The 72,089-nt window shown below is 35.1% G+C and overlaps 1 protein-coding gene across 1 annotated transcript; it reads right to left on the minus strand.

The window, feature by feature from the left end:
• Positions 1 to 20,160: 20,160 nt before the first annotated feature.
• On the minus strand, positions 20,161 to 23,979 carry LOC141678689 (UPF0664 stress-induced protein C29B12.11c). The gene is made up of 5 exons (XM_074485047.1): positions 23,786 to 23,979; positions 22,600 to 22,711; positions 20,910 to 20,981; positions 20,610 to 20,821; positions 20,161 to 20,501 (listed from the first exon to the last, which is right to left on the minus strand). The coding sequence occupies exons 1-5, from the start codon at positions 23,893 to 23,895 to the stop codon at positions 20,387 to 20,389; spliced, it is 621 nt and encodes a 206-aa protein (XP_074341148.1). The 5' UTR covers positions 23,896 to 23,979; the 3' UTR covers positions 20,161 to 20,386.
• Positions 23,980 to 72,089: the final 48,110 nt, after the last annotated feature.

The following is a 72,089-nucleotide window of genomic DNA, read 5'->3' on the forward strand; positions in this document are numbered from 1 at the left end:
TCAGAAACTGGAATTGGAGATTAGAGTTTGCAAGCCTAATGAAGCAAAAGTGTACAGTATGACTTTCTAGCCGGAGTTGTTAGAGAAAATAAAGAAGTGTCAGGAAGATGTAATAGATCAAGATATAAATCGTTTGGTAGGTGAAGAATTGTGCACACAAAAAGACTATCCAGGTATTCTTAGGTTTTCTTCAAGAATTTGGATTCCACCGGTGACGGAGCTGAAGAACGAAATTTTACAGGAAGCACATAATTCAAGGTATTCAATCCATTCAGGGAGTACCAAAATGTACAGAGATTTAAAGGAAAATTATTGGTGGCCAGACATGAAGAGGGAAATTGCAGAATGGGTTAGCAGATGTTATACATGTTAGAGAGTTAAAGCAGAGCATCAAAGACCAAGTGGATTGCTACAGCCATTGGAGATTCCAGAGCGGAAGTGGGAACATATTGCCATGGATTTCATAGTTGGATTACCAAGTACAAGGGCTAATCATGATGCCATTTGGGTTATAGTGGATAGACTTACCAAGTTAGCTCATTTTAATTTTCGCTCGACAAGTTAGTCCATATGTACCTAAAGGAAATCGTAGTTCGTCATAGAGTTCATGTGTCTATTGTATATGATCGAGATCCAAGATTTAATTAAAGATTTTGGAGGAGTTTTCAAGAATGCTTGGGAATAAGACTGAATATGAGTACAGCTTACCACCCACAGACGGATGGCCAAAGTGAAAGAACGATCTAGACGATCGAAGATATGTTGCGTGTTTGAGTTATTAATTTCAAAGGAAGTTGGGACGAGCATTTAACTCTGGTAGAATTTGCTTACAACAACAGTTATCACGCCAGTATTGGGATGCCACCCTACGAAGCCCTTTATGGACGCAAATGCAGATCTCCAGTGTATTGGGACGAAGTAGGAGAACGCAAAATACTTGGACCTGAACTAGTACGGCAGACAAAGGAAGTGGTTGAAATTATCCAGAAGAGATTGATAGCCGCACAGGACCGTCAAAGGAAATATGCAGACCAGTCAAGGAAAGACATGGAATTCAAAGAAGGAAGCCACCGTGAAAGGGACTAACGAGGTTTGGAAGGAAAGGAAAGCTGAGCCCAAGATATGTCGGACCTTTTGAGATTCTAAAGCGCGTTGGCAAAGTAGCTTACGAGTTGGCGTTACCTCCGCACGTGGAGCACATTCATAATGTTTTTCACGTATCGATACTTAAGAAGTATAATCCAGACTCCAGGCATGTAATAGAATATGAGCCAATAGAGCTTCAGGCAGATTTGTCATATGTAGAAAGTCCGATAGAGATTCTAGAGGAAAGAGAGAAGGTATTGAAAAAATAAAGTGGTAAAGCTAGTAAGAGTATTATGGAGAAACCCAAAGGTTGAAGAGTCAACCTGGGAGTTAGAAAGTGATATGAGAGAAAAGTACCCTCGTTTGTTTTCTTAGGAGATTATGAGGACAGAATCCTTTTAAGGGGGGAAGGATGTAATATCCGGGATATATCGTGTAATTATTTTGCTAATAAATAATTATTATATGTGTTCAGTATATATTCTGTGAATTATTTGTTAAGTGTTATCTGTGTTTGGATACTTAAAAATAATATTAATTGAGTATTTTAATTTTTATATGTCCAAAATAAAATATAGATAATTGTTATATCTTCCTAATTATTTTGATGATGATTTATGAATTTATATGAATCATATGAATTTTATCAAATCTTTTTTCGGGTATTTAAAATCTATTTTATAAAAACGGGAACCAACCGACGTCATCTGTTGTTACGTTTTTAGAACCCGAAACTCTTCCGAGAACTCCTTCCTAACCTAATTGTAATATTTCGAGCATTTTCCATGTTTCGACTTTTTCGATCCGGCGTACGGTTGTCCTGCGCGAGTCCCGGCGCAACATTTTCGATACAATATTCGTTTCGGTTAATCAATAAAACTCGTATTTTTGATAAACGGGGGCTTTTTATTAAAATATCATAATTATCACCTCGTAGTACGTGTAACCAGGCGCTGAGACCAAGACCGCAGTATAAATTGTACTGATTTGGATAATTATCTCGAAAACCGATACCGTTTGGATCAGTTTTTACAAATAAACGTACCGTTTTATATCCGGAATGATCCAACAGGATACTAATTTTTCGTAATTATAAATAGCCTTTTACCATATTTTATTTCGTATCAAAATCATTTGCAATCAGCTAAAAATATAATTTTTCAGAGAAAAACCTTATATTCATATAATCTTCTGAAGATCAAACCAACTTTTGGAGGTGTTATTGATCTTCGTTTGGAAAGCTCGAGTAACCAATTTGAAGGTCTTGAAGAGCTCTATCAGATTCTGTGATCCATACACCTGCAGAAATCAAGGTTATTTTTCTATATTTTTATTTAATTTCGAATTATTTTTATTAAAAATATGAATTTCTGTTCGGATGATTGTTTGTATGATTTGATGATTGCATGTTGTAGAGCTTGTTTTCCTGATGATTTTCATATGTCATACGTCTGATTTGGAGTTCAATAACATGTTCAAAATTGAGTTTAATTCTCGAATTTTAAATTTAGGGTTTATAACCCGTATGAATGTTTTCAACTGAAATTTGGGGCTTTTTGATTTAGGGGTTATTAGCTGTTGATTTATAGTGGGTTGTGTTCCTTATGAAATTTGCAATCGATTGGTATATAGCTCGTTAACAGAAGATTAGTGAATCGAAGGGAGTTGTGTTTTGAAGATTTACGATGTTCGCCGGAAACCGGCGATGTTCTTGGCCAATTTCCGGCCAGGACAGGGATGATTGATGTGTTTTGATTGCACGAATAAATTCCTGGTGTTGTGTAGTGTAAATCTGGAGCAGATGGTGAGGTGAGGGTGCCGAAATCGAGTTCTCCAGCCACCCCTGTATTTTCCGGCGACGGGGGTGTAAAAATTGCAGTTTAGTACCCTGACTTTTGAAAACGATGAAGTTCAGTCCCTGAACTTTCCAGAGTTTTCAAAAATAGGATTCCTGTTTTAAAAATATTCAAAAATCATATTCCCTATTTATTTTATTATAAAAATTTGTTTTTAATTTCTGAAAATTCCAAAAATTATTATTTTAATTCCAAAAATTATTTTTAATTCCAAAAATTATTTTTAATTCAAAAATAAATCTGAATTAATTAGTTAATTAATTTCAGTTAATTTTTAATTGATTAACTAGTCAATTAATTTGAAGATTAATTGATTAATTGATTTAATTAATTATTAATTGATTTTAATTAATTATTTAATTAAATTTAATTATTTAAAAATGATTTAAAAATTCCGAAAAATAGTTTCGAGCTTTAAAATATTATTTTAAATTGTTTTAAGGCCCGATAATTATTATAAAATTATTTTGAAGCAAGAATTGGTCAACCGAACCCTGTTTATTACTCCAAAATTGATCCAACGATCCATTTTAATTCTGAAAAATGTTTTAAAAATCATTCGAAATATCTGAAAGCCTGTTTATGATCCGAGACTTCTTTATATACGTTATATCATTGATTATATGACGTGTTATGTGCTGTATGTGACTTGTTGGTTAACTGTCGGTCTATATATTCGATGTTTACTTGTTTATTGCGTAACTTTCAATCCGTTAATCGGATTTGGGTGAAACGAAGGGTAGATGGAAGTATGTGTCGAATAGAATCGTATAAGTTGAATATTGATAGATGCTTATGATATGTGAGCAGAAGAGGCAAGGAGTAGGAAAGGGAAACAGGTAGTCGAGGAGTAAGATAGTCGTGACTGAAAGCGAGTGCAGTATAATAAGCTAGTACCAGGCAAGTGTTCAGAACTTTCTCGAGATATTGTAGTGATTGATAGTCCTGTTTGATATTGCAAGTGCTTTGAAGCACTGAAGCCTAAACCATAATTCCAGTTATTGATCTTGAGCCGTAAACCTGATTCTTTCTAGACCATTGATTGTTGTATACCCAAATACGAACCTCAAATATCGATACTACTCCACAAATACATACAAACTAAATATCAAACACTGAACCAGATTGTTTACACACTCAAACCATTGTATCTTATGCTTTGAAAGGCCAAATCCTTGAAAATTTGAAACATTATTTCCTTTGCTATCCAATTCTTTCATTGCCTAGCATCCACGCTTTGAAAATGCCATATTGATCCCTACGCAAATTGAAACCATTTCATTATTGAATGTCCAATGTTGTTAATGATTTTGTTTATTGTTTATTACTGCTTATTCTGTTATTATGTTAGAATTGGATTGTTTTTATAAAATTGTGGACCAGATTCGTGGTCAGACCATATAATGGTCAAGTTAGGCCAATGTGTGCCTTGGATCCAGTAGTTAGAGCAGTGATGTGTGCTTTGCTCGGGGTTAATGTGTGACTGATCAGCAGCCTAACCTTGGTTTTTAAAATGAAAATATAATATCCAATTCTAAATCATAATCTATTGTTCACTTGATACCATAACCATTTTCACCTGATGATCATTATTCTCAGTTTTGTCATTGTGACTTGCTGAGCTAGTTAGCTCATTTGTGCGATGTTGTTTATGTTTTTTTCCAGTTAAAAAGGAACCAGTTGGTAGCGAGGATCCCCAGTCCAGCGCGAGAGCTAGGGGTTCAGGTTGATCAAGTTGAGCTAGTAGGCTTCTTTTGGAATAATTTAAGTTTGTAAAAGTTTGTAATATTGTTTAATACTCAGTTCTGAGTTGGAATAGTTGGAATTCGAATATTTGTAATATAAGTAAGTATGTTTGGCTTGTGTGCATACTTTAACCTATTACGGTCCGTGGTGGTTGGTAAGTAGGGTCACTACATATTATTATTATTATCCTTATTATTGTTATAAGCAGGTTATAAATAGTGTGTGTGTGTGGACCCCAAACTTGTGACCCGGGTTTGGAGGGCGCCACAGTTTTAAGTGCCCCATGCAGCCTGTGTGTAGTGACGTGACTAATGACTATATCAAACAGTCATTTATTACATGTTAGATATATTTGATAATGTCATGGCTAATATGTTTTATGTTTAGATTTCAGATCTTATTTGAACAGAACAAATCAGTACTTAACTGATCAGTACTTATACTGGAAGTCAGAACTTAAGGTACTGGAAGTCAGAACTTAAGGGATATCAGTACTTATGTTATCAGGAGATAGATATCAGAACTTAAGTGCTGAAGGACGATCAGATAAGGACAGTAGCTGATTAAAGTTAAGAAGATCAAGATAAACATAAGAAGAGATATGCATGAAGAAGGAATTCCGTGAAGAATGGAATACTTGGAATAGAAGATATCTGATTGATATATTTTAGGAAGCAGAATTATATTCCATATCAATTAGCGAATATCTTGTAACTGTGTAGTATATAAACACAGAAATAGAGTTTACACTAGAGGTGTTATCATTATCGAGAATATTATTTATTATAACTCTAGAAGCTCTCGTGATATTTTGTTCATCACTGAGAGATAACAGTTCCAGATTGTAACAGAGTTTATTGTTTAAATAAAGTTTGTTTTCTGTTACATAAGTTCTTGAAGTTTGATTTGATTGTAATAAACACTGTATTCACCCCCTCTACAGTGAAAGTGTGACCTAACAAGTGGTATCAGAGCTATCTGTTAACACACATACAGTTAAAGATCCAAACACAATCATGTCTGACACAGAAACTCCAACTAAGCCTACCAAAACTGAGGAATCATCAAAGATATCAACTCAGAGTCGATATGAGACTATCAGAGTTCCCATATTGAGACCATCTGAATATCCCATATGGAAGGTAAGGATGACCATGTTTCTGGAAGCAACAGATCCAGAATACCTTGATAGAATCAGGGAAGGGCCTCACAAACCTACCAAGCTCGCTGTTGTAGTTGCAGGTGAAGCAGCAATGACCGTACCAAAGGAAAAGACTGATTACACTGCTGAAGATATAGCATCTATTGCTAAGGATGCCAAGGTACGTCACTTATTGCATAGTGCCATTGATAATGTAATGTCAAACAGGGTAATCAACTGCAAGACTGCTAAGGAGATATGGGATGCACTGGAGACAAGGTGTCAAGGAACTGAAACAGTTAAGAAGAACAGGAAGACAATACTCACTCAAGAGTATGAACACTTTGACTCTAGGACTAATGAGTCATTGACTGATGTATATGATAGATTTGTCAAACTCTTGAATGACTTGTCATTAGTAAATAAGGAGTATGATCTTGAAGATACAAACCTCAAATTCCTGTTAGCTCTTCCTGAATGTTGGGATTTGAAGGCAACAACAATAAGAGACAACTACAATCTTGATGAAACAACTCTTGATGAAATCTATGGAATGCTCAAGACCCATGAACTTGAGATGGAACAAAGAAGCAAGAGAAAAGGAGGAAAGTCAAGGACAGTTGCTCTCAAGGTTGAAGAGGAATCCCCCAAACCACCTTCCTCAAAGAAAGATAAGGGTAAAGCTCTTATCATAAAATCTGATACTGAGTCATCAAGTTCTGAGAGTGATGATGACTCAGATTCTGAAAGCTTGCCTGAAACTGATGCTGATGAGGAGATGATGAAGCTGTGTGCTCTTATGGTGAAAGGAATCACAAAGATTGCATACAGGAAGTTCAGGAAGGGAAAGATGTTTTCCAGGAAAGGCATAAGTTCTGATAAGAAGAATTTCAGAAGATCTGAAGGAAAAGGAGGAAAGTCTGACAGAGGAGATTACGCTAATGTTAAATGTTATAATTGTGGTGAGAAAGGTCACATATCTCCTGATTGCAAGAAGACCAAGAATGACAAAGGCAAAGCTCTTGTCACAAAGCAGAAAAGTTGGACAGACACCTCAGACTCTGAAAGTGAGGAGAACTATGCATTGATGGCAAATGCTGATAAATCAAGTTCTGAGAGCAGTTCTGAAGCTGCTGAAACAAAGGTACCTCAGACTACTTATGCTTTTCATACTGATGATATTGATGAGTTGAGAAGATATCTTAAAACCATGTTTGTTAGTTATAGAGATCAAACTTTAACATGTGAAAGATTAACTTCTGAAAATCTTGCTTTTAAGAAAAGAAATGATTTCTTAGAAAAAGAGTTAGTCATGTTTCATCAAACTCAGCAGGATAGAGATAATGCTTTTTATATTAGGGATGAAGTGCTAAAAATGAATGAATCTCTAAAAACTGAGTTAGAAAAGGAGAGAGAGATTATCAGAACTTGGACTAACTCTGGCAAAACAACTCAAAATTTGCTAAGCAGTGGAAACTGGAAAGAGGGTTTAGGCTATGGAGTAAATGAAAAAGGAACTGTAGAAATTAAGCCTGTTGATAAGCAAAAGCCGAAGTTAAAACCTGTTAAGTTTGTAACTGAAAAATCCGAAAATGAGAAATCAGAAGTTAAAAAGGAATTAGCTTCTGACAAACTAAAACAGGAAAAGACAGCTGAAGTTAACATAGGCTTAATGACGAAGAAGCAGCTTAAGCATAAGCTGAAAGATGTTAAGGATGCAAACAAGGTAAAATCACCTAGGAAAAACAGGAATGGAAAGGAAGGTGTGAATAAAAGCAATAACTATAAATCTGTTCCTGATGCTCCTAGGAAAGCATGTCATAACTGTGGAAGTTCTAACCATCTGGCTTCTTTTTGCAGGAAGAATAAGAATATTAACTCCTTATCTATAAAGTCTGGAGTTAAGAGTCAGTCTGTTAGATACAAATCACAAAATCCTTGTTTTCATTGTGGTAGTTTATGGCATTCCATTTATACTTGTAAGGAATATCATAGTTTGTACTATGATTATTATCAAATAAAACCTTCTTTAAAGAAAGTTTCTGTTGTTCCTTCTAGTATAAGGTCTGATAAGAAAACTGTTAACATAAAATCTGATGTTAAATCCGCTGCAAATGTTAACAAACCTAAAAAGGCCAAAGGATCCAAGCAAGTCTGGGTCCTTAAAACTAATAATTAGTGGTCTTTTTGATTGCAGGGCAACAGGAAAAATATTCTAGTTCTGGACAGTGGATGTTCAGGACATATGACTGGAAATAAGGCCCTGCTATCAGACTTTGTGGAGAAAGCTGGCCCAAGTGTTTCTTATGGAGATGGCAACATTGGAAAAACCTTGGGATATGGCAATATCAATCTTGGGAATGTCATTATTAAAGATGTAGCTCTGGTCTCAGGACTTAAACACAACTTACTGAGTATAAGTCAAATCTGTGACAGAGGTTATCATGTTGATTTCTTTGCAGAACATTGTGAAATAGTTAGTAAATCTAAAGGAAAAATTGTTCTGAAGGGATTCAGGCGTGGTAACATTTATGAAGCTAAGCTTTCAACAAGTTCTGATGGTTCTGCAATCTGTTTAGTGAGTAGAGCCTCAACTGAAGAAAGCTGGAATTGGCACAAGAAACTCTCTCATTTAAACTTCAACAAGATAAATGAACTGATCAAGAAAGATCTTGTGAGAGGACTGCCAAAATCAGTGTTTGTTCCTGATGGTCTTTGTGACTCATGTCAGAAGGCTAAACAAAGAAAATCTTCGTTCAAGAGCAAGACTGAATCATCAATTCTTGAGCCTTACTATCTACTTCATGTTGATCTATTTGGTCCAGTGAATGTCATGTCTATTGCAAAGAAGAAATATGCGTTGGTCATAGTAGATGAGTTCACCAGATACACATGGGTGTATTTCTTGCACACAAAAAGTGAAACTGCATCTATCCTGATTGATCATGTCAAACATCTGGATAAATTGATCAAAGAATCTGTGAAAATTTTGAGGAGTGATAATGGCACTGAATTCAAGAATTTGATAATGGAAGAGTTCTGCAAAAATCATGGAATAAAGCAGGAATTTTCTGCTCCTGGAACTCCACAGCAAAATGGAGTTGTTGAAAGGAAGAATAGAACTCTAATTGAAGCTGCATGAACAATGCTTGAAGAAGCAAAGCTTCCAACCTATTTCTGGGCTGAAGCTGTGCAGACTGCTTGTTTTACTCAAAATGCAACACTCATTAACAAGCATGGAAAAACACCATATGAGATGGTGAAGAACAAGAAGCCAAATCTCAAATACTTTCATGTATTTGGATGTAAGTGTTTTGTTCTCAAGACTCATCCTGAACAGCTATCCAAGTTTGATCTAAAAGCTGATGAGGGAATCTTTGTAGGATATCCACTTTCTACAAAAGCCTTCAGAGTCTATAATTTGAGAACAAAAGTGGTCATGGAATCTATCAATGTCTCTTTTGATGACAAGAAGATCACTGGACTTGAAGATTGCATTGATCATAATAAGCTGAGATTTGAAAATGAAGATTCATATTCTGATACCTCAAGTCCTGACAGTCTAAGTCCTGATACTGTAAATTCTGATGGATTAAACTCTGATGTTATTGAAACTGTGGTGACTACGTCAAAGGAAGATGCACCACTGCAGGGGGAGCATACTCAAGATTTTATCACATCTCAAGAAGCATCAGAACATACATCTGGCTCGTCAAATTCTGATTCGTCAAGTTCTGATAAGCCAAGTACTGACAGTGCTGAAAATCTAAATACTGAAGGATCCAACTCAGAGAGCATAGTTTCAGGGGGAGCATCAGAAAATGAAATCGAAGACAGCATGAATTATGGGGGAGCATCCAGTTCTAGAGAAAATCTTCCATCTGCAAGGAAGTGGACAAAATCACATACACCTGATTTAATAATTGGAAATCCTGAGGCAGGTGTCAGAACTAGAACAGGTACTTCGAATGAATGTCTTTACAATTCTTTTCTCTCTCAGACTGAGCCAAAGAAAGTGGAAGAAGCTCTTCAAGATGCTGATTGGGTGCAAGCAATGCAGGAAGAGTTGAATGAATTTGAAAGAAACAAAGTCTGGACCTTAGTGCCAAGACCCAAGAATAGATCGGTTGTTGGTACAAAGTGGGTATTCAGAAACAAAACTGACAGTGATGGCATAATTGTAAGGAACAAGGCAAGGCTGGTTGCAAAAGGATATTCTCAACAGGAGGGAATTGACTATGATGAAACATTTGCTCCAGTTGCTAGGTTAGAAGCCATAAGGATATTCATGGCTTATGCTGCTCACAAAAAGTTTACTGTCTTTCAAATGGATGTGAAAAGTGCTTTTCTCAATGGAGAATTGGAAGAGGAAGTATATGTTGAACAACCTCCAGGCTTTGTAGATTCCAAACATCCAGATTATGTCTACAGGCTTGATAAAGCACTTTATGGACTTAAGCAAGCTCCTAGAGCATGGTATGAGACTTTAGCTCAGTTTCTTCTGGAAAGTGGATTCAACAGAGGAACTATTGACAAAACATTGTTCTATCTCAACCATGGCAAGGACTTACTTTTGATCCAGATTTATGTTGATGATATCATTTTTGGGTCTCCAAATGACAAACTTTGCAAAAAGTTTGCCAATCTAATGCAGTCAAGATATCAGATGAGTATGATGGGAGAACTTAGTTATTTTCTGGGCCTTCAAGTCAAGCAGAGTGAAGAAGGAACTTTTATTTGTCAATCTAAGTACACCAGAAACTTGCTGAAAAAATTTGGAATGCAAGACTGTTCAAGTGCATCCACTCCCATGGCCACTGCAACAAAACTGGATAAGGATACTGGTAATTCAGTAGATATTACTGATTACAGAGGTATGATTGGCTCACTTCTCTATCTAACTGCTAGTAGACCAGATATCATGTTTGCTACCTGTCTTTGTGCAAGATTTCAAGCAGATCCAAGAGAACCTCACTTAACAGCTGTAAAAAGAATCTTTAAGTATCTTAAAGGAACAGCTGATCTAGGATTATGGTATCCTAGAGAATCAGATTTTAAATTAATAGGTTACTCAGATGCAGATTTTGCAGGTTGCAAAATTGACAGGAAAAGCACAAGTGGAAGCTGCCAATTTCTTGGAGGCAGATTGGTTTCTTGGTATAGCAAGAAACAAAAGTCAATTTCCACATCAACTGCAGAAGCAGAGTATATTGCTGCAGGAAGCTGCTGTGCACAGATTCTCTGGATGAAGAATCAGTTACTGGATTATGGGTTAACGTATTTCAAAATCCCTATTTACTGTGATAATCAAAGTGCTATTGCTATGACAGGTAATCCAGTTCAACACTCTATGACAAAGCACATCAGCATCAGGTACCATTTCATCAGGGAACATGTGGATGAAGGTACAGTGGAATTGCATTTTGTTCCCACAGATCAACAAGTAGCAGATATCTTCACAAAACCACTGTGTGAAGCTACCTTTTCAAAATTGGTAAATGAACTTGGAATGATTTCAGAATATTAATGTTGCAGTGCAAAATAACCAATCTCCGCTTCACAGACTGCTCAACCTTCTTCTTCAGCACCTACTGTGAAGCCTACATCCTCTAAGCCAAAGAGAACAAAGACTGTTCCTCAAACATCTCAGAAGAAGAGGAGGATTACTTTGAGAGATGAAACAGATTCTGAAGATCAGGTTCCTTCTTCAGAACCTATGATTTATGCAGCTGAGAAGGCAACTTCTCAGAAGGATTCTGCAATTGGGGGTTCTAGGCTTCTCAAGAGGCTTAGACGTATGACTGTTCCTGTAACTCCCAAGGAATCCAAATCAACAAGGAAGTACAAGAAACAGAGGGCACAAAGGCCAGTTTCAGATGATGAGGAGGAAGCAGCTAAGGAAGGGGATCAGGAATCTCTGATCTCACAAGACAAGGAATTTGCTCCAGTCACTTCTTCTCCATCAACTCCATTTAAGGAACCTGTATCTGACAAGGCTAATTTACCTTCTTTATCTCTTGTTGATCCAGGCACAAGTGCTGAAATTGATATTCAGAACTTGGTTGTGCCTGAAATACTTTTCTTAGAAGCTCCAACAGCAAATAATCCTTCCACAACACCTGTTACTGATGCTGTTCAAACTCCTGAGTTATCACTAACACCTTCTCTGCATCAAGATGATGATCAGATTTTAGGTGAGCATCAGGATATGGCTGTTGATCAGAACTTAGTATCAGATCAGCAATTAGAGGATGTTGAAGCCTCCATTGCTACTCATACAGTTGTCTTATCAGAAGATACTGATTCTTTAAGTTCTGATGCTGCAAATGTTGGAGATACTGGTGATGCTGCAAATGTTGGAGATACTGGTGATGCTGCAAATGTTGGAGATACTGGTGAAGCTGCTACAACTGTAGATGCTGATGCAGCAGGTCCTTCAGGACATACTCCTCCACTGACTCTTCCTAAGTCTGAACTGCTAAAGGAGTTTGTTATCAGGGATGCACCAGTACCTTGGAGTGAAACTCCTGCAGGACAGGAGTGGACTAAGGAATGGAACTCAGTTTCATGTGTTCCAAATGCTTTACATCTTGCTGAGCACTTGACTAAAGCTGATGAAATGTTAAATTCTGATGATTTTAAAACCCAGCTTAGAGTCACTGCATTGAGTACTAAACATCTACAAGGTCTTCATTCCAACACTCATGCAGAGCTACACAAGATTCAGGAGAACTTTATTAAACAGGAACAAGTTTGGAAACTTGATAAGAAAAAGTTCTTCCAACCTACCATTGACAGGGTTGCTTATATTGAGAAAACTCAAGAGAAGCAACAAGCTCAGATTGATCAAATTCTGACAAATCAAGCTTCTCAGCAATCGCAACTTACTGAAATCCAGACCTCAGTGGAACTACTTATCTCTCTTTTATTACCTGCTGATGCCAAAAAGGGGGAGAAGGTAATTAAGTCCAAATGCAAAACCAACAAGTCACTGCAAGGACAGGATGATGGAAAAGATGACCAAGGAAACTCTGGAATGGGTAGTGGTCATAGTCAAGGTAGAAGATTTACATCAAGACAAGCTAGTCACAGAACAAGTTCTGATACTGGGAAAAGAATAAGTTCTGCTGCTGGTAAAAGGATAAGTTCTGATGAACTTCTAGATCTTGATGAGGAAATGTCAAGACAGTTATTTCTTCAAGAAAATCCAGGGATGGACTTGGAAAGTTTAAAGGAAGAAGAAGCCAGACTTAAATCAGAGAAAGTCACATCTAAATCTGAAGCTTCTGGTAAAAAGTTACTTCCAAAACCTAAAGGCATTGTGATCAAAGAGAGGATACATACTGAAGAAACTTTGGCTAGATCACAACCACAGATAGATCCAAGATCCAAGGGTAAAGAAAAGGTTGGTGAACCTATCAAGCCTTATGTACCTCCTGAGGAAGAAGAAATTACTGATGGAAAACATAATCTTGCTCTGACTTCAAGAAAAATTCTTAAAACAACCTCTGACATGGCTCAAGTTGTTCAGAGTCAAGAAATTGTAAGTTCTGATATTCAGAAGAAGCAAGTAACCTCTGACAGTGCTCAAGTTAACTTGATATCAGAAGATAAATCTAAAAAACTCCTACCAGGATTCACTAAAGCAAAACAGACTCAATCTTTGAAGACTACTTTAAGTGGTTTTGAAGCAAGAGTAGTTACTGGAAAGGAAGCTAGAGATAAAACTGGATTGGGAAGTGCTGATGAAAGAAGAGTACACAACACTACTGATGATCCAACTTCCTTGAGTGAACCAGGTATTGGAGCAACTCCTGAGAGATTGAATCAACTAGAATCTGTACAGATGGTTTATCATACCTACTTGAAAGAATACATCATGTTGTATTTCATGACAGATGGTAGGGTTTATCATATAAGACAAAATGCCATTCCATTGAAGTATTTTGAAGAATTGGAGCATGTATTATTCTTACTTCAAGTGGATGACAGAATAACAGAGACTGCTGCAAACTACTTAAAGGAACAGATTCAGAGACAGAAAAGACTTTATTCTGTTAAGTCTGACAGCAGATATGTTCCAAAGTACAGAAATCACAATGGTGATATTGTTGATATGAAGCCTAATACTGCACAGATCAGAACATATCTTGGTATTAAGGGGCTTGAATTCAATCTAGAGTCTAACAAAGCTTATGTCATAAGACTAGATCGGGAGTTGAGAAAAGCAAAGATTAATGATCTCAGAGCTGCAATATTTCAAACTGGTGAAGATACTGCAGAGCTTAAAGATGTCAAACGGAGAATGATTGATGAACTCAGATATGCTGAGAAATGTTTGTTGAAGAATTATCTCAGAACAACTCCTGACATCAGAGAGATTGGAAAATGATGAAGCCAAGTCGAAGATCTACAACTGCTTAAATTCTGATATTTATACAGGTTGAAGTTGTTATCAGAAGTTGAATTGGTAAAAACTTTAAGGACTGTAAGTTGTAGTTATCTTGTCTATTTCTCATGCATTTGTACTTAATGTTTTTGATATCATCAAATATCTGTTAAACTTGTATATTTTGTTAATTTACAAGTTGGGGGAGATTGTTAGATATATTTGATAATGTCATGGCTAATATGTTTTATGTTTAGATTTCAGATCTTATTTGAACAGAACAAATCAGTACTTAACTGATCAGTACTTATACTGGAAGTCAGAACTTAAGGTACTGGAAGTCAGAACTTAAGGGATATCAGTACTTATGTTATCAGGAGATAGATATCAGAACTTAAGTGCTGAAGGACGATCAGATAAGGACAGTAGCTGATTAAAGTTAAGAAGATCAAGATAAACATAAGAAGAGATATGCATGAAGAAGGAATTCCGTGAAGAATGGAATACTTGGAATAGAAGATATCTGATTGATATATTTTAGGAAGCAGAATTATATTCCATATCAATTAGCGAATATCTTGTAACTGTGTAGTATATAAACACAGAAATAGAGTTTACACTAGAGGTGTTATCATTATCGAGAATATTATTTATTATAACTCTAGAAGCTCTCGTGATATTTTGTTCATCACTGAGAGATAACAGTTCCAGATTGTAACAGAGTTTATTGTTTAAATAAAGTTTGTTTTCTGTTACATAAGTTCTTGAAGTTTGATTTGATTGTAATAAACACTGTATTCACCCCCTCTACAGTGAAAGTGTGACCTAACATTACAGATATATGCAACCCTTTCGCATTCGGAGGGGGTGTGCTTACCGTCCCAAGGATTATAGTAGTGGTTCAGAGTACCTCCGTTTTTTGCCCACAAAACAATGTCCAGACCAGATCCATTGTATTACATACGTGAGTTTATTAAAAAATTAAAAATAACATATGATTATACAAAAAATAATAATGGTGAAACGAGTTTTTCTACATGTTCCGGAATTTCTTCCCCACTCAACTAATTTATTAGAAGATTAAAGGATAACTTTATTTTAAAAAAAGTAGAAATATTAAACTTTTACTCCCGAACTCAATATCTATATAAATATCAAAAAAATTACACTATACAAGGTAAAAGCGAGTTCATGTTCCCCTTCCTGGAAAAAATAAAAAAAAATCGAGTTTGCAAACAATAAGAAGTAATTTTAAATTAGGTTTAAAATATTTATAAAAAATGTCTCAGACGAAAATTTAAAAATTCTTAATAACAAAGAGTTTTTTAAAAACTTCTCGTATTTGCCTTGAATATGTGTTTTTGTCATATCAAATATAAATTCCATATCATATGATTATAAATATTAACTAATGACAATTACACTGAATATTCTAATATTATAATTTTTTTTACAAATAATAATAGTCCACTGAAAAAAATACAAAAAAAAAATCTTATGATACTACTCCTAAGGATGGTTTATAAAGTATGCACTATAGTCTGAAGGCTGATAGCAGATGCCAGATATGCCAAGTTAAATCACAACAAGTAGGTGGACAAGTTATATAAACTTAAACCAAGTAACCATAGTATAATCAAGTCATGTAAGTGACCATAATAAGCCATGAGAAATATATAAACATTTTAGAGATGGTTGATGCTCTGAAGTTACATATGACCACAACATCCACAGATCACAGTAATGAAACACTCAAATTTAGAGCAGTGTAAGAACCTGACACTTTAACTTTGTAATAGAAAGCAAGTGCAATGAACAATAGAAAACAAAGCAACATGGTTACTAGGCACTCTGCAGAATCTACATAGCATCTACATAACATTAAATTCTAATAGACTGCGTTACAACATTTGATAGCAAAAAATTAAAAAACTACAGAGCTTTATATACTACATAGCATTAAATTCTAATAGACTGCATTAAAACATTTGATAGCAAAAAATAAAAATAAGATACGAAATCCACATTAAGAAGATTCCTAAAAACTGCAGAATTATATAACATAACAAATCGTGTAAAATAGTACAAGAATTCAATTAGATCAATGACAGACACACAGTCTCCTACAGAAGTCATTAACAATAATAGAAACAATTCCAACCAACATCTATCTACGAAAGTAAAGGAAACTACTAGGTTACCTTGAAAACAAATCTAATTATTTGAAAGAACTGCCTTCACAATTTCAACCTTGAAATGATGATCAGATTCATCAAGCCATCTGAAATAGCAAGAATCACCAACATTAAGCTGCATCACATTACGGAATTCAATCCATCCTCCATGGATGGATGTTCGATTCCCTGGACGTCGCTTTCTGATTTCAAACTCCCATGAAAAACCACCTTTGTACACATGCAATTTCTCCTTTTTTTCCATAACGCGGTCAGGCGGAGGAACTCAGCTGGAACACACTGCATAAAACAGAAAAAATGTTAAAAGCTTCTTACAAGTCCAACAAAATGAGATACATAGAAACAATACAGTTATCATACATACCACACCATAACAGTAAGGTAACAGATGAGATTGCACAACCTGAATCTTGAAGTGTAATGGATACTGAAGTGTGAACCGTAGAGAACCTGCAATTGAAATCAGAGAAGGTCAAGTTTTACATCGAAATTCAAAATTAATAATGAAACTCATGGCACTTACCAGAAGAAACCACATTAATATCTAACCCTATCTCCACATTCTGTCCATCAAACAAGCTAAGATTAAAAACACGCCCTGCATCATAATTAAAAACCAACAGTTCCGACAAACTAAAATCAGGCAGTCTCAACCCCTCGCATACGCTCCTCATTCCAGAAAGCTTACGGTCAAGAAATTCATAATGACCACCAAATATGGAATGATTCTTCAGATTGTAAGTAAACCATTCAGGGATTACTGAACCAAACATGTGCATAAAAGATCTAGGGGGTGCCTAAGAAGGATAAACAGTTTAGGTTAGTCCTAAATAACAAATGCAGATCCTTTAAAAAATGTTGCAAAACTTAATCATAAAAATTTATTCAGAATTTCGTCCACTTTTGGATCAGCAACACTAATAAACTTAACAAACCTCCAGCCTCCATCATTGGTCAAAACTATAATCAATCCAAAGATCAGAATCTAAAAAACCACTCACAAAAAAGGAATCAACATGTAATCAATTAAAGTTTCTTACCAGCCACCGGAGAGGCTTCATGGGAACTATGCATAACTGCCGGATACTGGATCTCGCAACCGTCCTCGCCCATCATATACACCTTGAAAATACGGAAACAGATTCAAATAGTACCAGTTCACCACCGGTGAGCCTAAAATCGAAGAACAGATCCCCCACCCCCAGCAACTTCCTATTTTCGCGATCATACACAACATCAATCTTATACTCATTCCTAATGGAAAGGATCCAATTTGCACTAAGATTATTCCGTTGCATGTCACAAAAACTTTTGCGGAACAGGCTGAAATAGAAATGAACTGTCATATACCAATACGCGGAGAGAACATATAAAGATTAAAGAGGAACTCACCAATTCGTTTGATGAACAGTCAGCACATGTTAGGAACTTGAAAAAATCGTGCACGTATGTTGGACACTCCATTTGTGTTGATCAGACAGTTGAAGAAAGATCAGAAGATGAAAGAGAAATAAAGAAAACTCAAACAAGGAAGATAGTACAAATGTCTTGGAATGTTGAAAAGAAAGTTGTAATACATTACCAAGGTCTTTGGTAGTCCCATATAAACAATTCAAATTAAAAACCGCTTGCACTATTACATGGGATTAACTGCTATATTTTATTCACAATTTTACTTAAATTATTACTTTCCCTTAATATCATTATTATTACAAATAGTAATTGTACTCTGTCCATTTTTAAATATTTCACGTTTTCGGTTTTGCCACATATCTTTAGGTTCGTTGAGCCGATAATAAAATTTATTGTTAAGTTTTCCTTTCTCTCATGAAATTTATTGATAAGTTTTCCTTTCTCTCATGATTTAAAAAATCAATAATTATTCTTACAAAAAAAAATTAAACAAAAAAATATTTAACTGCTCAATCAAAACAATTAAAAAAACCTAGACCAAGTCAAAGTGTAAAAAAAATAAAAATTCGTATGAACTAACTTTATAAACTAACTTTATAAATTCTATAAACGTCGCATACCTATATTTCGTTAATAATTGTTAATAACAAAATGATTATCATTTTTTTCTCTTAAAGTTGTCAAATTCTTCAAAATGAATGACGTATTACAAAAATTTTAATATTAACACAAAATAAGATTAAAAAAAAATAAAAAAATGCTTTTCTACTTGAAACGTCAAATGAAGACAAGCTGACCAATTACTCCAATGAAGGAAATAAACTTATAATATCTTAAACTCTAAATTTTTTCGTTTAAAATTGTTAATAACATAATGATCATCATTTCCTCCTCATAAAGTTGTCAAATTGTTCAAAATTAATGACGTATTACAAACATTTCAATATTAATAGAAAATAAGCTAAAAATATAAGAAAATATCTAAGAGAAGCAGAAAGTAACGATTGTCTGGAAGAAGATAGGTCTATAGTTTAGAAAATTCATCAGAAATTCAGAGATAGAAGAGCCGAAAATGAAAGAGAAGAGGTTTATGCCTAATACAAAAGAAGAAGAGTTAGTACGGATATTAGTGTACGTGCATGCAAATAGAGAAAATAAACAACGGTACATATATTATATATAAACGCGAATATTTATATTAACACATTAAATTTATAACTGAAATTTTTTACCGAAAACATATTTTTTGCCCATGTGTAGCGGACAAACAGACTTGTATAAGTTAATAAACTACTTATTTTATATTGGCAAACAGGCCCTATAATTGCCCCTCCTCAACTTAGACTACTAGTATAGTATGGGGAGAAAGTACTTTTTTATTTGAGTTAAGTTGAAACATTGATGGCTCAAATTGGGGAAGAAGCCTATCGGGGGAGAGAGGATAATTTTTCTTTTTGCTAATATCTTTTTTTTTGCAAATTCGAGAGGATACGTTTCATATTTATGGCTATCGAATTTTCTTAGATTTATGCTTAAATTCGCTTATTAATATTCAAATTTAAAAGAGAACACTCTTTAAACATAAGATTTAAGGCCATATATTTGTTTCATGTCATTAAGTATGCATATAATTGTAATCCTTTAAATTTTTCAATCTTATATTTATTTTGTAAAAAATAGTGAAAAATTATCCAAAAATTATAATTTTTTAAATTATCCGATCTCATATTTGTTTTGCTGGAGTAGATGATATTAATATATTTTTCTCAAATACAAGTTTTTGTTTTTTTTCTTTTACAAGTCATTTTTAAAGAATTATAATTCGCTCATTGTAATCCCATGTGAAACAAACATATTATTAAAAAATTTAAAAAACTATATTCCAATTTTAAATACTATCTCTCCAAACAAGCATATGATAAAATTTTAAAAATTATATAATCCAATCTTAATCCTTTCAAACAAATTTAAAATAAAATTATTTTTTCCATAAAACTAATTTTAATACAATTAATTATCCCCAAATTATTATCTCAAAATTATAATTCCAGAAAATAAATATGGCTATAACCCGGCCCTACAGCATGCAACCTATCGGGGAATTCGTGTCACTTTCATCTTAATGTTATTGATTTTATTTTTATTAAAATATTAAAGTTACCATCATCATCAGAAAAATATACAACGACCATACTAGAACAATTCTAATCTAAATTTAAACTCAATTTATTCACTTGTTTGCAATTCAATTTCCCCTCGGAAGATTAGCCGGGGAAGATTAACTCGACAAAAGCGTATAGAAAAATTATCTACTTTCCTCCGGCACATTCTAGAGACCTTACCAACAAAAACGCCTTGAATTTGTGTAATATTTCACAATGCATTCTACCAGAGTTGAATAATCACAGACACAGCTATACATTGTACTGAAGCACAAAACTTCGTAATACAATTGTTTAGTATCGAGAACATTTATAGTTACACATAACATTGATAGATTCATAGACTTCTGATCAGAGTGATATTTTGCAGTTCAAAATGCATCTTGCCAGTACATTTATTATAGTAACGAGGCATGTTCATCTGGTTGGGACTGGTAGTTCCTCCTCCTTAACTGGGATGCTGGAGTGGGCTGCTGTAGAAAGATTTTGGTTGGATCATTGGGATCAACATAGCTGAAACATGAAAAAATTTGAATGTTAGTTAGCTACAACCAACCACACGACAGACCACATGACCTGATGGAATAGTAATTCTAAAAGTAAATAAAATTAGTGACTTACGCATGTCTCATCATTTCATCTACCGGTGTCTGTGATGCTTGTAATGGATCGACACGTGTTTCCGTTCCTACATTGGATTGTTGACTATACCGCCTCACTGACGTCATCAAGTTGAAAAATAAAGGAACAAAAGTTCCACAGCCACCATCCTTAAACAAAATCTTGAAGGAGTGAGTAGAATAAAGAGCTCTGTGCTCATTATCTGGGACAACCTGCAGTCAAGCATCCTTGCAACCTTCAAAATATGATCCTACGCAAATAAAGGGTAGAAACTAGAAAGAAGTTTCTTTATAAACTTACAGGCTCCACAGAACCAGAGATATTATTACAGTGAAATATTGGTTGATTAAACTTCTCGCCATGGACATAAAGCTGCAAAACAGTAACAATGATAAAACAGGATCAGGTTACATACAGCTGAAAACAAAGACCCACAAACTGTTTACAAGAATCTAACAAAAGACATAATTCCAGCAGAACTTTTCAAATAAAACTTGCTTCATGTGTGGGTAACATAATTAAATACAAGGTAGGGGATTTGTTCAAAATGAAAGGTTTGCCTCTTTAATATCTGAAGTCAATAATGTAGATAGGCCAGAGAAACATTATACGGCCGTCTCAAATTTTGAGGTATTGGATACAGTAAGGGCCCATTTGATAACTGAATGAATCAAAATTTTCTGGACGAGTGAGAAATTGTAATTCAGATCATTTGTTTGGCTTTCCTAAAGTTATGGACGATGCCAGAATTGTCTGGACCAGTTACTCATTTTTTGCTCTCTGAACCAGTCCATTGATGCTGAAGTTACGTCAGGCTAGTTACATTCAATTTTTTTTCTTGTTTCAATGGGTGATTACTTGTAACTAGATATCACAAATATTTTCTTAATTATTTCTATTTATTTATATTAATTATATTCGAGTATTTTGATTATGCATTTTACTTCTTTCTAATAAATTAAAGACATTATATATATCTTGCACAAAATGTTACTAAAAATATTATATACATATTGGTCCTCTTGAATCATATATTATGTAATGGTTCAGATTTATCAAACTGTGAATCACCATTACAAATTAACGGATCAGAAATTGTATTCATTCAGAAATATTAACTATTCAGGTTAAACAATTCAGATTTGTCAAATGAGCCCCAAGTGATTAAAACTTAAAAGGTACATAGAAATGGAAGTGTAGTTAAGGTAAAACACCAACCTCGTTAGCTAAATCTATTAACATGGACACAACCTTTCCATTTAGAGCAACTCCAATTATGAGTGCCAAGAGGGGTGCCAACGCCATGTGGCACGACGTGGCTTGGCACCCTTCGTTGGCACCCTTTTTAGCACTCCATTGGAGTTGTTGGGATGCCATGGAATGCCAAGGTGGCATGGGGTGCCAACTTGGGGGTGCCAAAAGTGGGCATCCCATAAAGTAAGATGCCAACTTCATTTGTAGTCTCAATGGTGAATAAACTATTATGTAATTTCATTTGTGGTCCCAATAATGAATAATTTATTATATTTCTAATTTATTTGTATTACACATTTTTGTTTTGTAATTTTAGTGAATTTGGCATCTATGGGTGCCAACCATTGGAGCGTTTTGTGAAAAAAGAGTGCCAAAATTGATGTGGACGAGGGGGACAATTAAAAATAATATTTTTTACTATGTGGCAAAGTTGGCAATGCTATACGAAAGGTAGGTAGGTAAACTAAATTAAGTCAGAGCAACATAAAGCTGCTTCAATTTTGTCTAGAGAAAATTTGCTCCAGGTATAGAGAATAAGGAAGTAGAGAACTTAAACAATTTTAAGATCCCATAGAATCATAAAAAATATAGCCCAACAAGCTATCTGCACCTGTGTGTAACTGTGTATCTAATGGAGATACTAACAGACATTCTTAAACATATTCCTAACTACAGAGAAACACTTAAGAACGACAAAATGCACTAGAAGAGTACAGGAAATAATAATTTGTCTTACCAAAGGCATATCAAAAGCGTACAAGTTCCCCACAGGCTTACTAGCAACAAACACCATTCGGATGTTTGACAAGTAGATTGTACCCTTTACTTTGACATGTCCTCCTTGGGTTCTGAGAAAAAGCAGCCAATTGTTAGTCTAGCAATAATATTACTCATTGTTAAAGAAATCCTGTTCGATGCAGAGTTGAGATGTATGTATATATATATCCAAATATAACATTCATTTGACCGCATGAGAGATAAAACAAAGCATGTTTCTCCCAGAGATGTGCTCAAAAATTTAAGGTAGAAGAACTTACGTCACAACAAAAAAGCAGAATTTTTTTCCTTGGAAATCATATATACCACACTTTAAGTCTTATAACTCTAAAAAATTATGCTTCACTGATTGTACAATATAGATAGAACAAAAAAAGGTACCCGTTGTTGTCTATACAGCAAAATTGACTCTAATCTACTCTTCACAAAAATGTGCTAGTCTGAATCAGCACCAATTGAGAGACCGTAGGCTACAATTGTCAATCATGAATTCGAAACACTAAATCAGGAGCACTGAATTGTAATTTACTTATATTCATAGAATACAAACAGAAAAGACTTTATATCACCTATGCAAAAGTTATAAGAATACAAACAGATTTAGACTCAAAGACGATTACTCATAGGTACACAACAAAAAAACCTCCCCCGAAAATTGTGGGTTTAGACAGGCAGAACCAAGTATTATTCAGCTGCTCCGAAAGCATCATCTCTATCCAAATATTAGAAGTCCCAATAAAAAAGCAACACATGACACACACAATAATTCATATTAGCTGCATATGGGTATTTAGCTTGCTTGAACACTAAATGAAAAACCCTCCACCGAACCCCTGAAAAATCCATTTCTATCATCATATTAACAAACCAAGACATATACAAGACATATAAAACACACAAACAAAATCGTGGGCAATTTAATCGAAAAACAATCTTAATAAACCCTCTTATCAAAATCCACAAAATTTTCAACAAATACCTAAACCCAACAATATACCATCTTAATTCATCATCTTAATAACAAAAATTGTACAAAAAACAAGAAATTCGTAAAAATAAAAAAAAATATGGGTAATTGATTTGAACATAATAATAAGAAAACCCAAGAAGATAAAAAGGGGGGAGAATGAAGAAAAGTAATATACCCAGGGATCTTATCAATTTCGAACTCAACACCATCTCTTGCTAATACAAACATCTCGTTCATGAATGGAACTGGCATTCCATTTGGGAATAACTGTGGGTTCATCGCCATCCTCTCTCGATCTCCCTCTCTCTCGATATCAATACTTATTTTACAATCTTCCTATTAGATAACGGTTGATATTTTTTTTATATTTTTAAGAATGCTTTTCTGTGTGCATATATAACGCGTTGTATTGTATCTACAACCTTCTGGACTGGTACATACACGAATCTGTTCATTAATGGGCCAAGGAAGTTATATTTCTCTTTTTGGGCTGACTTTGCCCACAACAAATGTTTTTCTTTATCTTACCTTACTGGAGTATCGTTCCTGCAAAAAAAAATCTTACATGTCTATTTATGTGTATTATTTATAATATATTATTATAAACGAAATAGGTATAATTATAACACCTTCCTAAAATATTTGTTAATATTTTTCATAATAATTCATATTTAATTTTTCTTTTAAAAAATAAAATGATGTACTCCCTTTATCCCACTCATTTTCTGTATTGGAGGACAGAAACTCGGCACACACCTTAAAACTCTTATAAAATATAGTTGCCTAGTTTTTTTAAAAAAAAAATCTTCCAAAAAAAAAATTAATGAAATCACATCTTTTAATCTAAAAAATATAATTAATAAAATATCTTTGGTTGGAACCTTCCTAAAAAATAGTTAACACATTCCTAAAAGAATATTAATATTTAATATATATATATCGACTATTTTAAATTTACAAAAATTAGAATCTCATCGAGTTGCTGTCCTAGGCTGTGTTTGGTGTTGCAGTAGTGTTGTTTCCAACAACAAAAGCTTTTTGCTGAAAAAATAGTTAAAAATCTACTTTTTTAAAAATTGCTTTTAACCTAAAAGTTGGGATTAGAGAAAGTAAGTCCCCATATTTTTGAATTGCTGAAAAAATAGTTAAAAATCTACTTTTTTAAAAAATGTTTTTGACCTAAAAGTTGGGATTAGAGAAAGTAAGTCCCCATATTTTTGAAAATATTGTTTTTCAGATTTTGCGGGAAACAGATGTTAATTTCATCATCAAACCTCCCCAGAAGCATTATAATTTTTAATTTTTTATATCAAAATATATACATATCAAAAATATTACCAAACAGTTATCTGACTTTTATAACAACACTTTTTTAACTATACAGCAATCCCAAATTGAGCCCTAATAAGTTCTAATAATTTTATAATCAATTAATCCTTGTAAATGCACATCAAATGAACACATATACTCTATTTATAGAACAAATTAAAAAAGACAAATTTAAAACACATGAAATTGAAAAAAAATACAAACCAAATAACATCCATGTACGACACCTATAACAACTCGTATATTTTTATATTATTTAAATGTGTAACTAATAAATAATTAAATAAATAAACTATGTGTATGGGTTCTGTCAGCTGGATAATATCTTGTTATTAATTATGTGTGATCGTTGATGTTCATGGATTATCTATATAATTGTTTGTTGAGCTGTATTGTCTCGTTATTACTTTTTAAGGTGGATTTAATACAAATTTATTTGCATAAATATTTGAATTGTCTCTAAAATTGTTTTTATGATTTTCTAATTACAATAATTATTTTTGGGATTAATTTCACCCGCGCGTTGATTCGTTTAATTGATAAAAGCGGGTATAAATTGCGTTTCAGAAATTATTTTAAAATTACGAAATTTATATTTTTATAAACTTCGGGGTATTTATAACATTTTAAGACTAATTTCGTGATTTTCTGAGTTTGTTTTAAGTGCAGTCCGGTTCGTTAATTATGAAATGCGGGCACGAGTTATGTTTTAAATATAATTTTAAAAAAATTAGAAAAAATTATTTTTAATAACTTTGAATTTTCGTGACACTTTAAAAATTTATTTGAAATTTATTTGGTTATTTTTGGGTGTTATTTACCGGCGCATTTAGTCACTAAATTGTGAAGTACGGTCGTCTCTCAGAATCGTGGACACGTGTTAATCTTCCGTGCTTTTGTTGAAACATGTCAATTGCAGAACATTTATATAGAAATAAATAATAAACAACAAAAACCCACCCCATCCCTGTTGTCTCTCTCTCGTCTCTAACCTCTCTCTCGATCCATCTCTCTCTATCCCTCATCTATCTCTCTCTCTCTCGATTCTTCTCTCGCTCTCTATCAATCTCTTCCTCCTTTCTCTCTTCCTCTGTTAGATATATTTGTGATGTCATGTCTAATATGATTTGTGTTTAGTTTTCAGATCTTACTTAACAAGACAAATCAGTACTTAACTGGAAATCAGTACTTATACTGAAGTCAGGACTTAAGATATCAGAACTTAAGTTGTCAGAACTTAAGTTATCAGGAGATATTTATCAGGAGATAATATCAGGACTTAAGGAGACGTTCAGATAAGGAAGGCGGCTGATTGAAAGGAAAGAAGATCAAGACAATCATAAGAAGAGATATGCATGGAGAAGAATTCTATGAGGAATAGAATACTTGGAAGAAAAGATAACTGATTGATATATATTAGGAAGCAGAATTGTACTCGATATCAATTAGAAGATTATCTTGTAACTGTGTAGTATATAAACACAGGCATAGGGTTTATACTATATGTGTTATCATAATCGAGATTATTATTAATTGTAACCCTAGCAGCTCTCGTGATAATTTGTTCATCACTGAGAGAGAACAGTTCTTTGTAACAGAGTTTATTGTGTTATATAAAATCTGTGTTTTGTTACTTGAGTTCTTATATTCAATTTGATTGTAGTAAACATTGTATTCAACCCCCTTCTACAGTGTGTGTGACCTAACAAGTGGTATCAGAGCTATCTGTTAACATACATACAGTAAAGATCCAAAAATAATCATGTCCGAAGAAGCACAAACTCCAACCAAGCCCACCAAAACTGAAGAAACTCCAAAGACTCAAATCCATAATCAATATGAGACTATAAGGGTTCCCATACTAAAACCTTTTGAGTATCACATATGGAAGGTGAGGATGTCTATGTTTCTGGAAGCTACAGATCCAAAATACCTTGACAGAATTAATGAAGGACCACATAAGCCAACCAAGCTCTCTGTTATAGTTGTAGATCAGCCAGCACAGACTATACCAAAGGAGAAAAGTGAATATACAGCTGAAGATATCTCATCTATTGTAAAGGATGCAAAGGTAAGACATTTGCTGCATAGTGCCATTGATAATGTAATGTCAAACAGGGTAATTAACTGCAAGACTGCAAAGGAGATATGGGATGCCTTGGAGACAAGATGTCGGGGAACTGATTCAATTAAGAAGAACATGAGGACTATACTCACACAAGAGTATGAGCACTTTGACTCAAAACCTGATGAGTCATTAACTGGTTTATATGACAGATTTGTCAAACTCTTGAATGATCTGTCACTGGTGGATAAGGAATATGATCTTGAAGATACTAATCTCAAATTCCTTTTAGCTCTTCCTGAAAGTTGGGATTTGAAGGCCACAACTATAAGAGACAACTATGCTCTTGATGAAACTACTCTTGATGAAATTTATGGTATGCTCAAGACTCATGAACTTGAGATGGATCAAAGAAGCAAGAGGCATAGGAGAAAATCAAGAACAGTTGCTCTTAAGGCTGAGGAGGAATCCCCAAAAGTGGCTGTCTCAAAGAAAGGCAAAGGAAAGGCTCTCATCACAAAGTCTGATACTGAGTCATCAAGTCCTGATAGTGATGAGGATTCAGAAACTGAAAGTCTATCTGAGATGGACCCTGATGAAGAAATGATGAAGCTGTGTGCTCTTATGGTGAAAGGAATCACAAAGATTGCATACAGGAAATTCAGAAGGGGAAAGAAATTTTCCAGGAAAGCTGCAAGTTCTTATATGAAAGGTTTCAGAAAATCTGAAGGCAGAGGAAAGTCTGATAGAGGAGATTACTCAAATGTCAAATACTACAACTGTGGTGAGAAAGGCCACATATCTCCTGATTGTAAGAAAGTGAAGAGTGACAAAGGCAAGGCTCTTGTCACAAAGAAGAAAAGCTGGACAGACACTTCAGATTCTAAAAGTGAGGTGAACTATGCCTTGATGGCAAATGCTGATAGCAGCTCTGAAGCTGCTGAGTTAAAGGTACCTCAAATAACTTATGATTTTCATACTGATGATATTACTGAGTTGAGAAGATATCTTAAAACCATGTTCATTAGTTATAGAGATCAAACTTTAACATGTGAAAGATTAACTTCTGAAAATCTTGCTTATAAAAAGAGGAATGATTATTTAGAAAAAGAGTTAGTTATGTTCCATCAAACTCAGAAAGATAGAGATGATGATTTCTATGTTAGAGATGAAGTGCTTAAAATGAATGAATCTCTAAAAACTGAGTTAAAAAAGGAAAGAGAGATTATCAGGACTTAGACTAACTCTGGCAGAACAACTCAAAATTTGTTAAATAGTGGAAACTGGAAAGAGGGCTTAGGTTATGGAGATGATAAGAATGATAAAGGAACTGTAGAAATTGAGCCTATAGTTGTTAAACAAAAGCCAAAGATAAATCCTGTTAAGTTTGTAGCTATAAAGTCTGATATTGATAAATCAGAAGTTAAAGAGAAATTAACTTCTAACAAACCAAAACAGGATAAGCCAACTAAAGTTAACATAGGTTTAATGACAAAGAAGCAGGTTAAGCATAAGCTGAAAGATGTTAAGAATGTAAACAAGGTAAAGCCACCTAGGAAAAATAGGAATGGAAAGGAAGGTGTGAATAAAAGCAATGATTATAAGCCTGTTCCTAATGCTCCTAGAAAGAAATGTTATAACTGTAGAAATTCCAACCATCTGGCTTCTTTTTGCAGGATGAATAAGAACATAAACTCCTTACCTTCAAAATCAGGAGTTAAGAGTCAGTCTGTTAGATATAGGCCACAAAATCCTTGTTTTCATTGTGGTAGTTTATGGCATTCCATTTATACTTGTAAGGAATATCATAGTTTGTACTATGATTATTATCAAATAAAACCTTCTTTAAAGAAAGTTAGCATTATTCCTTATAGTGTAAGTTCCCTTAACAATATAGTAAGAATTACATAAGGGGGGTTGAATGGAATTCTTGAATCTTTTTCTTAAAATAAAAATGTTCAAGCTCGAATACAAATATGAGTGTTTTGATTAGCACAATGCGGAATAAAAACTTACGTGAATCAAAACATAAGTATTTAAAAACAAGAGTCTTTAAAAACTTTCTGGTGGATTTAAACAATTCCACCAGAGATATATATTATATCGAGAGAACTCTGTGTGCAAGAATGCTCACAGATGCTTACAAATTTGAACTACTGAGAATACAGAGAAATGCTAATAATTTCGCTTACAAATATTTCTCACTTTTTGATTCTCAGATCCCTGTTTCTATTTGCTACTTCTTGGTTTATATATATTACCAAGATTACAAAGTCAAAAGATAGGATCATTATAAAAACTATCAGTTCTAATGCTTTGTTACTTTGTTCCTATTACCCAGTTAATAGGCTTCCTCATTCCATTTGCATACATCCCGACGCATGTGACCAGTTGTCACTGTCAACTGATGTTTGAATTCTTTATCCGTTGGGTACATGATCATCCGTCGACTTTATGATCATCCGTTGATGGCTTCATTGATCATCTGTCGACTGCTATATTAAACATCCGTTGATAGCCATTTGATCATCCGTCGATGGCTTTGTTAATCATCCGTTGGTAGCTATTTTGGCACTTGACTTCATTTCACTTATGCAGAATTACAAGACATCATTTATGTACAATTTAATCAACCTATTCTGCATATCTAGTTAAAGTCAACCTGACTTATATGCTACTACAGAATCTATACAAAGGTGTATGTAGAAATGTGCTACAGACTCATTATTACATAAGCTACTCACTCGATGGGTAATAAGTCATCATCCGTCGGGACTATTATGAGTTATCCGTCGAGTGCTACATTATTTCACTAAGTAAAATCTACTTAGGTGTTTTGTTTATGAAATCATCAAGTACACAACATATGCACAACAATCTCTGCCAATTTATGTCTACTGGAATTGTAGCCATAAATTAAGAGATACTTGATGATAACAAAACATCCTAAACATACAGCTTTAAAGAAAAGTAGATAATACTGAAAGTGCTTCAAATAATCAAAATGTACAAAGTTTAGCTCACAGTCATTTTAAGATGCTCCTCTAACCTGAGCAGATTTTTCTAGTTTCTTGAAGGTCTGGTTCTTCTTCCAAGCTTTCTGTTATTTTCATCAATCTGATTTTGGAGCTGCCTGTGGAATTCCAGTTCATCAGATTCTGAGAGATTTAGTTTTTCTTGCATTTCCAAGAGAGTCTCGTTGCTAGAGATGCTCAATTGATCTTCTAATATGAAGAATCTTCTCACCCCTTTGTCATCTATGAACTCCATCAGCCAGTAGGGCCTTAGATGCACTCTTCTCCCTGTGTATGGGATGATTAGAGTCTTTGGGAGTGCATCCTTAGCTCTAACACTCCTTAGTTCTTCAATCTTCTTCAATACTAGTCTTCTTGCAGTTGTTAGTGTATACTGAAAATATTTATTTGAAGTATGTACATTTATTTCTAGCCAGTTTATTTGAGAATCATTTGAATGTTTACATGTTGTCTAATATTATATATTGTGAACAATCTAGTATCAAATGGGATACAGAATATTAGATTGTTAAATACGGTTATATAATATAATAAGGTTCACAGCACAGGTGGTGTTGGACAATCCACTGGTATGGCTGTAGTATTATTTAGATTAGTTTATATTGACTAATAAATAATACTAGTATACTTTGTGTATATTGAACAGGATCAAATTTAGAATTGTTCCCTTAATACTGATTAAGAAGGAGAACTAAGATTCTATGTTATTATTAATGCTTAGGTTCTTAATCCGTAAATAGTAATTGACATGTGTATATTATTTACATGCTTTGATTTATATATGAAATAATTCTTTTGAATTATATCATTATATTTTGGATGATGGAATTATATACATGGTGGATATTATTTATTAAAGGAATCCATGTCCTGATAATATTCGGGTTAATGATGTCCCCTTGAAAGCTAAAAAAGATTTAATTATGTGAAACCCTGCAGGTGGAATTTATTCTGGCATAATTAAATAAAGGTTGAGTGGATGATCAAGGATAAAAGATATTAATTAAATAAATTATCAGTAATTTATTTAATTAATGGACATATGATATTTTAAACATGGGGAATTTAATAAGCAAATAATATTGGAACCGAATTAATTAAATTACGGTATTAGGAAAGGTAGTGCAAATATTAATTCTTTAGTGGATTGAATTAATATTTAATTATATTGGGCTAGGCTCAAGATGTAATTAGAAGGCCCAACCTAATTATCCATGGTCCCTATTGTAGCCTATATATATTCTTATTCTCTTCTTGCTTGGCAATTGTGTGAAAACATATTGTAGCCACCAAGGAGCAAGAAGAGAGGATAACTTGAGAAGACGGAGGCCACACTTCGCTCAAGGGAATTTGGGAATACAATAGAAGAGCGTGGAATCAACCATTAACAAGGTAATCCTCTTTTCGTAATCTTTATCGTAAAACGTAGTAACACCCTAAGTCCGTGGTTCCCAACAATTGGTATCAAGAGCCTGGTAATGGGTTCTACGTTTTATGATATAATGTCCATGTCGTAATTATATATGCGTGTATATAGTGTTTTGCTTGTATTGGTTTTGATGCAGGTTGTTAATCCACTATTATGGCCATGTATATTTTAATTATGTGTTTGGATCCCACGTGGTTTAATCGTGATTAATTTTTGTTTTGGTTTCCACGTGGTTTAATCGTGGTTGTAATTTACACGAGGGTTGATCGTGTTAGAATAGATTTTACAAAATTAGTTTTGTATTAGATCTATTTTTTTTGTAATTATTCCGGGTATTTTGTAATAGTTATGTGCGATCGGAAATCAATTCCGGTAGTTTTTTGTTCCGTTGTGCGATTACAAGGGGCTGCTGTTGATGTTTGGATCGAACAAAATCAAAACAAAACTCACAGAAAAGCAACAGGCGCGCGCGCTGCGGCCGCTGTGGCAGCTGGGGCTGCTGGGGCCGCTGCGGCAGCTGGGAATGCTGGGGCTGCGGCGGCAGTGGGGACTGCTGGGGCTGCTGGAGCTGCTGGGGGCGTCGGGGCGCGCTTTGGGTAGATTTTTTTTGAGAGCTGGATTTTTTTTCAAGGGCCATAATAGTGGAAAATTTATTTTAATTTTTTCCATTAAATTTAAATTATTGCTTTAATTTATTGATTATGTGTGTCGTTAATTATGTGTGTAATTCTTTTAAAATTGCATGTTTAACTTAAAAAGGACGACATGGACATAAATTTTATTTATTGCTTTAATTAAATGTTATATGTTGCTAAAATTATGTGTGTATTTTGAATGCATGATTAGACATAATTATAACAACATAGGGCCCCATTTAATTTTAAAATTCCTCAATTTTAATAAAAAAAAAATTCTAAGTGGGAGAGGGAATTAATATGAAATTAAATCTTATGGTCTCCATTATTGGTTGTAGGTAATTTAACATAAAGACGAATATAAATTATATATACGTCACCCATTTTTATGTAATTTATGGTGTCTAGAATGTTATAGAAATTACTAGAACAAACTTCTTAAATTAATAAATTTTGAAAGGAATAACTACGGATTTTCTTTATTTCTGATTTGGGGCGATTTTATCAAAAACGGGTTCATCGAACTTGTAAGGCTGTGGGTTTTAAGCAAGACCGATATGACTCCTCCACTACCTGGAAATCAAACCATTGATGAATATTGAATTGAAGTATTCTATTTAAGGCAAAATTACGAATATTGGAAGGTATACACGCCACCCATCGTGGCGTACCAAGTTCCATAGATTTCAAATAATTTAAGATTTGATGATGGTATACACTTAGCTATGAAAAATAATATAGTCCACCCCAACGTGGCAAATTGTTTAGTAATAGGACCGAAGTAACATTTAAACAAAATTAGGTGGTATACATGTCACACATCGTGGCGTACCAGAAGCTTATGGTGTTTATATGTTAGTGCATTAAATTTTAATAATTGTTAGAGGAATCAATAGATCTTAATAATTAATGCACCCTTATTTATGTGATGTTTTTATGCATGATTCTCAGGATAAAATGGGTTTTAATCCACTATTCACCATACTTAAGGATAACAAACTTACCAGACCTAACTATATTGAATGGAAACGAAATTTGGATATTGTGTTGACTGCTGAGGAGTACAAGTTTTGCCCTTATGAACCCAAGCCTGAACAGCCTGCTGTTGATGCTCCTGAAGATGAGAAAGAGTATTATAAACGGTGGATTAAGGCTGATGAAATGTCGCGATGTTACATTCTGGCAGCAATGTCGGGTGTTTTGCAGCATCAGCATCAGTCTATGGCCACTGCTTCGGATATGCTCTTTAATCTCAAGGAACTTTTTGGAGATCAGAATAGGGCTGTTAGGCAAGTAGCCATGAAGGCTTTAATGAACACTTAGATGGCTGAAGGCACACCTGTAAGGGATCATGTTCTCAAGATGATGTCTCATCTGAATGAGATAGAGATCCTTGGTGCTGAACTTGACGGGGAAACCCAGATTGACATTATCCTTATGAGCTTGTCCAAGAGTTTTGAGCAGTTCCGCTTGAATTACAACATGAACAAGAGGCAGTATAGTCTCGCGGAACTGCTGACAGAACTTCAGGCAGCTGAAGGATTATTTCGGCAGAGTGTTCAAGTGAATGTGGCTGAGAAAGGTTCTTCCTCTAAGCCGAAAGGTATTAAGAAGAAGAAGAAAAAGGCTCAGACACAGAAAGCTGTGAAGGCAGTGGGAGTTCAGGGTGGTGTGAAAAAGCCTAAGGGAAAGTGCTTCAGATGCAAACAGTCAGGTCACTGGAAACAGGATTGTCCTCTTCCTAAGAAGACAAACAATACTGGTATGTCTCTTTCTCTAGTTACAGAAACATTTATAGCGGCTATATCTACGAGCACTTGGTGTGTAGATACAGGAGCCACTGATCAAGTTTGTAATTCTATACAGGGGTTCCAGCTATCCAGAATGCTTAGAGATGGTGAGATATACATGTTCATGGGAGATGCTACGAAAGTAGCAGTAGTTGCAGTAGGAGTTATTCATTTATCTTTTGGTTCTGATAGGATTTTGGTTTTGAACAATTGTCTTTATGTACCTTCTTTTAGAAGGAATTTAATTTCGGTTTCTAAACTTACTTTGGATGGTTATAATGTTTGTTTGGATCGTAATGTTTCTATTATGATGAATAAACGAATTATATATTCTGGTACATTGCAAGACAATTTGTATATAATTAATCCTAGTCAACCTGCACTGCAACTGTAATTTAGGGAATTGAACAACACATCTTCTAACTCTACTAAAAGAAAGGAACCTTCTAGTTTGAACCAAACATATCTTTGGCACTTGAGATTAGGTCATATTAACTTGAGGAGGATTCAAAGACTGGTAGTAGACGGGCCTTTAAGCTCATTGGCAGTGGAGCCATTTCCAGTTTGTGAATCCTGCTTGGAAGGTAAAATGACTAATAGGCCTTTCAAGGCAAAGGGGAATAGAGTCAAACAAATATTAGAATTGGTTCACTCTGATTTATGTGGACCCATGAATATCCAAGCAAGAGGTGGTTATGAATATTTCGTCATTTTCATTGATGATTATTCTAGATATGGGTATGTTTATTTGTTGCGCCGTAAGTCTGAGTGCTTTGATAAGTTCAAAGAGTACAAAGCTAAAACGGAGAAGCGACTTAATAAAAGTATCAAGTCACTACGATCAGATCGTGGTGGCGAATACTTGCTTGGAGAATTTAGGGAATTTTTATCAGAAAATGGGATAGAATCCCAGTTAACTGCACCAGGCACACCCCAGCAGAACGGTGTAGCAGAGAGAAGGAATCAGACTCTTTTAGAGAGTGTTAGATCGATGATGAGTTATTCGGATTTACCCAAGTCATTTTGGGGACATGCCTTAGAGACAGCAGCTTATCTTCTGAACTTAGTACCTTCTAAGTTGGTTCCTAAAACCCCCTTAGAATTGTGGACCGGGGATAAACCGAGTCTAAGACATATTCGAATATGGGGTTGTCCAGCACATATGCTGAACAAGAACGCGACTAAGTTAGAATCTCGTACAGAAGTAAAGTTATTTGTAGGCTACCTTATGGGAATGAAAGGATATTTATTTTATAGTTCGAAGAATCGGGATGTCATTGTTAGCACCAATGCAAGATTCTTGGAGGAGGACTATATAATGAATCACAAACCCATGAGTAGTGTTGTTTTATAGGAACTAGTGGGAGGGACAAATAATACCCATGAAGCTGTAGTACAAGTAGAACAACCACAACATAATGTACAACCTGTCACTAATACTGCACCAGTGCCTCGTCGTAGTGGGAGGGTTGTTCAACAGCCTGATAGATTCATGTTTTTGGGAGAGTCTTCAGACTTGGTCCCTGGTGAACATGATGATGATCCCCGTACATACGAAGAGGCAGTACAAGACAAAGATGCAGATCTTTGGCAAAAGGCGATGGAATCTGAGATAGAATCAATGTATTCTAATCAGGTCTGGGAGCTCGTGGAACCACCCAAAGGTATAAAACCTATTGGATGTAAGTGGATCTACAAGAAAAAGAGGGGATTAGATAAAAAGGTGAAAGCCTGGAAATCAAGACTTGTTGCGAAAGGGTATACTCAGAAAGAAGGTATCGATTATGAGGAAACCTTTTCACCGGTAGTCATGCTTAAGTCGATCCGTATTCTTTTATCTATAGCAGCTCATCTCGATTATGAGATTTGGCAAATGGATGTCAAGACAGCTTTTCTTAATGGAAGTCTTGAAGAAACCATCTATATGCAGCAACCAAAAGGATTCATTAAGGAAGGCCAAGAGCATCTGGTATGTAAGCTTAAGAGGTCTATTTATGGACTTAAACAAGCTTCTAGAGACTGGAATATTCGTTTTGATCAGGCAGTCTAGTCATATGGATTTGATCAAAGTCCAAGCGAATCGTGCGTGTATAAGAGAAGTGAAGGTAATGCAGTGGTTTTTCTCGTACTATATGTAGATGATATTTTACTCATTCGAAACAATGTTGAGATGTTGTCATCAGTAAAGGCATGGTTATTCAAACAATTTGACATGAAGGACTTAGGTGAAGCGGCATACATCCTTGGGATCAAAGTTATAAGGGATCGCAAGAAAAGGATGTTGGATTTATCTCAAGAGCCCTACATTGATGAAGTATTAGCTCGTTTTAACATGCAGAACTCCAAGAAAGGTTTTTTACCTTTTAAGCATGGAGTTGCTCTATCTAAGAAGCAGTGTCCTTCGACACCTAAGGATATAGAGAGCATGAAAGCAGTTCCTTATGCTTCAGCATGTGGAAGCTTAATGTATGCTATGTTATGTACGAGGCCTGGCATCTACTTTGCTGTAGGCATGGTTAGTAGATATCAGTCGAACCCAGGTCAGGAACATTGGAGTGCAGTAAAAACTATACTCAAGTACCTGAGAAGGACTAAGGAATATATGTTAATTTACAAGGCCTCAGATCTATTTCCTTTGGGATATACTGATTCAGATTTCCAATCAGATAGGGATAAGAGGAAATCAACCTCGGGATATGTTTTTACTTTGGGAGGTGGAGCCGTTATATGGAGGAGTGCAAAGCAAAAATGCATTGCAGACTCCACCATGGAGGCCGAGTACGTGGCGGCCTCTGAGGCTGCCAAGGAGGCTGTATGGTTCAGGAATTTCCTTTTGGACTTAGGTGTGGTACCTAATTTGCCTAGGAGCTTGACGGTGTATTGTGATAACACTGGTGCTGTGGCAAATTCAAAGGAACCGCGAGACCACAAAGCAGCTAAACATATTGAACGTAAGTATCATCTCATACGAGGAATCGTAAAGCGAGGGGATATAGTTGTGGCTCACATATCATCAGAAGACAACCGAGCAGATCCTTTCACAAAGAGCTTGCCAACCAAGGTTTTTGACAAGCATGTGGAAGCGATAGGAGTCAGATGGATGGACACATAGATTTTTATGTAATAGTGGATTAAATAAACACTGATGTACACATAGAATATTTTGAGTGTAAGTGGGAGATTGTTAGTGTATACTGAAAATATTTATTTGAAGTATGTACATTTATTTCTGGCCAGTTTATTTGAGAATCATTTGAATGTTTACATGTTGTCTAATATTATATATTGTGAACAATCTAGTATCAAATGGGATACATAATATTAGATTGTTAAATACGGTTATATAATATAATAAGGTTCACAGCACAGGTGGTGTTGGACAATCCACTAGTATGGCTGTAGTATTATTTAGATTAGTTTATATTGACTAATAAATAATACTAGTATACTTTGTGTATATTGAACAGGATCAAATTTAGAATTGTTCCCTTAATACTGATTAAAAAGGAGAACTAAGATTCTATGTTATTATTAATGCTTAGGTTCTTAATCCGGAAATAGTAATTGACACGTGTATATTATTTACATGCTTTGATTTATATATGAAATAATTCTTTTGAATTATATCATTATATTTTGGGTGATGGAATTATATACATGGTGGATATTATTTATTGAAGGAATCCATGTCCTGATAATATTCGGGTTAATGATGTCCCCTTGAAAGCTCAAAAAGATTTAATTATGTGAAACCCTGCAGGTGGAATTTATTCTGGCATAATTAAATAAAGGTTGAGTGGATGATCAAGGATAAAAGATATTAATTAAATAAATTATCAGTAATTTATTTAATTAATGGACATATGATATTTTAAACATGGGAAATTTAATAAGCAAATAATATTGGAACCGAATTAATTAAATTACGGTATTAGGAAAGGTAGTGCAAATATTAATTCTTTAGTGGATTGAATTAATATTTAATTACATTGGGCTAGGCTCAAGATGTAATTAGAAGGCCCAACCTAATTATCCATGGTCCCTATTGTAGCCTATATATATTCTTATTCTCTTCTTGCTTGGCAATTGTGTGAAAACATATTGTAGCCACCAAGGAGCAAGAAGAAAGGATAACTTGAGAAGACGGAGGCCACACTTTGCTCAAGGGAATTTGGGAATACAATAGAAGAGCGTGGAATCAACCATTAATAAGGTAATCCTCTTTTCGTAATCTTTATCGTAAAACGTAGTAACACCCTAAGTCCATGGTTCCCAACAGCAGTGACATTGAACCCAAAGTTCTTCTTGAAGGATAAATAAACTTTAATCAGTACAGCTTGGCTCTCTTGAAGAATCCTGTGAAGTGGCCACACAATCTCCTTTCCTTCTTTGTACTTGAACACTATCCTTTCAGGTAGGTTTCTGTATGCATCAATTCCCCTCACTTCATCTAGTTCATCCAGATAGAGGTTTAGATCAAAAAATTCTTTGATGTCACAAAAGTACAAGTAGTCTCCCTTGTTGACTTTGGGCTGAGCTTTGACTACAGATTTGGATTTGAGAGGAGACAGCTTCACTTTCTTGACTGCCCTTGACTTTTTCCTTTTTGGCTTGCTAAGGATTGGTAGACTGAAGTCAGGAATTGGTATGTTATCCCATTCTATTGGCTCATCCTTGGGCATAATAGGTTCACCATGAATATTCCTGTAGAGATCCACCACCCTTATATCTTCAAATACCACAGAGGGCTATGATGCTTGAGTTGTAGCTGGTGTGGTTTCCTTAGGAAATTGATCTCCCAATTCCTTGTCAACAATATCCAGTTTCCTTTTTGTTCTTTTAGCCAATTCTTTTTTCCTTGGAGATTTCTTCTGTTCTTCAACTTGTTCCCTTGATTCAGTGGCTTCAGAAGGTTGAGAGGGAATTTGTTGAGATGAACTCACAGCCTGTAGCTTGGCTAAGATAGCAATCTGCTCTTCTTTTTGTTTCGCCTTCTTTGCATCTAGAACAACTTGCTTCTTTTCCTGCTTTAATCTGGCCTTTTCTTCTCTCTTTGCTTGAGCAAATTGAGGGTGTCCAGCTATCACACAAATTTCTTTCCCATTTCTGAATATCTTAGCAATCCTCTTTTTAGAAGCTGAATCAGTTGGATCTTTGTAGAAAACAATTGATCTTGAAAAAAACTTCTTTTCATAAGGCTTGGTTGTCTCATACACAGTATCCAAGGGGTTCTTCAAGGATGATTTTGAATAGTTTACCCTTGGTTTAAGGATCATTTCAGCCTTTGGAGACTTGATGCAGGAAGATTGTCCTCTTTCCAGATAATTCATGATCATCTCATTCACACTGATTTGCTTGACTTGAGAGTGATGGATGGCTGACTTAAATGGCTCTTTGACAAGTTGAAACTTCTTTTGTATCTCCTCATTAATCTTCTCCCAGTTGATCAAACTCAACTTTCCTTTCTCAGCAACTTTCAAGTTTGTTGCTGCTGCTTGAATCAAATCTATACCATCTGCAACTGGTGGCTTTGAGACAGTAATTGAAGGTACAATTATTTTGCTGAGTTGTATTTGAAGTTTCTCCCCCTCACTTGGTCCTTTCTCCCCCTTACTTGGTTCTTTCTCCCCCTTTTTGTTATCATCAAGTTGAGGAGTCAGGCCTTGTGCTTTAGCCAGTTGCATTAGAAGATTTGTCTGAGACTATTGATTTTGAAGAATGATGGCCACAGAATTTTCAATAACTTGAACTCTATCTTCCAACTTGGCCAGCTTTTTTTTAGAATCTGATTCTCTTCTCAGTCTCAGTAATAGATCCTGCATGGTACCATATGGCATGACTGAATCCAGTTTCTCAAAATTGGAGGTCTTCAAGTCAGCCATATCCTTTTTGAGTTCATCTACACTCAGATTCCGTTTTAATTGCTGTAGCTTCATTAGATGTAGAGAATCTAGATGAGCTTGAAGAATAGCCTTGGTACCAGCATTTGAGCTCCTCTGAATGGCCTTTTGGATAGTCATGATTTGTTTGACCAAGGATATATTGAATTGTCCTGGTGTGGACTCCTTTGTCAAGGCCAATTCAGGTAAATCTGAAATGGAACTTGGGCCTTCATCTCCCCCTAAGTTCATGCTTCCATCAAATGAAATAGAGTCATCATCATTAGAATTTACTCTAAATTCCTCAGATGGCTCACCAGCTGTAGGAGGCATCAAATTGACATCAGCTTTATCTCTTTGTAGAGATTCTGAAGTATGCACCAGATTCAAAGTCTTTTCTGCCTCCTCATTGCCCTGAGCAGCCAACAATTGATAGGCTGACACAGGATGAGTAAAAGTGTCAGCATCCAAGGAAATGTTATCAATTACAGCTTTGTAATGTTGCTGAAATTGTCTTTCCTTTTCAGCATCATCCACAATCATTGACTCATGAACAATGGCTGGATCCACCCTTATACCCTATATACCTGCTTTTCTCTCATATTCTCTCTTTTGTTTCATCAGGGTCTCACCCTGGCTCCCCACCCTCACACCCTCACCTTCACCTACTAAGGTGGGACTCCTCTCACTCCCTTTTGCCAATCCTGAATAAATGGATTGCTGATTTTCACTCATTTCCTCTCCTTTTTCCTAGGAGTAACCCAGACTCTCACTCATAGCAATCTGCTCTCTCAATCCTAGGAGTGACTGTACAACCACTAAATCTTCTGTACTTGAAATAATTGAAGTTTGAAGTTGTGCATAGATACTCGACAGATGAGTGATATCCATCGAGTGAGTGGTAGTGCTATCCGACGGATAACTGCTGTTAGGCTTATCCGTCGGGATACAATCACTACTCGACGGATGAGCAATATCCGTCAAGAGAGTAGAAATGAATGAGGTGGGAAGAGAAACTATTGTTGACTCTGTGCTGATTGAAGATATTTGAGGCACATATGTCATAATAGTTTCTGAAAGAATTGGCAAGTGAGCCAACAAATCATCTAAAAGATGATGCTCACTTGTACTGAATTTTGGCTTCCCCAACAGAGTTAAAGAAGGGGAATCAGGAATTGAAGTGTTTATCATATCCACTTCTAAAGAGTTTGTTGTGAGTATGGTGTATGAGATGCTTCAATAACCAGAGATTTTGGCTGTGATTCCACATTTATTGGAGCCACATCAAACTGAATTTGAGAGAGTGCAGGGACTGTGTCTTTAGCACCAGTTTGCACTGTGTGTGTGCCCTGTGCATCCCCAGAGGTTTTAGATTTCTTCTTTCTTGTATAAGTTTGGGGTGAGCTTGTGTCCCTAACCCTTTTGGCATGTGCTCTTGGCTGAGAGCTTTGTTCAATAACTACATCCTTTTGGGAGGATGCAACTAGAGTGAGTTTTTATCCTTTTTAAGTACTGTAGTTTGTTGGGAAACTGCAGTGTGGCTAGGCTGGGATTCACTCAACTCTCCAACCTTATTCTTGAGGTTTCTTTGATGTTCACCCCTTCCCTCACCTGACTTTCCCTCCTTCACACTCCCCACTTTTGCTTTTGTGGATTTTTCAACTGGTATCTTTTGAGAGGTACCAGAGGGGGTTTTCTTTGATTTAGATTTAGAAATGGTAGTAGGTTTGGAGGCTTTGGTAGGCAACTGTTTGGTCATTGACACAGTTGTCATAGCTACTCCTGAATTCATAGAAATTGTGGAAGTTGGAATTGTTGTAGGAATGGATGAACTTACCTCACTTACCTGAGGTGCCTGCATTACAGGAAAGTAGAACATTTGCACATCCTTGTGATGATTGGCCCTGTTCAAATCTGCAATGAGTCTTCTCTCTTGAACCCAACAAACCAGTTTGTTTTTTGGGTTCTCAAGCACAATCTCTTCACAGAGGTGGTTAGCCAATAATATGAAAAATCTAGCATAATACACATTCTTACCTCTTTTAGCTAACTCACCTAATTTAAAACCTAACTCAAACAAGACAAAGTCACTGAAATTATAGAATTTATCTGTAACTAGCATGTATAGCATGTTAAGCATGAAAATATTTACTGAGTCAAAATTACTGACTTTTCCAGAGAAAACCTTAGTAACTACATCACACATGAAACTCCACTCCTTCCTAAGACCCATTCTCCTAATATCACTCAGTTTAGAAGTAGGAAGTGCATAATGCATGGAATTAAGCATATTGATAATATCAGTGTCATTGTGTGGTGAAGTCACATTATTATCAGGAATTTTGAAACATGCTTTTATCACATCACTATTGATACAGAATTCATTACCTTTGATGGTTAGAGTGATGGTCTTGTCAGTAGAGTTGTAGATAGCAGTGGTCCACATCTCTTCAACAACTTCACGGAAGATTGTGGGTGATTCCAGAATGGCGTAATTTAGCTTGCAATTCTTCACAAAGTCCATCATCTTGTGATAGTCCTCTGATTGCTGAATACCCTTATTGACCAATGCAGTGAAATTGTTCTTCTCATAAATCAACCCATTTTGAGACATAATCTTTACTATAGGTGCCATAGTTAGAGAATGAAAGCTTGAAGAGAAGTAGAATAATTGCTTGAGAGAGAATGAAATAAAAGCAGTTGAATTTGAGAATGATAAAAGAAAACAATTGCAATGAAATAAGCTTTTATACTATCTCAAAAATAACTGATGAAAATGATAAAGTAAAGTAAATTAACCAATAGAAAATTGCCTAAAATAGCCGTTTAAAGATAAACTGTAAAAATTCGACCCATTATCCGTCGTGTAATGCTTACAAACTGTAAGTATACTCGATGCATAATGTACAGGGAATTAACGGCTGGGATTAAGACAATTCGACGGATGAGGATAAACTGTTATCCATCGAGTTTTAAAATATTCCAGAAAAGTAATTGATTTTCATTAGCAAATAGTATATCGACGGATGACTAAACTCGATGGATAAGGGTCATCCGTCGAGATGTAAATTTTGACTTAGCCAAAATTTCATCCAAGACTGAAAAATCAATTAAGTTTCTGGCTACATTACAACTTGCAAAATAACTCAGATAAATTTAAGAGTAATTAAGCATACCTAATTCACTTACCAACCTTGAAAAGGTGGATTCATCCAGTGGCTTGGTAAAGATATCTGCAAGTTGCTTCTTACTTGGAACAAAATGTAGTTCCACAGTACCATTCATTACATGTTCCCTTATGAAATGGTACTTGATATCTATGTGCTTTGTCCTTGAATGTTGCACTGGATTTTCAGTGATGGCAATTGTACTTGTGTTATCACAGAAAATAGGAATTCTCTCAACTTGCAAACCATAGTCTAGCAATTGATTTTTCATCCATAAAATATGTGCACAGCAACTGCCAGCAGCAATATATTCAGCTTCAGCTGTAGAAGTAGAAACTGAGTTTTGCTTTTTACTGAAGTAGGACACAAACTTGTTTCCTAGAAATTGACAGGTTCCTGTTGTGCTCTTTCTATCAATTCTACAACCTGCATAATCTGCATCTCTTGTGAAGTGATTTTCCAAAGGGAACTTTGATAAAGTGTCATACCAGGCTCTAGGTGCTTGCTTCAGTCCATAAAGTGCTTTCAGAAGATAATAGACATACTCTGGAAAATTTGGATCTTCAAAACCAGGAGGTTGACTGACATATACTTCTTCCTCCAAATCTCCATTCAGAAAGGCACTTTTGACATCCATTTGATAGACCTTGAAATTGGCATGGGCTGCATAGGCTAAGAAAATTCTGATGGCTTCAAGTCTTGCAACAAGAGCAAATGTTTCATCAAAATCTATTCCTTCTTGCTGGCAGTAGCCCTTAGCAACCAATCTAGCTTTGTTCCTGACTACTATGCCATTTTCATCCATCTTGTTTCCAAATACCCACTTGGTGTCTATTGGATTCTTTCCTTTAGGTTTAGGTACCAGCTTCCATACATTATTCCTTTAAAATTGGTTTAGCTCCTCCTGCATAGCTAAAATCCAATCAGGATCCAACAAAGCTTCTTCTACCTTCTTTGGTTCTTCCTTTGACAGAAAGCTGTTGTATAGACATTCTTCCTGAGTTGCTCTTCTTGTTTGAACTCTAGAAGAAACATCACCAATGATAAGCTCAAAGGGGTGATCTTTTGTCCATTTCCTTTGTTGAGGTAGATTAGCTCTTGATAAAGAGGCCTAATGGTTGTCTTGATATGTCAATGAGTTTTGATTGCTAGAAACTCCCCCTGAGTTTGTGGATCTTTGATTTGAGAAAGGGGAATTTTCTATAGGTGATCTGTCTTGTACTCCTGCTCCTTTTGATAACCCGACGGATGGTAAATTTTGAGTACTGACGGATGAGGCAGATTGTCTTTCGATGGATAAAGCAGATTGCCTTTTGACGGATGAAGCATTATGCAACTCGACAGATGTTGAGTTTTGTGCTTCATTGGTAGCAGATTTGTCTGCATTATCCTTAGACACTGTTTCTTGATCACTTTCATCATCACTGCCATCACTGATCATCTCCACATTGTCGAATTTGAGACTCTCATGGTAATCTCCATCTTTCAGTCCTTCAATCTTTTTATCATCAAACACAACATGTATTGATTCCACAACAATGTTGGTTCTTAGATTGTAGACTCTATATGCTTTACCAACAGCATATCCAACAAAAAATCCTTGATCTGCTTTAGCATCAAACTTCCCATTTTGATCAGTTTGATTTCTCAGGATATAGCATTTGCAGCCAAAGACATGAAGAAAGTTTAGAGTTGGCTTCTTGTTCTTGAACAATTGATAGGGAGTCATGCATCTTGCTTGATTAACCAGAGAAATGTTCTGAGTGTATCATGCAGTATTTACAACTTCAGCCCAGAAATATGTTGGTAGTTTAGATTCTTCAAGCATTGTTCTTGCAGCTTCAATAAGTGATCTGTTCTTCCTTTCCACTACTCTATACTGTTGTGGAGTCCTTGCTGCTGAAAACTCATGCAGAATCCCATTTTCTTCACAAAATGCTCTCATGACAGAGTTTTTGAACTCAGTTCCATTGTCACTCCTGATTCTTCTAACTTTGAAATCAGGATGATTGTTGACTTACCTTATGTGATTGATGATGATTTCACTAGCCTCATCTTTAGATTTTAGGAAATATGTCCAAGAGAACTTTGAGAAATCATCTACAATTACTAGGCAAAATCTTTTCCTTGATATGGACAATACATTGACTAGTCTAAACAAATCCATGTGAAGCAGTTGCAAAGGCTCTTCAATTGTTGAATCAAGTTTCTTCCTGAATGATGCTTTGATTTGCTTCCCTTTTTGGCAGGCATCACACAGTCCATCCTTTGAAAACTCCACTAGAGGAATACCTCTTACCAGTTCTTTCTTTACCAGCTCATTCATGGTCTTGAAGTTTAAAAGGGATAGCTTCTTGTGCCATTGCCAACTTTCATCCTGACTTGCTTTACTGAGAAGACAAGTTACAGATTCTACTTTAGTTGAGTTGAAATCAGCTAGGTACACATTTCCTTTTCTCACACCAGTGAGAACCACTTTGTTGCTTCTTTTATTAGTCACAACACAGGCTTTTGAGTTGAAGGTTACTGAATTGCTTTTATCACAAAGCTGGCTGATACTCAACAGATTGTGTTTGGGACCATCCACTAAGGCAACCTTCTCAATGATGACATTGTCCTTTGAAATCAAGCCATATCCCATAGTATAACCCTTGCTGTCATCTCCAAAAGTAATACTTGGGCCAGCTCTCTCCTTAAACTCTGTGAGCAGGGTAGAATCACCAGTCATGTGTCTTGAACAACCACTATCCAAGTACCAAAGATTCTTTCTGTTTCCCTGCACACATCAAAATCAAATCAAGTTGATTTTGGTACCCAAGTTTCCTTGGGTCCTGCCTTGTTAGCTTTCTTTTTCTGTTTCTTAGGTCTTATCTCATTTGACTTAGGAATTTCAGATTTATCCTTAGTCATTTGGATTGGACCTTTAAAACCATTCATTGCAACAGAATTATCATGCATATTATGACTAACAGGAAATGGCATGCTTGGTGTAAACATGTTATTCCAGTAAGGCATGCTAAATGGCATTTGTGGCATACTATATGTAGCATAATAAGGATTAGATACGAATGACATATTAGCAAACTGCATTCATGTTCTGTGTAGGCATAGCATTAACAGGCATGGGAGGCATGGCATTCATGTTGGGAAATTGAGACTAAACAGACATGGGAGTAGGCATGGCAGATTTGCAATTAACAGATAAATGATTTACACTACCACACTTGACACAGATTTTTCTAGGAGCATATTTATCAGGTGTGTAGTTATTGTGTTTGTTAATCCCCACTTTACCATTCCTATTGTTTTTCCTTTTAGTCTTTGTTTTTACCTCAATTTTCTCAAGTCTGTCACTTAACTGTTTGACAGTCATGTGACCAACATTAGCCTTTTTCCCTTTCTTAACTTGACTTGACTCTCCTGAAACGAAGTTCTTGGAAACAGACCCAAACTTCTCATTCAGCTTGATTAGTTTGGCTTTGCTAATGGGCTTACTCACAGCCGACGGATGAGGATTTTTATCATTCGACGGATAACACTTTTTGTTATCTGACGGATAGTCCTCATCATCCGTCGAGTCTACATCTGTTAGCAGTCCATCTACCAAATTAGGTTCTAGTTTCTCTTTGTTCTTTTTCCAGGCTTCATCACAGAAAGACTCAATTCCTTGAACTTTGGTGATTTGAGCATGGACATCCCTGGATGTTTTCCATGCTTTAATCACCTCTTGTTCATGCTCGAGATGCTTCTTTAAAATTTCTTCCTTTTTCAAAGATTTAGTTAATTCCTCCTTGGCAATCTTACACTCAATTCTTAATTTTTCAAAATCAATAAACTGAAATTCAAGCACATTATTCCTCTCATTTAAAAACAGATTGTTTTCTTTGATTTTAGCATTTTCTTTAGTAAGAGACTTAAGTGTAACACGCAAATGATATAACTCTGTAGACATGTCATTTATGGCATCATTACACTCAGCTTTAGATAAATGTGCAAGGTTTGTGGTAATTACCTGATTGCTTGAGGAACTTGTCTCTGTCTCATCAGACTTGGCCATTAGGGCGAGATTGACATAGCTGACATCTTCATCTTCATCCAGACCATCTGCTGCCCAGTCATTTTCTTGTGTAATGAAAACTCTTTCCTTTTTCTTGAGTAGATCAAAATATTTTTGCTTATAATCCACAGACTCAAACTTCTTCTTACTGGAATCTGACTTTCTACACTCATTGGCAAAATGCCCTGCCAAGCCACATTTGAAATATTTGAATTTTGACTTATCCACCATGTTTCTATTTGGCTTGGCTGCTTCAAAGTTTTTCTTGAACTTGAGCTTGGCAAACCTCCTGGAAAGAAATGCTAGGTGCTCATCAATGTCCTCCATGTCATCTTGGCTCAATGAATCTTCACTTTCTACTGCAAGCCGCTTGCCCTTATTCTCACAGACCTTAGAAGTTGATTCAACAACTTCCATCTTCACTTCCTTCTCCTTTTCCAACTCAGCAACTAGTGCAATGGATCCTCCTTTCTTCTTTCCTCTCTCCATCCTTTCATCTTGCTCTATTTCAAGCTCATAGGTTTTCAGGATGCCATATAGTCTCTCCAAAGTAAACTCCTTATAATCTTGTGAGTTTCTTAATGAGACTGTCATTGCTTTCCATTCCTTTGGAAGAGATCTAAGGAATTTCAGATTAGAGTCTTTAGTCTGATAGACTTTCCCATGCAACTTAAGAGCGTTTAGTAGTTTTTGAAACCTACTAAAAATATCAGTGAGAGACTCACTTTCTTTATTGTGAAAATGCTCATATTGCTGAATCAAGAGTTGCATCTTATTTTCTCTAACTTGCTCAGTGCCATCACAGATTATCTGTATAGTATCCCAGACTTCCTTGGCAGTTTTCCAGTTGATAATGTTGTCAAACATGTCTGCATCAACTCCATTAAACAAAATATTCATGGCCTTTATATCCTTCCTGACTTGTTCAATGTCAGGATCAGACCATTCATGCCTTGGCTTGGGAACTGATGGCTCGTTTCCTGTTGCAGCTCTCATTGGAACATGAGGGCCTCTTTCTATGCAGTCCACATAGGCCTCATCTTGAGAAAGCATATGAAGATGCATCTTTACCTTCCAATAATGGTAATTATCTTTATCTAGAAAAGGAATCTTGACTCCAACATCCTCCTTGTTCATCTTGCTGAATTGTTTTGATCTTTAAACTCTTTGTAGATTAAGAGCTTGCTCTGATACCAATTGTTAGTCCCTTAACAATATAGCAAGAATTACAGAAGGGGGGTTGAATGAAATTCTTGAATCTTTTTCTTAAAATAAAAATGTTCAAACTAGAATACAAATATGAGGGTTTTGATTAGCACAATGCGGAATAAAAACTTACGTGAATCAAAACATAAGTATTTAAAAACAAGAGTCTTTAAAAACTTTCTGGTGGATTTAAACAATTCCACCAGAGATATATATTATATCGAGAGAACTCTGTGTGCAAGAATGCTCACAGCTGCTTACAAATTTGAACTACTGAGAATACAGAGAAATGCTAATAATTCTGCTTACAAATGTTTCTCACTTTCTGTATGTCAGATCCCTATTTCTATTTGCTACTTCTTGGTTTATATATATTACCAAGATTACAAAGTCAAAAGATAGAATCATTATAAAAATTATCAGTTCTAATGCTTTGTTACTTTGTTCCTATTACCCAGTTAATAGGCTTCCTCATTCCATTTGCATACATCCCGACGCATGTGACCAATTGTCACTGTCAACTGATGTTTGAATTCTTTATTCGTTGGGTACATGATCATTCGTCGACTTTATGATCATTCATTGATGGCTTCATTGATCATCCGTCGACTGCTATATTAAACATCCGTTGATAGCCATTTGATCATCCGTCGATGGCTTTGTTAATCATCCGTCGGTAGCTATTTTGGCACTTGACTTCATTTCACTTATGCAGAATTACAAGACATCATTTATGTACAATTTAATCAACCTATTCTGCATATCTAGTTAAAGTCAACATGACTTATATGCTACTACAGAATCTATACAAAGGTGTATGCAGAAATGTGCTACAGACTCATTATTACATAAGCTACTCACTCGATGGATAATAAGTCATCATCCGTCGGGACTATTATGAGTTATCCGTCGGGACTAAAATTCTTATCCGTCGAGTGATACATTATTCACTAAGTAAAATCTACTTAGGTGTTTTATTTATGAAATCATCAAGTATACAACATATGCACAACAAAACTGTTAACATAAATTCTGATGCTAAATCCGCTGTAAATGTTAACAAACTGAATAAGGCCAAAGGATCCAAGCAAGTCTGGGTCCTTAAAACTAATCATTAGTGGTCTTTGTGATTGCAGGGCAACAGGAAAAACATCCTAGTTCTGGACAGTGGATGTTCAGGACATATGACTGGAAATAAAGCCCTGTTATCAGACTTTATGGAGAAAGCTGACCCATGTGTTTCTTATGGAGATGGCAACATGGGAAAAACTCTGGGATATGACAATATCAATCTTAGGAATGTCATCATTAAAAAAGTAGCTCTAGTCTCAGGACTTAAACACAATTTGTTGAGTGTTAGTCAAATCTGTGACAGAGGTTATCATGTGGATTTCTTTGAAGAACACTGTGAAGTTGTAAGCAAATCTATAGGCAAAGTTTTTCTGAATGGATACAGGCATGGTAACATTTATGAAGCCAAGCTTTCAACAAGTACTGATGGTTCTGCAATCTGTCTGTTAAGTAGAGCATCAATTGAAGAAAGCTGGAATTGGCACAAGAAACTCTCTCATTTAAATTTCAACAATATAAATGAACTAGTCAAGAAAGATCTTGTGAGAGGACTGCCAAAATCATTATTTGCTCCTGATGGCCTTTGTGATTCATGTTAAAAGGCAAAACAAAGAAAATCTTCATTCAAGAGCAAGCCTGAATCTTCAATTCTTGAGCCTTATTACCTTCTACATGTTGATCTATTTGGTCCAGTGAATGTCATGTATATTGCAAAGAAGAAATATGCTATGGTCATAGTGGATGAGTTCACCAGATACACATGGGTGTATTTCTTGCACACAAAAAGTGAAACTGCATCTATCTTGATTGATCATGTCAAATAACTGGATAAAGTGGTTAAAGACTATGTGAAAATCATAAGAAGTGATAATGGCACTGAGTTCAAGAATTTGATTATGGAAGAGTTCTGCAAAGACCAAGGAATCAAGCAGGAATTCTCTGCTCCTGGAACTCCACAGCAAAATAGAGTTGTTGAAAGATAGAATAGAACTCTTATTGAAACTGCACGAACTATGCTTGATGAAGCAAAGTTACCAACCTATTTTTGGGCTGAAGCTGTGCAGACTGCTTGTTTTACTCAGAATGCAACATTTATCAACAAGCATGGAAAGACACCATATGAGATGGTGAAGAAAAAGAATCCAAATCTGAAGTATTTTCATGTATTTGGATGCAAGTGTTTTGTTCTTAAGACTCATCCTGAACAGCTATCCAAATTTGATCTAAAAGCTGATGAATGAATTTTTGTTGGATATCCACTTTCCACAAAAGCCTTCAGAGTCTATAATTTAAGAACAAGGGTTGTCATGGAATCTATCAATGTCTCTTTTGATGATAAGAAGATTACTGGACTTGAAGATTTCAATGATCATGATGAGCTGAGATTTGAGAATGAAGTTTTAAATTCTGATTCTGTAAATCCTGATATTCTAAATCCTGACAGTCTAAATCCTGACAGTCTAAATCCTGATACTGCAAACTCTGATGGGTTAAACTCTGATGTTATTAAAACTGTGGTGACTATGCCAAAGGAAAATGCACCTGTGCAGGGGGAGCATATAGAAGATCCAATCACATCTCAAGAAGCATCAGGATCTAGAACAGGCTCTTCAAGTTCTGATTCATCAAGTTCTAATGAGCCAAGTTCTGATAATTCTGGAAACTCAAATTCTGATAATTTTGGAAACTCAAATTCTAAAGGATCCAACTCAGAGAGCATAATTTCAGGGGGAGCATCAGAAAATGTTGATGGAGACAGCATGGATCATGGGGGAGCATCCAGTTCTAGAGATAACCTTCCATCTGCAAAGAAGTGGACTAAAGCACATACACCTGACTTGATTACTGGAGATCCTGAAGCAGGTATAAGAACTAGAACAACAATATCAAATGAATGTCTCTATCACTCTTTTCTTTCTCAGACTAAACCAAAGAAAGTGGAAGAAGCTCTTCAAGATGCTGATTGGGTGCAAGCAATTCAGGAAGAGTTAAATGAATTTGAAAGAAATAAAGTCTGGACCCTAGTGCCAAGACCAAAGAACAAATCTGTTGTTGGTACAAAATGGGTGTTCAGAAACAAAACTGATAGTGATGGCATAATTACTAGGAACAAAGCAAGGCTGGTTGCAAAAGGATATTCTCAACATGAGGGAATCGATTATGATGAAACATTTGCACCAGTTGCTAGATTGGAAGCCATAAGGATATTTTTGGCTTATGCTGCTCACAAAAAGTTTATAGTCTTTCAAATGGATGTAAAAAGTGCTTTTCTTAATGGAGAATTGGAAGAAGAAGTATATGTTGAACAAACTCCAAGTTTTGTAGATTCAAAATTTCCTAATCATGTCTACAGACTTGAAAAAGCTCTTTATGGCATTAAGCAAGCTCCAAGAGCATGGTATGAGACATTAGCTCAGTTTCTTCTGGAAAATGGATTTAACAGAGGGACTATTGACAAAATATTGTTTTATCTCAACCATGGAAATGACTTACTTTTGGTGCAGATATATGTTGATGATATCATTTTTGGTTCCACAAATGACAAACTTTGTAAAAGGTTTGCCAAGCTAATGCAGTCAAAATATCAAATGAGTATGTGTTAGGTCCCGTATGAGGGCTATGTTAAGCTAGAAGGGCGGTTGAATAGCTTAATTACCAATTTAAAAATTATTATGGCATTTTAAAAACTTTACCGAGTGGTTATGTAGTTTATATGTGTAGAAAATAAAGTGCAAGAAAAGAAAATACCACACGGCGATTTTATCCTGGTTCGCGATGGTGTAACCTCTAATAGATCCGCTCACCCCTACTCCAGTCCCCGAGCTCCTCTCCCGGACTCGGGTTTTTCCCTTAATATAAACTCGCTCCTTTAGTAGGCGGAGAAGCCTTTACACCCTTATAAATATTTATCTTGGTGCGTAACACAAGGGTCACCACCTCAAAATAAATGTAGTTCCTACACAACTTATCTTAGACAATAACTCCCCGCTATCTCTTCAAAGTTGATGTAGATCCCTTGTGTGGACTTGGCTTCCTTAGCTTTCACCGATCTCGGATCTTAGTATCCGGTCTTAGGTCTTTCCTCTTCTTCACGGTGCAAATACGACTAACTCCCCGCTAGTGCGTATGAGACTTGGGTCTTTGAACGAAGATCGCCTCACGTCACCTCACCTCACTGCGAAACTAATAAGACAATCCACAAAACACAAAGTATAGAGAAAATATGTGTTGAACTAGTATGTTACGGTACTAGCCCAAAGATGGTAATATTATTCAAAATAAGAATATTAATACTCTATATGTATACTTGACTTGAGATATAAAATGTTATATCAAGTATACTTTTGATTACTCCGTCTTTATGGATTATGTGTTAATCGGAGTAATATAAGAAGTCCTTTATATGTATAATCAATAAGGATTATGACTTCTTTTGATCTTCAAGCTCAACACGTATACATAACTCGGAATATATATTTATATGTCAAGTATACGTATGATTACTCCGTAAAATATATGTTTATGGGAGTAATACGAAGTCTTGTATATATATGTATAAGCACTATGGCTTACAACTTCGTTTGTATTCTTCTTCTTTCGATTATGTATTTATGGATCGAAGAATACTTTGGTTACAATCTCGGAATTATACCTATCCTTTTAAGCTCTTAGGCTTATGGATTTATTATACTTATGATTTGACGATTATGCGGTCAAAGTATACTTTTAACTTTAAGCAACTTTATATGTTCTATGATTCTTAGCCAAGATCCAAATAATAGAAGTGCGAGTAATTGGCATTGAATTTGTGCTTTTGAAGTTTAGGTGGATGATTACGAAGTTTACTATTGATCGACTTATAATCCCCCGGAACACTGAAGATGCTAGAAGGGGTTATAAGTGATACCTTTCGTAATGATACAATATACACGAACTATGCGTTGACCAAGATCAAGATAAATAAAGTGCAAAGTAATTGGTCAACTCGTGTGATTAAATCAACCTTTAAAGCTTAGACGGATGATTATGAAGTTAATATATCGAATAAAAACCCCACAGAATACTAAGGTGCTAGAATGGGATTATACGATATCTTTCGTAATTGGACTATATACACGAACTATGCGTTGGCCAAGATCCAAATAATAGAAGTGCGAGTAATTGGCCAACTCGTGTGATTTAATCCGTCTCTTATATTTGACAAAATTACGAAGATCACTATTGATCGACTTACAATCCCCCGGAACACTGAAGATGCTAGAAGGGGTTATAAGACGATACTTTTTGTAATGATACTATATTCACAAAATATGTTGGTCAATGTCGAGATAAATGAAGTGCAAGTAATTGACCAACTCGTGATGTCAAATATGATATCTCACTCGTGAGGAGTTATTTAGAGATTTATGAAATCTCACTCGTTAGGAGTTATTTAGAGATTTATGAAATCTCACTCGTGAGGAGTTATTTAGAGATTTAAGTACTTGTATATTATAGATCTTCTTCGTTTAGAGCTTCGGTTTGAAGATCAAGTACTTATTCGAATTTCGAGTTCGAATCTTTGTTCTCTTTTCTTAGAGAACCTTCTTTATAAGAGATCTTGTATTGGAGCTTGAGATGAAGTAGAGAAATTAAGTACAAAGCTCAAAATAAATAAAACTAAAGAAGAAGCTAAAAACTCACCACTTTTGGAGAACGGTCGGAAAAGTTCGCCGGAAAAATTTGCCGGAGGTTCGTCCGAATTTTGGCAATATGGACGAACTTGGGCAGCCCTTCGGGAGGCCGGAAAGTGGTGGTGGATGAGCTCACTTGATGGGAACAAGCTTGATTGGGTGAAGCTAAGCTTGGATATCAAAAACCTTAAGTATATGTGTATATATTTAAGAGAGAAAAGGTTTTTGAGAAGAGGTGTGTATATAGAATTTGAAAGAGATGAAGAGAGGCACTTCTTGAAAAATTCCCAGCAAGTATTTGTCTCTTTAGCTTGGTTGAAATGGGTTGGGGTGGGGGTTTATTTATAGAGGAAATTGGGTGGAATGAATGGTTGAGATTTGAGAAGGAATGGATGGTGGATGGAGTGTATCACATGGATTGATGACATGACAAGTAGGTTGTGTTTCTTTGCAAGTGGGAAGGAAACACAAGCTAGTATTCATTCAAATCCCAGCTGAAATATATATATTAAAAATATATTTTCCTTTTCTTTTAATCATTCTTTAATCACTTTAATTAAGGATTAAACACCATTAATTATGACCACCCCAAAAAATCTTAAATAAATATCATAAAAAATATGATAATTAGCTAAATATTATAAAATGATGTCCTGCAAAGTTTGGTCAACTTTAGTCAATGGTAACTAGGTCAAACGTGGTCAACTATGGGACCAACTGCCTCGATTATTGTGCCCGGATAAAAATTCTCTGAATGCTACGGAATTTTTACCATACTTAGAAAATAACATTTAAATGACCCATATAAAATTCAAGTCATTCTATAATGTGGAGGTATTTTATCTAAAAATAAAACTGTTCTTTCAGTCTTTCTTCCGAGTAAAAATACCATTGGTCTTAAAATAAAGGAGATGGATCTTTTGACCAAACTTTTGACTTGTATGAATACTTAGAATATATTTCCTAATATGTGAGATATATTTGGAGGATAGGAAATGTGTTTGAGTATTTTTGAATGATTTTCTCTGAGAGATGCTGATTTTACGAACCGGAAGAAAATTACTGTAAGTATACAGAACTGAGTTGCAGAACTGGATATTAATATTCCAATCATGAATATTAATAATCTTTGGATAAAAACTCTTTTGATTATATGTAGAGATATATTTTGGAGCGAAAAGTAAAACATATTTGATTTAGCATGAGATCTCTAAAGAATATTTCTGATATATTCCTTATTCGAGTTTGTTGCCTTATTGATGTTGCAACTGTAATCTAAAAAAAATATTATAACTTGATATTTCTTATTTGATCAAATTTCCTTAGAGATATATTCCATAAAATATAATTTTGATTGTTTTTAGAATAATGGAATGTCTCTTTTTATAAATAGTCTTTGAAAATAATTTAGCTGGTTTGACTATTTGACTTTGATCTGGATCAATTAAAATCATGTCCTAATGGAGAGGATCTAAGTGTACTTAAATTTTATGTTTAATCGTACAAATACCAAAATAAATAATATATCGAAGATATCCTTTAAATCTTCCCCTTTTTGGTATTTGCCAAACAAACATAAATTTAAATTTTTCAAGTGTGTGCTTCCCCTTGGTGTATGCATGAGTTTTGAAATATTTTTGCACATACAGTTTAAGGGACTCAGCTTGATTCCTCTCTTAGGATAAATCCTGCAAAACCTTGTTAGATATTTCAGAAATATTGAAGCATAGTGATTATCTAGTAAAATAATGCATTTGAAAAATTGAGGGGGCTAAATTCATTTAAGTACTCTTTTCCCTTTTTATTTCCCTTTAGTTTACAATAGAACACTTTAAATTTTCTTCCCCTTTTGTTTGGAAGATAACAAAAAGTAGGTGAATCCCAATTTAGAAACAATATGATCATGTTAAAACATGGAATAAATGCAAGTAATTTCTGAATGGTTTTCTTCCCCTTTTATTTGGCCTTGTTGCATGCATAATTTCGGATTTTTAAGACTCTTGCTAAAACAGGCTAACTGCAGTTTAGTTTAAAGAAGTAACTTCTTTGTATAAGAAACCATTTACGAACTTATACCTTTTAAACTAGTCTTGTGATTCAAATTTTTCATGCATAGCTTGTTAAAGAATTACCCAGTATATATATCAGACTTTGTAGACCTTAACTGAGTTCAACTGCATGTCATCTTGTGATTTTAAACCTTGATTAAAGCATACTTTAAAACCTTAGTTTCGTTTTAAGCAATCACAAAAAGAGTTTGAATGAAAATACAAACGTGTTTTACACAAATCCTTTTAAACTTGAATTATCAAACATAAACCTATTTATCAAACATATACCAGTTTAGTTGCATGCATGATGATTGAGTAGAAGTACGTATGACCCTTTCGAGTTGCACAGAAATAATACAGACTACAGTCTTGCATTATAAATTGTTACACATGAGAGAGCCTAATACATTCTATGTTTTGTATTGTTTACAGATCCAGAAGACTAATACATGCTACTGCAGTGCTTTTTATCTGAAACTCATAACCATTCTTGCAGTTTACATAGGATAAATACTACTACAATCTAAGGAACCGACTGTTTATATTCAAATTGTTCTAAACTGATTCTAACTTATCATCTTATAAGTTAAATAAACGATAATTACAATACAATTTGAATAAGTCCAACAGTGTGTACCTTTCATACCTGAGTGATGTGTGTGAGTGTGTAGTTATCAAATACACTTCTTTTGCATTTTGTTTGTGCACTGTGTGAGTTTTTGAGAAATGAACTTGTTAATCTGCAAAAATGATTAGTATACATAGTTGCTAATCCATATATATTCTTTGAACTAGTGGACTGAATACAACTGGTTAGTAGACTAGTGAGATTTAAACAAGGCAGTTGTACTTCTAAGATATCAAACTGTTTAACTAACTCAATTATTAGCAAACTGAAATCATTTCTTTAAAATTATCAGTACAACCATTTAGTAACTTGACCACAGTACATGTAGATGCATATTAGTGATCCATAAAGGCATAAATACAGTACTGCAAGAGAATGTAACAGAATGCAAATTTTATATTCACAAGAAACCAAAAATGTTCCATTTCAATCAGTGTGGTTCACTAATTAAAGAGAACACACATTTGCACCTGTCTTAACATTACAAAGCAAAAAGAGTGCATACACTCCAGAAAGTTATAAGTTCAACCTAGTTCCATTCATTACAAACAAAGTTAAAGATACAAAAGTTAATATCAGATCAGCAGAGTTAAGTAGCACAGAATCACACACCACTTCAAGTTCAGCAAACACTGATCATCCAATCATATTTCCATCTACATCACAAACATGAATCAAATCAGGTAAGAGTTCAATGGGGGGTCCTCTAGCATCCATGCCTATATCCTCTAATTCCTGGACCATATCTAAGTCATTTGAGACTGGAACTTGGAATGAGTTCACCATCTCTAGGTCAGTCAAACTAGGTTCCCCTAGGTTTGATCCATCTAGGTTCTCTAAATAGGAAATCGTATTCTTACAGGATATAGTCACACTTTCTAGGTAAGTCACCTTTTCCCTAATCTCCTTATTTTCTGTGTTAACCTTTCTAAGTTCAGTTTTAAGCTCACTAATCATGACTCTCACAAACTCATAATTTGAGAGGAAGATGTCTTCTTCTCTAAGTACTGGAGGAAGTATAGTAGGTTCAACCTCTTGAGGTTCACAGGTTTTAAGGGAGTTCTGAGGTCTGATATGGTCTTTGGTGATATGAGAATCACCCAAGTTAGCAAATTTTTTAGGAAGGTGAACATTACACATCAGAAAGAAGGATGTAATGAGAAGACCATAGGGCATATATCCTACCAGATTAGCATTTATCATGTTTAACAAGATTACATAGGATATACTAAAGTTTATCTTGTTATTATAAAGGAGGTAAATAAGTTTTACATCATAAAAGTCAAAATACTTGCTTTGATTAGGCTTAGGTAACACATTGGCCCTAATTATTAAAGCTAAGTGTTGAAATACCCCTTTAAAATGCTTAAAATGGATACCACAGTTAACATCACACAACCCTAAAGGCACATCAGATTCACAGAGGACACCCAACATTAACTCATACTCAGCTTTGTTAAAGACAAACAATGAGTAAATATCATGACAAGGAAGTTCACACAAGTGTAAAGGTAAATGCAAGGCTCTGTTTAGACTCTTGTTATCAATGCAAATAACCTTCTTGTTCATAGTGGTAGTAAAATGCAGGACACCATCTACTCCCTTTATGATATTCATGTTGCAATAGAATTCACCCATCAAATGTATGAAGTACTGTCTACACAAATGAAAGACTAACCCATCCCATTTAGCAGATCTGATTACCTTCTCAACTTCACCAGTCAGATTCACACAAATGCCAGGCTGGACATTTTGGACAAGGTCTAGGTATTTCTTTGAGTTGGAAGGGTTTGTAAGGTCTGGAGGAGGGGGTTTGGAACTGTTTATGTTTGTTTTTGTGTTTGGTTCATTTCTGAGGTTTGATTTCCTGGTGTATACTCTAGCTTGAAAAGGCTTAGAGGGTCTAGGGTTTTGAGCATTTGGGATCTGGAATTTTCTGCTTTGATAAAATTGAATGGTGTGATTTCTAAATCCTTTTATAGGGTTTTTTGGACAGGACTCTCTGGTTAGGGTTTCTGGACTGGGAAGTGTTTACAGTTTTGAAGGCAGAATTTTTGTGGTGAATAAACTGTTTCTTTTCCATATCTTGAAGTAGATATGGATTAGTGATGGCTGGTCTAGGTCTGGGGTAATATGGCATTGCATTTGGATTCATGACTTGTAAAGTAAATAAGATAACCTTTTTCTAAGTGTTTGAGTGTGTGCGAATGCAGCAAGTAACAAGTATATATGCATGCACATTGCAAAAAATCCAAGATCAGTTTAGAAAATAATTTCATTTCAAAGTCACTTTTACTGTTCATGAACAGTGTTTATCATTAAGTGCAGTTTGCCAAGCTTGCTGTGTCACATAAGTCCAAATCCTAGGTATTTACTTAGTTATTCTAGGACATGATATATTTATAACAGTTAAAGGCAAATAGTGACCTAAAGTGCCTAATTATACTATTTTAATATTGTTTTAAGTACAGAGTACACAGATTTTGGGAAACTGTGTGACATAAAGGTAAAGTGCAATATAGACTTCTAGTAAGATGACAAATTGTGCATTTAAGAGTGTTCAGATGGTTGTCCTGAATATGCAAAAAGTGCAGCACCTTTTCACATATATTAATGGAATAACCTTTTTTTTTTTAACACAGAATAATGCATTTATATCTATAGGTAGATTATGTTAAATGATAAGGAATTTATGAGAGTAATATCACATTTAACACAACTGATGCATTTATATTACATGTGCAATTCCATTTAATTCAGATAGAAATTAATATCACACAATTACACAGAATAAACACCAAGTCAGATTTAAACATAATTTCTTCATGGCATTTTAGAGTGTTCTTCCTAAGATCTCTAAGTGGCCATTAATCACAGCAGTGATCCAGATACAGAGGTGCTCAAGGCTCCCCTGCCAGGTCTTTCTGTGAGGGCAGTGTGTGCTTGTATTTTTATTTCTTGCATTAAACCTTTAAATTCTTACATTAATCTACAGTAAATCATCACAGTGTAATCAATCATAGTGTACAAGAGTACATATATATCACAGATAAAGATGAAGATTGAAGTACACAGAAGTTTAATGAATCAGGAAATATATCACATTTTGAATTCAAAATAAATCTGACAGATCAAATAAGTGCACAAATTTCAAAAGATCATAAGCACAGGACACCTTGTAGATTGATTCAAGTAGATATTGATAGGATACAATGAGTCCAGATACATGATACACTGTTAAACACTTAATTTCTCATAAATATTAACTCAGCCATGGATCAGTAAGCATTCATAAATAACAAGTTGATGACTTTATCCCATTATTGAGTATTATCAAGACTGAGTTATTTTGATTAAGAGAATTAAAAGATCTGTTTCAATAAGACCACATTGTTTCTTTGGATCATACAATATAAAGCAATATTTATGCATCTTATTCACTGAATTAGATTCTATCAAGAAAAGTTCACACTTTAATCAGTTTATATCAAATCAGTTCATTCGGGACTGTTATACTCAGAACAGCAGTTAACTCAAGATACATTTTGCACAGTAATTCACTAGCAATTCACATGTATAAATTTTTTATCACAATTAGCACATAATCAACTGTAGTCTTGATTTCACCTAATAAATCACACTTGGAGTTTTATTATGGTCAAAATAGTGACATACCTAAAATACAATTATACATAGTACGGATATATATATATATATATTAATTTATGATCACATATATTTAAACACTTATACTGAATTTGATTTATCCCAGATAACACAAAACAGAGTCAGTCAAAAGTTCACATACTAGATATATACTTCAATTTTGATCACAGACATACTAATAAACAACTTTTAGTATTGATCCCACCAAGTGACTCTTAACTAGAGGTTTACTCAAATCAGTGACAAATATTAACTACATTCATACACATATCTCAGATTAAAATCACATATACTTCAGATTAAGAACCCATATGCTTAAACACTTGTCTGAGTTTGATTTTTCACTTATATTTCACAGGGAGTTATTTTTAAATCAAAACAAGGCAGTTTTCAGGAACAAATTTTACAAATATCCAACATACATCAGTTTTGATTAATCAGACATAATTGACTTGATTTTATCAAATATTATCACAAATAACATTTTGTTCATACCCGAATTGAAACATATTTCAAGAAATTCCTTAACAACCATATATAAATATCTCAGTTTATGAACTCGTATAATCAATTGATAAACCAAGTCGATTTCGTAAAGAATTAATCATATCATTCAAATAATCTCCACAAATAGCACATATATCTTCATAAATTTCAATCGCAGAAGCTTCAACTCTTCGATTTCACAAGAACTAAATCAGTAGCACACTGTTAGGGTTCGATTTGTTCATACCTGAGCCTGTAGCCTGGCCTGGCTTACAGGTCTTACCTGGTTGACTCAATCCAAAACACCGCATGCACTCCTTTTTCTTTATTTCTGTTTGATTGTAGGCTCGATTCCGTTCTTCTCCTGCATATTGTCTCAATAAACTGGTTAGGGTTCATCAAATCAGTTATAACCGAATAAAAAACGAAAGTATATATGTATATAAACATGATTAGAATGTTTGATTTGATGATTCTCGATGGATTCATATAGAAATCATCGATTTTTATCATCAAAATCATTTGTTTTTCCAACCCAAACACGATTAATCATCAATCGTATGTTATAAATGACGAGATATAAGAAATAAGCATAGTATCTGTTTATATTCATCGAATTTTTGAAAGAAAATGATGAAATTGATCTAGGGTTTACAGAGAGAAGAAAGAGGCGGAGAATAAGTGAGACGCGGTTAGGGTTAGGGGAAAAGACGAATGCACTGTGCAAACAGTGTGTTCGGTTTTATATTAACCGAAATGGACGGTTTAGATTATCTAAGCAAATGATCAATGGCCACGATTAAATCATTTTAATTTTCTGGGCTTATAAAAATTCTGGGTTGGGGTTTTATATAAATATATAGATAAGATTTTAGATTTTTATAAAACATTTGGGCCTTGAATATTGTTCGGGCTGGATTAACAAATAACATTTAATCCAAAACAAATATTTATTTGTATATATATTTTGAAAATAGATTTTTGATATACCCAAATAATATATATATATTTATATTTATCCTTTATAAATCGTAATTGTAATTTATATAATTACTTGCACAGTTTATTTTCTCATTTAATCAAAGCTATATAAGATCTCAATAAATCCGATCAATAAATTTCTTTATTGACAAATCTGAATTTACGAGACTCAATAACTCGATCGAGAAAATATCCTATTCATGAGATAGGCTTAAATAACCCAACAGATAGATAAAAATACAATTGTCTATCTATCTTATTGATTCCAATATTCCTAAATCCAAGCGGAGTTTAGTGAATCTTTCGGAATTCAATGGTTTTGTGAATATGTCAGCGAGATTGAACTCAGTATCTATATGAGTCATTTTTATGTCACCTTTATTGACATGATCACGTAAAAAGTGATGTCTCACATCTATATGTTTGGATCTTGAGTGTAATACGGGATTTTTGCTAAGATCAATAGCACTCGTATTATCACATAATATTGAGATCACTTCAAATTTTATATTATAGTCAGCCAGTGTTTGCTTCATCCATAATATTTGAGCACAACACTTTGCAGCTGCTATATATTCAGCTTCTGTAGTTGAGATGGATACGGAGTTTTGTTTCTTTGAAAACCGAGAAACTAGGCATCCACTGAGAAACTGACACGTACCACTAGTACTTTTTCTGTCAACTAAATGCCCGACATAGTCTGAATCAGAAAAACATACTAAGTCAAATGGTATACCCTTAGGATACCAAATACCAACATCAGTGGTTCCTTTAAGATATCTCAATATCCTTTTATTGCTGATAAGTGAGATTCTTTTGGTGCGACTTGAAATCTAGCACACTTACAAACACTATATTGAATATCGGGACGACTTGCAGTGATATAGAGCAAGCTACCTATCATTCCTCGATATTTCTTTGTGTCTACAGGAATTTCTTTTGGATCGTCCGTTAATTTATCGGATGTAGAAATAGGAGTAGAGATGGGTTTGGCATTTTCCATTTCGAACTTTTTCAACATCTCTTTACAATATTTTGATTGAGAGATATGGATGCCTTCATCTGATTGCCTTATTTGCAATCCTAAAAAGAAGTTTAATTCTCCCATCATACTCATCTCGAATTCTTTACTCATATTTTTCGAGAATTCTTTGCATAGTGCATCATTTGTTGAACCAAAGATGATGTCACCTACGTAAATTTGTACGAGCAATATATCATCATTTTCTTGCCTCATATATAAATAAGGTTTTATCGGTTGTTCCCATTCTAAATTTATTTTCTAAGAGAAACTTGCTCAACCTTTCATACCAAGCTCTTGGAGCTTGTTTTAACCCATATAGGGCTTTATATAATTTATAGACGTAATTTAGATGGTTTGCATCTTCAAAACTGGGAGGTTGTTTGACATATACTTCTTCTTCTAATATCCCGTTTAAGAATGCAGATTTCACATCCATTTGATATACTTTGATATTTTTATGACATGCATAGGCTAGTAGCATTCTTATTGCTTCTATTCTTGCTACCGACGCATATGTTTCATCAAAGTCTATGCCTTCCATTTGGGTATATCCTTGTGCGACTAATCTCGCTTTATTTCGAACTACCGTTCCATTTTCATCTAATTTATTTCGAAATACCCATTTGGTGCCAATTATAGAGGTATCACGAGGCTTTGGGACAAGATCCCAAACTTTGCTTTGAGTAAATTGGAGTAGTTCCTCTTGCATTGCAGAGATCCAATCCTCGTCTAATAAAGCCTCTTTAGCGGTCTTAGGTTCTATTTGAGATAAAAAGCTAAGATGATTCACAACATTTTGAACTTATGGCCGTGTTTGAACTCCCTTCCTTAAGTCTCCAATAACATTTTCAAGTGGATGACTTCTTATAGTAGGAATGGCTTTGGGTAATTCATCCTCTTTTTCATCTATTTCTAATGGATTCTTATTGATAGGACTCCCGAGATCCATATTTTCAAATTGTCGAATGATAATTTCAATATCATCTTTCTCGACATTTTCTTGATCAACAAGATCTTTATATTTCGCATGTGGTTTACTTTTATCAAATGCTACATTCATTAATTCTTCCACCACAAGAGACTTTAGATTAAACACTCGGTAAGCTTTACTATTATTCGAGTATCCAAGAAATATACCTTCGTCTGACTTAAGATCAAATTTTGTAAGGTATTCTTTTGAATTTAATATGAAGCATTTGCTTCCGAATACTCGAAAGTAGCTTAACTTTGGAGTTTTGCCAAAATAGAGCTCGTAAGGAGTCTTTTGTTTTATAGGTCGTAGCAAAACCCGATTAAGAATATGGCAAGCCGTCGACATGGCCTCGACCTAAAAATATTTTGGTCGACGATATTCATTTAGCATTGTGCTAGCCATTTCTTGGAGTGTTCTATTTTTCCTTTCAACAACTCCATTTGATTGTGGGGTATATGGAGCGGAAAAATTATGTGTGATGCCATGTTCATCACAAAAGTTGGTAAAACTGGAATTCTCAAATTCTTTACCATGACTAGTTCTTATATAGACTATGGTCGTATTTTGTTGATTTTGAATCCTTTTGCATAAAAAGGAAAAGGATTCAAAAGCATCGCTTTTGGCTTTGAGAAATTCCGTCCACGTAAATCGTGAATAATCATCTACGATTACCAACGTATATGAACAACCTCCGAGACTTTGAATAGGAACCGGACCAATAAAATCCATATGTAATAACTCGAGAGGTCTTGAGGTGGATACCATAAATTTTGCTTTGTGAGAGGCTCAGATTTGTTTTCTTATTTTGCAAGCTTCACAAGTATGATCTTTTTGATAGTTTAACTTTGGTATACCTCGTACATGGTCTTTAGTTGATAAATTTTTTATTAACTTCATGTTGGCATGTCCTAATCTTCGATGCCATAGCCATGGATCATCATTTATAGTGATTAGGCATACGCTCACTTGCTTGCTCATGTCGCATATATAAACATTTTTATTTCTGGGACAAGTGAGAACCTATTTTCCGGATTTATCTAAAATTGAACAATGAGTAGTGTAGAAGATTACCTTGTATTCATTGTCGTATAGTTGACTAATGGAGAGAAGATTGTACCTTAGTCCGGTGACTAGTTGAAAGGAATATGTCCTAAGTCCAATCGTGTATTAGGACTTAGGAATAACTTTTATAAAATCTGTTTTGATTTCATTGATATTAATAAAAGACTTGTTTTGTTTTTATTACGGGCTTTATCTATTTAAGTGTTTAAATAAGATATACTATAGTTTAGAGTAAAGCTTTTTATGGATTATGATGAGATCATAATAGTGAGACCTAAAAAGATGATAACTCTAAACTTAAATAGTTCCTGGTCATAGGATTACTAACTGGTAATTAATAATCCATAAAGATCGGTACATACTATGCTTGCTTCATTATGAAGGATGTCTGTTCTCATAGACATTTGTGTGGTGACACTATAGCTAGTATATAGGTGCTTATTATAGAATAAGTTCACTGAACATGACTCGCACAGCTGAACAACTAATGGAGTTCACTCACGTGTCAGCAGTTGTTCACCTAGTGATAGTTGTACAAGTATCCTTAGACTTGAGCTCATCATAGTCATCTTGTGTACACTGAACTATGCTTTGGTTTAGTTCTTAGTCTCCAGGGACAATTATTAGGGCTCTTCTGGGTATAGGAATTTGTACACGAAGATAGTGTATGATTAATAAAGGATCTACCCCTTCCAGTGAAGGACGCGAATGTTCAAGGCTGATCCACTTATGCTAGTTCAGGAATCTCTGGCCAGAGTGAATGAAATTAGAAAGGAGTTTCTAATTTGCATAGAACTACGCATAGTAAATGGTAAGCAAGTGATTAAATTAGATAGGCTTGACACGAGATCCATGCTTTGTATTTAATCGGGACATTGTAGGGTAAAAGGAGTTTATTGTACGGTAACTATTCACTGACAGGTTCTTGGTATTCTAAGCAGTGAATTCATATTATCCAGATAGTCGCGATATGTTGAGAAGCATCACTCATGATGTAGAATAAATGTGATTAATTAATTAATCATATTTAATAAATTAGAGAATTTATATAAATAATGATAAAATAGTTTTATTATTATTTATTTCTACTACCGGCTTAATATTGAACCTACAGGGTCACACCATAAAAAGAGAATGATTTATTGGTGGAGGAATTATTTAATAATGGCTAATAATTATTTATTTATGAAATAAATAATTAATTGGAAAAATTAATAATTGATTAAATGAGATTTAATTGATTATAAATTAATTAAGAAAAGTTCTTAATATTATTAATTAAAGGATTTAATTTTTGGAAATTAAATCAAGAGAGAGAATTATTTCTAAAGTGTTTAGAAAAAGGATTAATAATTAAAAGGTGTTTTAATTATTAATGAGAATAATAAATGGGAAAATAATAATAATATTTATGGAAAAATTTCAGCTGAAAATTTTGCCTATAAATATACTATTATAGACCCTATTTTATTCTAACACACATCGAACCCCAGAAACCCAAAAGTTTCAGAAAACCAAATTCTCTCCCCCTCCTCCTCCTCCTAAAAGTCGTTTTCTTGGTGGATACCGGTGGAGTGCTTCACACTTGAGGAGCAACTGCTAAGGATCTATGATCGTTGTCTCCGAATTATTTTTAAAGGTTAGATTCGATCCCTCAAATTTTTATTCACGATTTATATGTTTTTATTTGGATTTTGTGTGTGTAAAAGTGTTTTTCCACGCCCCGCTGCGTTTAAAAATCCAACATTGGTATCAGAGCATAGGTTGTATGCATATAGATCTGTGGTAAAAATTTCAGAATTTTATGTGCTTGTATGAATTAATTATGATTTTTACAAGTTATATTAGGGATTAATTTTGTCTGATGAGAAATTGTTTCTCAGAATAATTTTGAATGTTGATCTGGGTTCTACAAGTGTTGTAGATCGTCTGGGTATTTTTTCATAATTTTAGGATGTATAGATTTTTTATTATGAATTCTTGAAGTTGTTTCAATTAAAATTCGTAATTAAATAATTATACATATATATATAAATTGTTAGTCTATATGTATATATCTGTGTTGTTGCTGCTGCTATATTTAAAAGAGAGCAGACAATGGCTGCTGCACTGGAAAAGGTAGAAACAGAGAAGCACAGAGGTTAGCGGCACAAAATCCGAGGAAAAGGCGGCGACTGACGTAAACAGGCGAAGGACCGCGCGTCGACCACGCGCGCGTGGGGCTCACGCGCTGGCGTGCCACGCGCGGCGCATGGAAGACACGCGCTGGTGATGTCATGCTGACGTCATGCTGACGTCAGCATAGGGGTTAGGAGCGCGTGTGCGCGTGGCGGCGCGTGGGACACCTTCTCGGGGAGCGTGAGGGCGCGTGGGAGCTCAGAATTGGGTGATTTTGGTGCCGTTGGATTCGTATTTTCGAGACGCTTCTAATGGTATATTATATGGTATTTTATGAAATTGTTTCGAACTGTTTATAGCTAACAGAAGTGTTTTTAACTGTTTAAATTGCTTTTAAATGCTTCATGTGATACATAGAGATGTATAATGCTTAGACTAATGTGCTAGATGATATAACATGCCTACCTTGATGTTTATTCATGTTGATATATGTGATATATGCTTAGTTTATCATGCGATGATAGATTTAGGTGAACTTAAATGAACATAAGGCGTTTGTTAGACAACCTAGTATAGTGAAATTGTTTCATAACCTTAAGAATAATATTATGAATACAATTATGAGATTCTTGTATTTGTGAAACACGTAATTGAATATGAATTTTCGATATGAGAGAAAAGGATGATTCTGTCAACAACAGATTTCTATCTGTAAGAAAGGGTTATTAAGTGACGCCTCTTGACAATGCTCCACCCGATCTGGGAATCATCTGATTATTAATTATTGATTTGAAATATTTAATTTAAAAAGAAGAATCTCTTTATAATATGATTATGATTGTAACGTAATATAATCCCTCTAAAATTAAATAATATCAAGTAGTAATTGGCCAATGATACAACAGGCTTGTGTCGGTCATAGCCTTCCAACATGATAGAAAAGTAGTTCTTATTTTTGAATCATTGTCGGTTCGTGCTACAGCCGAGGGCTTTGATTTCGAAATAAGAAATACTTGTCTATTACATAGAGATGTGTACATTGAATAAGAATCTAAAGGTCGGTACATGCTACAGCCGTGGGCCTTTGGGGACTGATTCAACTGTACGGAATGTTGGGTTAGACTTGACTTAGAATATTGAGTTTGTCGTGCTACAGCCGAGACTCAATTATTCAAGAGGCTAAAGTTTGATTAGGGAATAACATGAGATGTAATTGACAAGAGTTGTCTGCCTATTGAACATTGCATGGCGGTTCGTGCTATAGCCGGGGTTGTGTAATGGAATGTAGGATCCCTATTCCCACTAGCATTATGAATGCTTAATTTTTCACGTAGGGGGTTGAATAAATTAGGAAAACTAGTGGGAGCCACTTATGAATAAAGACCCGATTCATATAGTGTTTTGAAATGAAATCGAATATTTGCTAAGTGTTGTTATGTGTTTATCATTTACAGATTTACAATATACATTATGTCTTCTGCACTATCACTTAGGAGCATACTGGATGCTCACAAATTGACTGGTCCTAATTATGCTGACTGGCTTCGAAACTTGAGAATTATTCTCAGGATTGAGAAGCTGGAATACGTGATTGACTCACCTAAGCCTACTGAACCTGCTAGTGATGCACATAATGATGAACACGTTGTGTATCGTAAGTGGATAGATGATGCAAATGTTGTTCAATGCATCATGCTAGCTTCCATGAACATTGAGCTACAGAAGCAACATGAGCATATGGATGCTCACACTATCCTTATGCATCTACAAGAGTTGTATGATGTGGCGGGGAGGACAGCTCGATATGAGATATCGAAGGAGTTGTTCGGTTGTAGGATGTCTGAGGGATCATCTGTGAATGACCATGTACTTAAGATGATCAATTTGATTGAACGTCTTGGACAACTTGGTTTTGCCATGGATGGGGAGCTGAGCCAAGACTTGGTCTTGCAATCGCTTCCGAGTTCGTTCTCGCAGTTTGTTGTGAACTTTCACATGAATAAGTTGGATGTCAGCCTGCCTGAACTCCACAACATGTTGAAGACTGCGGAATCGAATTTTCCCCCTAAGAAGAGTTCTATTCTTCTAATTGGTGAAGGTTCCAATCCTAAGAAAAGGAAGAGGAACTCTTCCAAGAAGAAGAAAGTAGGTGAGAAAATGCCGGTTCCACCAAAAGCTGAAGACCCCAAGAGCAAAGTTGTTTGTTTTCACTGTAATAAGGTGGGGCACTGGAAGAGGAACTGCAAGGTTTACCTTGCAGAATTGAAGAAGAAGGGTGGTGAGACTACCGCTTCTGATTCAGGTATGTTCATGATAGAAGTGAATATGTCATTTCTACTTGGGTATTAGATACCGCCTGTGGTTCTCATATCTGTAATTTGTTGCAGGGACCAAGGAGAAGTAGGACTCTTGAGGAAGAGGAGGTGATTCTACTGATGGAAATGGAGCAAGAGTTGCTGCTGAAAATGTAGAATCATTTCATTTATATAAGCCTACGGGCAAGACTATTGTTTTAAATAATTGTTATTTTGTTCCCTCGATTGTGAGGAATATTATTCCCATGTTAGACTTGGGTGGATTTTCATTTATTATTGAGAATAATGAATGTTCTATTTTTAGAGATAATATTCTTTATGGACGTGGTGTTTTAAATAATGGTCTGTATATATGTGACATAATTTACTTCAGATTGAACAAACTAATAAAAAAAAAGGGATGATGAAAATCTCACTTCGTTGTGGCACTGCAGTCTCCATTTAGTGGACATGGAAAGAGGACTGCAAATTTGCTAGGAATGGTACACACAGATGTATGTGGACCAATGTCTAAGCAAGCCATGGGTGGATTTTCATACTTCATTACTTTCATAGATGATAGATCTGGATTCGGATATGTGTTTGATGAAACACAAGTCTGAGGCCTTTGAAAAGTTCAAAGAATATAAGTATGAAGTGGAGAAACAACCAAACATAGTATTATAACTCTTCGATCAGATCGAGGTGGTGAATACTTTGATGGAGTGTTTCTAGATTATCTCAAAGTAAATGGTATAGTCTCCTAGTGGACTCCTCCAGATTGGTATCTGAAAGGAGAAATCGAACTTTGTTAGACATAGTTCGGTCCATTATGAGCTATGCAAATCTTCCAGTATTCCTATGAGGTTATGCATTGGAAACCTCAACATATGTACTGAATAAGGTGATTTCCAAAATCTCTTCCTCAAACTTCGTATGAGATATGAAAAGAAAGGAAACCGAGTCTTAAACACGTTAAGATTTGGGGATGTCCAGCTTATGTTAAGAAAGTTGACCCAGATAAGCTGGAATATCGATCCGGAAAATGTAGTTTTGTGGGATATCCTAAAGAGACTTTAGGGTATTACTTCTGCACCGATCATCGGGTGTTTGTCTCCAGACATGCTACCTTCTTGGAAAAGGAGTTTATCCTTGAAGGAAACAGTGGGAGCAAAATTTAACTTGATGAAGTTCAAGAAGCACAAACTACTACAGATCGAGTGGAAACACCTGTTCTGACTGAACAACCTTTTGTGGAACAGCCCATTCATAGATCAGGGAGAGTGTCTCGCCAACCTGAGAGGTATTATGGCCTTGTCATTGAGAATGATAATGAGTTGTCGATCATTGATGATGACGACCCTGTAACCTATAATGAGGCTATGAGTAGTGTTGACTCAGAGAAATGGCATAGTGCCATGAAATCCAGAATGGAATCTATGTATACGGTATACGAAAGAATGATTGGAGCAGATGGCCAGGTGGAGACCTATAAGGCCAGGCTTGTGGCAAAAGGATTCAAACAAAGGCAATGGATTGACTTTGATGAAACTTTTTACCTGTAGCCCTGTTAAAATCAGTTTGGATTTTGCTTGTGATTGCTGCTTACTACGACTATGAGATCTGGCAATTAGCCGGATGGTTTTCTTTCCAAGAGAAATGAAAACCTAGTGTGTAAGCTACTGCGAACCATATGTGGTTTAAAGCAAGCTTCTCGAAAGATGGAACATTTGTTTTGATGAGACAATCAAAGAGTTTGATTTTATCAAAAACGCAGATGAACCATGCGTCTACAAAAGAGTTAGTGGGAGCGTGATAACATTTCTTATATTGTATTGAATTAGAGTTGACACACATAACAACATAGCAGACCCACTCACAAAGCTACTTTATGAAAGTCACTTTGATCGTCAAGATGGGTATTAGATACCAGAGTGATTGGCTTTAGTACAAGTGGGAGATTAAAAGGAATATGTCCTAAGTCCAATCTTGTATTAGGATTTAGGAATAACTTTTATAAAATCTGTTTTGATTTCATTGATATTAATAAAAGACTTGTTTTGTTTTTATTACGGGCTTTATCTATTTAAGTGTTTAAATAAGATATACCATAGTTTAGAGTAAAGCTTTTTATGGATTATGATGAGATCATAATAGTGAGACCTAAAAAGATGATAACTCTAAACTTAAATAGTTCCTGGTCATAGGATTACTAACTGGTAATTAATAATCCGCAAAGATCGGTACATACTATGCTTGCTTCATTATGAAGGATGTCTGTTCTCATAGACATTTGTGTGGTGACACTATAGCTAGTATGTAGGTGCTTATTATAGAATAAGTTCACTGAACATGACTCGCACAGCTGAACAACTGATGGAGTTCACTCACGTGTCAGCAGTTGTTCACCTAGTGATAGTTGTACAAGTATCCTTAGACTTGAGCTCATCATAGTCATCTTGTGTACACTGAACTATGCTTTGGTTTAGTTCTTAGTCTCCAGGGACAATTATTAGGGCTCTTCTGGGTATAGGAATTTGTACACGAAGATAGTGTATGATCAATAAAGGATCTACCCCTTCCAGTGAAGGAAGCGAATGTTCAAGGCTGATCCACTTATGCTAGTTCAAGAATCTCTGGCCAGAGTGAATGAAATTAGAAAGGAGTTTCTAATTTGCATAGAACTACGCATAGTAAATGGTAAGCAAGTGATTAAATTAGATAGGCTTGACACGAGATCCATGCCTTGTATTTAATCGGGACATTGTAGGGTAGAAGGAGTTTATTGTACGGTAACTATTCACTGACAGGTTCTTGGTATTCTAAGCAGTGAATTCATATTATCCGGATAGTCGCGATA

The sequence above is a fragment of the Apium graveolens genome, chromosome 8 (genome assembly GCF_009905375.1).
Source record: "Apium graveolens cultivar Ventura chromosome 8, ASM990537v1, whole genome shotgun sequence".
In the NCBI taxonomy this organism is placed as follows: Eukaryota; Viridiplantae; Streptophyta; class Magnoliopsida; order Apiales; family Apiaceae; genus Apium; species Apium graveolens.

Bases quoted from the DNA above. Each gene is read 5' to 3' on its own strand.
- LOC141678689 (XM_074485047.1), bottom strand. From the start codon at position 23,895: ATGGCGATGAACCCACAGTTATTCCCAAATGGAATGCCAGTTCCATTC. The intron at 22,712-23,785 runs GTATATTACTTT...GCTTTTTCTCAG, and splicing joins GAAATTGATAAGATCCCTGG to AACCCAAGGAGGACATGTCA. The intron at 20,822-20,909 runs GTAAGTTTATAA...GCTTGACTGCAG, and splicing joins TCTCTGGTTCTGTGGAGCCT to GTTGTCCCAGATAATGAGCA.